The sequence below is a fragment of the Salmo salar genome, chromosome 11, assembly GCF_965601325.2.
Source record: "Salmo salar chromosome 11, fSalSal1, whole genome shotgun sequence".
In the NCBI taxonomy this organism is placed as follows: Eukaryota; Metazoa; Chordata; class Actinopteri; order Salmoniformes; family Salmonidae; genus Salmo; species Salmo salar.
In genome coordinates this window covers 99,819,777-99,891,865 of record NC_138301.1, presented here as the reverse complement: position 1 = coordinate 99,891,865, position 72,089 = coordinate 99,819,777, and the positions used below count along the sequence as shown (strand labels likewise).

At 43.5% G+C, this 72,089-nt stretch overlaps 3 protein-coding genes across 5 annotated transcripts in view; 1 reads left to right on the top strand and 2 right to left on the bottom strand.

Annotated features, from left to right (window-relative positions):
• Positions 1–1,608, bottom strand: part of LOC106563229 (caspase b) — an 8,004-nt gene extending 6,396 nt beyond the window's left edge. The window contains exon 1 of one of the 2 annotated variants that reach the window (XM_014128616.3): positions 1,426–1,608. The gene's annotated coding sequence lies outside the window, so the exon portion shown is untranslated. The remainder of the gene's footprint in view (positions 1–1,425) is intronic. The other variant, XM_045690002.2, reaches the window with a different exon arrangement.
• A 20,358-nt stretch (positions 1,609–21,966) lies between these two features.
• LOC106563231 (gelsolin) lies at positions 21,967–49,991 on the top strand. 2 transcript variants are annotated; one of them, XM_014128618.3, is made up of 17 exons: positions 21,967–22,179; positions 29,918–30,115; positions 30,581–30,735; positions 31,206–31,367; positions 31,747–31,896; positions 32,081–32,170; positions 32,325–32,457; positions 32,830–33,134; positions 33,473–33,606; positions 33,703–33,793; positions 33,998–34,024; positions 35,669–35,839; positions 35,960–36,134; positions 36,235–36,362; positions 36,439–36,516; positions 48,242–48,302; positions 48,501–49,991. In XM_014128618.3, the coding sequence occupies exons 2-17, from the start codon at positions 29,923–29,925 to the stop codon at positions 48,668–48,670; spliced, it is 2,223 nt and encodes a 740-aa protein (XP_013984093.3). In that variant the 5' UTR covers positions 21,967–22,179; positions 29,918–29,922; the 3' UTR covers positions 48,671–49,991. The 2 variants fall into 2 exon arrangements, with proteins under 2 accessions (XP_013984093.3, XP_013984094.3); XM_014128619.3 differs by lacking the exon at positions 33,998–34,024.
• A 1,569-nt stretch (positions 49,992–51,560) lies between these two features.
• LOC106563232 (stomatin) lies at positions 51,561–68,364 on the bottom strand. The gene is made up of 7 exons (XM_014128620.3): positions 68,188–68,364; positions 62,181–62,290; positions 61,769–61,841; positions 54,335–54,417; positions 54,035–54,238; positions 53,223–53,357; positions 51,561–52,552 (listed from the first exon to the last, which is right to left on the bottom strand). Exons 1-7 carry the CDS (start codon positions 68,246–68,248, stop codon positions 52,361–52,363), a joined length of 858 nt encoding a protein of 285 aa, XP_013984095.1. The 5' UTR covers positions 68,249–68,364; the 3' UTR covers positions 51,561–52,360.
• Between the last annotated feature and the right edge of the window lie 3,725 nt (positions 68,365–72,089).

Genomic DNA, 72,089 nt, shown 5'->3' with positions numbered 1-72,089 from the left:
TAACTCCCCGTACCTGCTTCTCATCTCCAGCGTTGGTCCTTACAGAATGCAGCAGCAATCAAATTAAGCATCGGGGAGGGCTGGCTTTTCGGTTGGTGGTGACATCGGGTCCGGGGGCTGCCGCCGATGGAACCGGGGGTGCCTTAGCTGGATCGTCTGGCTTCCTTGCCCTAGCCGGCTCGAGAGGTTCCCTTGTCCCAGTTGGCTCAGCAGGCGCTCATCCCACATCAGGCCTCACGCGGAGGTTTTTACGCCTCAGCTGGCTCACAAGGCTCCCACGTCCCAGCGGGATCGTCAGGCTGTCACACCTCAACCGGATCGTCAGGCTCCCCCGCCTCAGCCAGTTCGCCAGGCTCCCATGCCTCAGCCAGTTCGCCAAGCTTCTAAGCCCCAGCTGGCTGGTCCAGCGCCAATGCCTCGGCCGGCCTGTCAGGTTCATCCAGGTGGGACGCCAGGTGGCGCCCCTATAGGGGGGGGGACTGTCACGCTTGCTCCCGCTCTCTCCCCCGGCGCTCAAGGGCGCCAGGCTGCCCAGCACTGAGCACTCCTGCCACCATCATTACGCACACATGCTTCCCTCGTCACGCACATCAGCACCTGGACTCAATCACCTGTTTTATTACCTCCCCTATATTTGTCAGTTCCCTAGCTCTGTTCCCCGCTGCTGCATTGATTGTTGTATGTCCTTATGTTAGTCGGTGCAGACGCTGTACCTGTCCTGTTCCCTGTCCATTCCAAATTAAATATTGACTCCCCATACCTACTTCCCATCTCCAGCGTCAGTCCTCACAGTTGTGTATTATTAATCTATAAGGACATAGAAGTGCCCATAGTTGCAGAATCACCCAAATATACATGTAAGGTAGCCTGCAATCCAGGTCTGTTTATGCTTAGGTTTCACTCCTTGTACTCAGTGTCATATGCCAAACATGTGGCATTACAAGGAATTGGCAAGCGTTGAAATGATAGCCCAATTAGACGGATACCCATGCTACATGTAAGGCAGGTATCTTACAATGACAGTTGAAGAGAAACTTCTTTGAATAGAGGGTGGCATACTGTAGGTGCTTTTTATTTCAAATTACGAACTGATTACTAATTACTAAACATGGCGCATGGTTTACACGCAGGAAAAAGTCATCCAGCTCCTTCATTCAAGACTTTTACGTGATTATAGACTATTCATAACGAATTCATATCGCACTCTAAGCACCACCGACCAAACCTTTTAAGAATATCCCAAACATTCATTGACGTCCTCTCTCAGATTGTGTAGACAACCTTAATCTGTCTGAAATGGTAATTTAGTTTTCCCATCAAAAGTGACAAACTTGTCTATATCATACAGAAGACTATTTTCACTTTCGCTTTATGATGCTTATCACCTATAGAAAACAGGCACATGCAAATATGAGCTCTACTTACCTTCCGAAGTGGGCTTTTGGGTCCCCAAAAATGTTTGTTTTACATATATATAAAATTAATTGTTGTTTGGTAACCCACTGTCTGCCACAAATCGTCGTGACGTCGTCAAACCGTCAGCTCTGTTCATTTGCTCTGTAGGCTACAGACTTCGGGCGCATCCTGTTGCGCCCCCCTTTTTAATTTTTTTTTTTTAATATAAGGTAGAATAGTCTGTATACATACAAGAAGTACACAAATAGACAATGATAACATATGCTAGGAGGTACAACAAATTACAGATTACACAAATACCTTAAAATAAACACAAATATTGATTGCTTTAACAGCTTTCTTATTAGAAGAATGTTGAATGGTCTTAATGTACTGCTCGAATTCCTTATAGAAAACACGGAAGTGTGCTCTTTTATTAGTGAGTTTACATTTATGAATATGACATTTTGCCATTAACACAATTAGATTTATGAGGTAAAATTGTTTTTCTTTATCTTTATTATGGTTAAGGAAACCGAGCAACACATTCTCCCATAAAAAACAAAAGTCATCAAGAATATGAACAATTATAAAACTGTGAATATCTTTCCATAATTGTTTTACATGGAGACAATGCCAAAATAAATGCACCTGTTGCGCCTTTTTTCCTCCGTGCACCCGATTTAGGCTGCGTTATCGGTCGAGTGTGTGTAGCTACCTATATTGAACAAAAAAATATATACGGGACATGCAACATTTTCAAATATTTTACTGAGTTACAGTTCATATAAGGAAATCAGTCAATTGAAATAAATAAATTACGTCCTAAATACAGGGGTCCACTCACTGGGGAGCCAGTCCCAGCCAATCTGAATGAGTTTTTCTCCCACAAAAAGTGCTTTATTACAGACGCCATACACTAGCTACAGTAGTTAACTACATCAATCATCAACATCCAACCTGGTCTCAGAGCATTACATATTATTCGGTATGTATATCCGAGACACTCCATTTAGTATGATATGTTACATTTCGTATGGTATAGATTAATTTGTGGATGTCCATCATCCATTCCGTATAATATGTTACGAATGACAATTCTTATGATACGTTACAAATGTATCTTATGCTTCATGGAGTCGTGGCTGAACGACGACACTATCAACATACTGGTTGGTTATACGCTGTACTGGCAGGATAGAACAGTGGCGTCTGGTAAGACGATGGGCGGCGGACTATGTATTTTTGTAAATAACAGCTGGTGCATGGAAGTCTGAAGCTATTGCTCGCCTGAGGTAGAGTATCTCATGATAAGCTGTAGGCCACACTATCTACCTAGAGGGTTTTCATCTGTGTTTTTCGTAGCTGTTTCCATACCAACACAGACTGAGGCTGGCACTAAGACATTGAATGAGCTGTATTCCACCATAAGCAAACAAGAAAATGATCACCCAGAGGCGGCGCTCCTAGTAGCCGGAGACTTTAATGCAGGGAAACTTAAATCCGTTTTACCAAATTTCTATCAGCATGTTAAATGTGCAATCATATAGAAAAAAACACTGGACCACCTTTACTCCACACACAGAGATGCATACAAAGCTCTCCCTCATCCTCCATTTGGCACATCTGACCATAATTCTATGCTCCTGATTTCTGCTTACAAGCAAAAATTAAAGCAGGAAGAACCAGTGACTCGATATATAAAAAAGTGGTCAGATGAAGCAGATGCTAAGCTACAGGACTGTTTTGCTGGCACAGAGTGGAATATGTTCTGGGATTCCTCTGATGGCATTGAGGAGGACACCACATTAGTCATTGGCTTCAACAATAAGTCATCAATATGTCGTCCCCACAGTGACCGTACGTACATACCCCAACCAGAAGCCATGGATTACAGGCAACATCCTCACTGAGCTAACGAATAGAGCTGCTGATTTCAAGGAGCGGGACTCTAACCCGGAAGCTGAAAGTAAATCCCGCTATGCCCTCCGACGATCAAACAGGCAAAGCGTCAATACAGGACTAAGATACATTTTTACATTTTAGTCATTTAGCAGACGCTCTTATCCAGAGCGACTTACAGTAGTGAATGCATACATTTTTTTTTGTACTGGCCCCCCGTGGGAATCGAACCCACAACCCTGGCGTTGCAAACACCATGCTCTACCAACTGAGCCACAAGGAAGGCCAAGATAGAATCATACTACACCGGCTCTGACGCTCATCGGATGTGGCAGGGCTTGCAAACCATTACAGACTACAAAGGGAAGCACAGCCGAGAGCTGCCCAGTGACAGGAGCCTACCAGACGAGCTAAACTAATTCTATGCTCGCTTTGAGGCAAATAACCCTGAAACATGCATGAGAGCACCAGCTGTTCTGGAAGACTGTGCAATCACGCTCTCCGCAGCTGATGTGAGTAAGACCTTTAAACAGGTCAACATTCACAAGGCCGCATGACCAGATGGATTACCAGGACGTGACCAACTGGCAAGTGTCTTCACTGACATTTTCAACCTCTCCCTGTCTGAGTCTGTAATACCAACATGTTTTAAGCAGACCACCATAGTCTCTGTACCCAAGAACACTAAGGTAACCTGCCTAAATGACTACTAACCCGTAGCACTCACGTCTGAAGCCATGAAGTGCTTTGAAAGGCTGGTCATGGCTCACATCAACACCATTATCCCAGAAACCCTAGACCCACCCTAATTTGCATACTGTCCCAACAGATCCACAGATGATGCAATCTCTATTGCACTCCACACTGCCCTTTCCCACCTGGACAAAAGGAACACCCATGTGAGAATGCTATTCATTGACTACAGCTCAGCGTTCAACACCATAGTGCCCTCAAAGCTCATCAATAAGCTAAGGACCCTGGGACTAAACACCTCCCTCTGCAACTGGATCCTGGACTTCTTGACAGGCTGCCCCCAGGTGGTAAGGGTAGGTAACAACACATTCGCCACGCTGATCCTCAACACAGGGGCCCCTCAGGGGTGCGTGCTCAGTCCCCTCCTGTACTCCCTGTTCACTCATTACTGCACAGCCAGGCATGACTCCAACACCATCATTAAGTTTGCCGATGACAAAACAGTGGTAGCCCTGATCACCGACAAGGACAAGACAGCATATAGGGAGGAGGTCAGGTACCTGGCCATGTGGTGCCAGGACAACAACCTCTCCCTCAACGTGATCAAGACAAAGGAGATGATTGTGGACTACAGGAAAAAGAGAACCGAGCACGCCCCCATTCTCACCGACAGGGCTGTAGTGAGAGCAGGTTGAGAGCTTCAAGTTCCTTGGTGTCCACATCACCAACAAACTAACATGGTCCAAGCACACCAAGACAGTCGTGAAGAGGGCACGACAAAACCTATATACTAGGCGGTGTCTATACTAGGCAGTGTCTATATCAGGCGGTGTCAGAGGAAGGCCTTACAAATTGTCAAAGACTCCAGCCACCCTAGTCATAGACTGTTCTCTCTGCTACCGCACGGCAAGCAGTACCGGAGCGCCAAGTCTAGGTCCAAGAGGCTTCTAAACAGCTTCTACCCCCAAGCCATATGACTCCTGAACATCTAATCAAATGGCTACCCAGACTATTTGCATTGCCCCCCTCCCCTCTTTTACACCTCTGCTACTCTCTGTTGTTATCATCTATGAATAGTCACTTTAATAACTCTACCTACTTATACATATTACCTCAACAAACCGGTGCCCCCGCACATTGACTCTGTACCGGTACCCCCCAGTACAGTATATAGTCTCGCCATTGTTATTTTACTGCTGCTTTTTAATGACTTGTTACTTTTATTTCGTATTCTTATCTGTATTTTTTTAACTGCATTGTTGGTTAGGGGCTCGTAAGTAAGCATTTCACTATAAGGTCTACCTGTTGTATTCGGTGCATGTGACTAATCCAATTTGATTTGATTTGAAATTTGCCAAACGTTCAATATGTAACGAATTCGCTAAATGTAGCCTAGTGGTTAGAGCGTTGGGCCAGTAACTGGAAGGTTGCTGGATTGAATCCCCAAGCTGACAAGGTAAAAATCTGTCATTCTGCCCCTGAGCAACGCAGTTAACCCACTGTTCCCCGGGCGCCGTGGATGTTGATTAAGGCAGCCCCCCACACCTCTCTGATTCAGAGGGGTTGGTTTAAATGCAGAAGACACATTTCAGTTGAATACATTCAGTTGGACAACTGACTAGGTATGCCCCTATCCCTTACAATATGTTACGAATTTGCTAAACTTATGATATGTTACGAATTCAAGCTAGGTGGCTAACATTAGCAAGTTGGCTAATGTTAGCTAGGCTAGATTTTAGGGTTAGGCGTTAGGGTTAGCAAAAATGGGTAAGGTTAGGGTTTTGTGAAGGGTTAGCTAACACGTGTCGCCTAAGTAAACATCTGTCTTATTTAACCATACCAAACATAACATATCATACTAATTTGAAGTCGCAGATGTATTTTTACTATGTTACGTCTAGTCTATGAGACCAGGCTCCAACATCAATGATCAGTCTTTTCCGATGTCAATCGTATGTTTAGGAGGCACTGTAACTAGCTTGCTAACCATTTGTGATGATGAGTGAGTGAGTGTGTTGTTACAGAAATCCGGTACAGAAGCATTTGGTATTGTAACGAGACTGTACAGCCACCGAAACTCACACGTACAGGTAGTTTGTGAAAGAGATTCTTCTGTACTTTTGTATGCTTTTTATCCAGTAGGCTTGAAAGTAGAGCTCACGAGCCAAAAGTAGTCCCAGAAAAGTGAGTACTACATCAGTCACATATGTGCAAATATGTGCACCACATCATTGCTCTCGCTCGGGACATACTCTTTTCACAGCACTTTGATACAGTTACGGCCAGAAGTGATTTTCGTAGCAGGTTTTAAGACAGCATTTTTTGCTAACCGTAACCCTTTTCCTAACCTTAACCTCAGTCTCCTAACCTACCATGTTAATTATCCAAAGCGGCTACTTAAGTTCTCTTAACCTGCTACGAAAAAGCCGAAAAAGCCACTTCCGTTCTTAGCTGTATGCTCTGCTGTGTGTGAATCTTGCTAGCTGTCAATCAAATGGCGAGGGGCTGAAGCTCATTGGCTAGAACTCAAATTGCTAGGGGGCTGGCCCACATGGTGGAAAATGTATGAACTACTCATTGACACATCCAGCCCAAAGCGGGAGGTTACAAAAATAATTAGTAGTCACTAAAGTTACGGAGCATGTCTTTAACTAGCATAAACAGTCCAGCATAAAGGTTATTGTCCCCCAAGATGAAATCGAGGAGGGGACTGGGGACCTGTCTCTGTATGTCCATCTGTTTGTACGTTACAAGGAACCCAAACTGGCTGCGCGCATGCGCCATCGTGCATACATTTATTTTGTCCCCCCACACCAAACGCGATCACGACACGCAGGTTAAAATATCAAAACAAACTCTGAACCAATTACATTAATTTGGGGACAGGTCGAAAAGCATTAAACATTTAAGGCAATTTAGCTAGCTAGCTTGCACTTGCTAGCTAATCTGTCCTATTTAGATAGCTTGCTGTTGCTAGCTAATTTGTCCTGGGATATAAACATTGAGTTGTTATTTTACCTGAAATGCACAAGGTCCTCTACTCCGACAATTAATCCACACATAAAACGGTCAACCGAATCGTTTCTAGTTATCTCTCCTCCTTCCAGGCTTTTTCTTCTCTTGACTTTATATTGCGATTGTCAACTTTCATAAATTAGGTGCGTTACCGCCACCGACCTCGTTCCTTTTTCAGTCACCCACGTGGGTATAACCAATGACGAGATGGCACGTGGGTACCTGCTTCTATAAACCAATGAGGAGATGGGAGAGGCAGGACTTGCAGCGCGATCTGCGTCACAAATAGAACTGACTTCTATTTTAGCCCTTGGCAACGCAGATGCTCATTAGCACGCGAGAGCAGTGTGGGTGCAATAATTGAATAATATAGATTTCTACATTTATTTTGCAATGCTCACGCACGCAACACGAGCAATGTAGTCAGCCTGTTAGTCACACACGATATCTCAGACAACACTAGCCCGATTTTAACAAAACCTGGGTGAATGATGCGTCTTGCCATAGAGATCCGGCATTTACAAAATTACACTGATTGGCCCAAGGCGGGAGCTATAGTAATTAACTGAAATGTGTTAGTCACCCGCTATATCTCAGTTGGCCCAAGGGGGGGAGCGCTGCATCATTTGTGGGCGACGACATGTTTACCGTTGCCTTATTTCCCATTAAATAATCAAGTTGTCATTTATTTGGATGAACATACCCTTGCAAAAAAACATATGTCAAATGTGCAGTTTCACATGTGAAAATCACTTTTTTTTTCACAAGGACATATTGTTCTCTCTTACGATTCCCAAGCATGAAACGGAAAAGGGGATGTTCAGCTATATTGACGAAAAACAGATTCCAAGGGATCGAATGGTGGACTTTTGCACAGATGGGCCTCCATCTATCACAGGACGGCGGGCAGGCCTCTGCACTCTAGTTATGAATGTGTCTCCCTCAGCCATATGGAGGCATTGTATGATACATTCACTGAGCTATAATGGATACACCGAGACCATCTGGTGGCCAAAGAGCTGAGCCAGAATTCTGAGATATGCAGCAGGTAACTTTGATTGTAAACTACATTGCACACACCTGTTTGCAAAACTATGTAGAGATATGGGATCAGAGCATGACAATGTTCTATTTCACACCAAGGCTTGGTGGTTATCGTGGGGGAGTGTTGGAAAGATTTTTCAAATTGAGAGAGGAACTGTTGTCATTCACAATGGATGTAAAAAACAGACTTTGTTGACTTTCAATGTAATGAAAAGAAAATGTGTCTCCTGTAACGCCCTGGCCATAGAGAGGGGTTTTTGTTCTTTATTTTGGTTAGGCCAGGGTGTTACATTGGGTGGGCGTTCTATGCGCTCTAGACCTCCAGTGCGTCTTCAGGACCCGGTCTATCCTGTGCCTGTGCCTGCGCCCAGAACCAGGCCTCCTGCATGTCTCCCCAGCCTGGTGAATCCTGTGCCGCCTCCACGGACCAGGCCTCCAGTGGGTCTCCCCATCCTGGTCAGTCCTGTGCCTGCTCCACGGACCAGGCCTCCAGTGGGTCTCTCCATCCTGGTCTCTCCTGTGCCGCTTCCACGGACCAGGCCTCCAGTGGGTCTCCCCATCCTGGTCAGTCCTGTGCCTGCTCCACGAACCAGGCCTCCAGTGGGTCTCCCCATCCTGGTCTCTCCTGTGTCGCCTCCACGGACCAGGCCTCCAGTGGGTCTCCCCACCCTGGTTAAGCCTGTGCCTTCTCCACGGACCAGGCTTCCAGTGGGTCTCCCCATCCTGGTCTCTCCTGTGCCGCCTCCACGGACCAGGCCTCCAGTGGGTCTCCCCATCCTGGTCTCTCCTGTGCCGCCTCCACGGACCAGGCCTCCAGTGGGTCTCCCCATCCTGGTCTCTCCTGTGCCGCCTCCACGGACAAGGCCTCCAGTGGGTCTCCCCATCCTGGTCTCTCCTGTGCTGCCTCCTAGGACTAGGTCTCCAGTGGGTCTCGCCAGTCCAGAGCCGCCAGAGCTGCCCGCCAGCCGGGCGCAGCCATCACCGCCCGCCAGCCGGGCGCAGCCATCGCCGCCCGCCAGCCGGGCGCAGCCATCGCCGCCCACCAGCCGGGCGCAGTCATCACCGCCCGCCAGCTGGGCGCAACCAGGGTCGCCCGCCAGCCGGGCGCGACCATCACCACCCGCCAGCCGGGCGCAACCAGGGTCACCCGCCACCCGGGCGCAGCCATCGCCGCCCGCCAGCCGGGCGCAGCTATCACCGCCCGCCAGCCGGGCGCAGTCAGGGTCGCCCACCAGACCTGCGGCGCGGCCAGGTGCGCCACCTAAGAGGGCGACGCCGAGGGTGGAGCAGAGGCCACGTCCCGCACCTGAGCCGCCGCCGTAAGAAGGCCCACCCGGACCCTCCCCTTCAGAGTCAGGTTTTGCGGTCGGAGTCCGCACCTTGGGGGGGGGGGGGGGGGGGGTACTGTAACGCCCTGGCCATAGAGAGGGGTTTTTGTTCTTTATTTTGGTTAGGCCAGGGTGTTATATTGCGTGGGCGTTCTATGTGCATTTTTCTATGTTGGTTTGTTTCATTGATTTTGGCCGTGTGGCTTCCAATCAGGCACAGCTGTAGAGTGTTGTTGCTGATTGGGAGTCACACATAAGTGCCTGTTTTTCCGTTGGGGTTTTGTGGGTAATTGTTTCTGTTTAGTGTTTTGCACCTGACAGGACTGTTTGGCTGTCGGTTTTCTTGTTTTGTTTTGTGTAGTGTTCTTTAGTAAATTAAAACTTCAATGATGAACACTAACTCCGCTGCGTATTGGTTCACTTTCTCAGACGATGACTTCAATGTTTCGTCTGACGACGAAGACAGCCGTTACATCTCCTTACTTAAGTAACAGACATACAGTATTTGGGAAAGCGAACAAACTGAACGCAAGCATGCAGGGGAAATATAAAACACTCTACAGATGAGTGACTGAATCAGCTAAATCCGTTTGACTGTGATCCTGACTGGCTCAGTTGACATGCCGGTAAGTGAAATCAAACAGCTGATTGAGCTGTCATGTGACCGAAGCATTCATGAGTCACTATGCAGGAGTTTTGGTTCCTGGGCTGCCTCCCTCCAAGCATTAAAACTCATCGTACGCTGATTCACTTTTCTCGTCTGCATTAAAAACAAATATCGTTCCAGGTTGGATGTGACAGGAGAATTGAGGGGCGCACTGTCGACCATGCCCCCTGACTTTGAGAAGCTCTGACGTGACATGCATCAAGCACACCCATCTCATTGGTGGTGGTGAGATAAGACAAATTATGTCAGACCAATTTGCAATTGACTGTCATAGCCCCACATTAAAAGTATGGAATAGTGAGTTGAGAATACAACCAAAAATACTGTTAGAATGTTTTGCAGTAGACTGCCATAGCCCCAATAAAAAAAGTTACAATTTGCTGTTTATTACATACATTTTTGGGGGGGTTGGGGTCACGAGTATTTTCAGATATCAAAATGGGGTCGTGGGCCAAAAAAGTTTGGGAACCCTCGCCTTAGCTGCTACATCCATTTTTGGACTTATAAATTAATGATATGTACCCATTAATTCTTGAAGAATATAACGTATAAATGCCCCATATTGGTTGTTTTGCGGTGTCGGATGTGGGACTGCATTAGAGCTGTCAAATCCAGAAGTGGCTCTTAGCATTATACATAAAGCAGACATTTCCATTGGCTTCACGGAGTCACATGAACAGAAATCCCATGCAGCCTTGTTTACAAGTTCGAACACTGGAATGTGAGATGTAATCTACACTTTGACTAGTATAATATAAATCCGAATTATTTTGTTTGATGATTTTTCAATTTGAGCGTAATTATTTCTATATAGCCTGTACCTTCTCATTCAGAACTTCTAATGCAAGTTGTGGTGGGTGTGGCTTCCTGACAATGATCTCAAGAACAGTTGCTCACTGATTTTATGACTCCAACGCAGTTCCACCTCCTACACAGTCAAAACTTCCGCTATGCGGGTGTCTGCTGTCACCGGTTAATGCTTGATCCGATTGAATCTAGGCATTAATTAAGGATTACTGCTTTAAACACGCTTAATAATGTTTAAATAATGTGTACATTTTTTACTTGAATAATGCTTACATACTGTACATACTTCTTATGTATATATTGTATTATAATCAAGGCTCACACCTTTTCTATCCATATACTGTCCCATACTATCCATATATTGTCCACATACTGTCCACATACTGTCCACATATGTCCATATACTGTCCACATACTGTCCACATACTGTCCACATATGTTCATATACTGTCCACATACTGTCAATACTGTCCACATATGTTCATATACTGTCCATATACTGTCCACATACTGTCCATATACTGTCCACATACTGTCCACATACTGTCAATATTGTCCTTATACTGTCCATATACTATCCATATATTGTCCATATACTGTCCACATACTGTCTACATACTGTCCACATACTGTCCATATACTGTCCATATACTGTCCACATACTGTCCACATATGTCCACATACTGTCCACATATGTCCATATACTGTCCATATACTGTCCACATACTGTCCACATACTGTCCATATACTGTCCATATATTGTCCATATACTGTCCACATACTGTCCACATACTGTCCATATACTGTGACGTCAATAAGGTATCATAGCTTTCATCTGGATTCACATAGTCAGTCTATGTCATGGAAAAAGCAGGTGTTCTTAATGTTTTATAAACTCAGTATATGATGGTGTGGACAGTATATGGACAGTATATGGACAGTATGTGGACAGTATGTGGACAGTATGTGGACAGTATATGGACAATATATGGACAGTATATGGACAGTATGTGGACAGTATATGGACAGTATGTGGACAGTATATGGACAATATATGGACAGTATATGGACAGTATGTGGACAGTATATGGACAGTATGTGGACAGTATGTGGACAGTATATGGACAGTATATGGACAGTATGTGGACAGTATATGGACAGTTAAATCCACTTTAATCAGTGTAGATGAAGGGGAGGAGACAGGTTAAAGAAGGATTTTTAAGCCTTGAGACAATTGAAACATGGTTTGTGTATGTGTGCCATTCAGAGGTTGAATTTTACCATACCCCATTCCTTTGAATGGGTTATGGTACATCACCAAGCTTAGGACCCTGGGACTGAACACCTCCCTCTGCAACTGGATCCGGGACTTCCTGACGGGCCTCCCCCAGGTGGTGAAGGTTGGCAACAACACATCCACCACTCTGACCCTCAACGCTTAGTCCCCTCCTGTACTTCCCGTTCACCCATGACTGTGTGGCCGCACACGACTACAGCACCATCATTAAGTTTGCTGACATCACAACAATGGTGTGCCTGATCACCGACGACGAGGAGATCAGTGAGGTGGTGTGGTGCAAGGACAAAAACCTCTACCTCAATGTCAGCAAGACAAAGGAGCTGATCGTGGACTACAGGAAACGGAGGGCCAAGCACACCCCCATCCACATCGACGGGGCTGTAGTGGTGCGGGTCGATAGCTTCATGTTCCTCGGTATCCACATCACTAAGGAATTATCATGGTCCACACACCAACACAGTTGTGAAGCAGGCACAACAACGTCTCTTCGCCCTCAGGAGGCTGACAGTTTCATTAGAATTTTTAAAGGACCCTTGAATTTCTTTCTCAACTTCCTCTGGTAGTCTCTGAGCCACACATATTCATTTTCCTCATTCCTCTGGTAGTATTGAGCCACATATATACATTTTCCTCATTCCTCTTGTAGTCTCTGAGCCAGACATATTAATTTTCCTCATTCCTCTAGTAGTCTCTGAGCCAGACATATTCATTTTCCTCATTCCTCTGGAGTGTCACCTTTAGATGTAAATATTGCGGTTGTTTACCTTCCACAACCTTCCCACAATAAGTTGGGTGAATTTTGGCCCATTCCTCCTGACAGAGCTGGTGTAAGTGAGTCAGGGTTGTAGGCCTCCTTGCTCGCACACACTTTTTCAGTTCTACCCACAAATGTTCTATAGGACTGAGGTCAGGGCTTTGTGATGGCCACTCCAATACCTTGACTTTGTTGTCCTTAAGCCATTTTGCCACAACTTTGGAAGTACGCTTGGGGTCATTGTCCATTTGGAAGACCCATTTGGGACCAAGCTTTAACTTTCTGACTGATGTCTTGAAATGTTGCTTCAAAATATCCACATAATTTTCCGTCCTCATGATGCCATCTATTTTGTGAAGTGCACCAGTCCCTCCTGGAGCAAAGCACTCCCACAACATGATGCTGCCACCCCCGTGCTTCACGGTTGGGATGGTGTTCTTCGGCTTGCAAGCGTCCCCTTTTTTCCTCCAAACATAATGATGGTCATTATGACCAAACAGTTCTATTTTTGTTTCATCAGACCAGAGGACATGTGCAGTTTTATACCGGTTTTGGAGCAGTGGCTTCTTCCTTGCTGAGCGGCCTTTCAGATTATGTGAATATAGGACTCGTTTTACTGTGGCTATAGATACTTTTCTACCTGTTTCCTCAAGCATCTTAACAAGGTCCTTTGCTGTTGTTCTGGGATTGATTTTCACTTTTCACACCAAAGTACGTTCATCTCTAAGAGACAGAACGCGTCTCCTTTCTGAGCGGTATGACGGCTGCGTGGTCCCATGGTGTTTATACTTGCGTACTATTGTTTGTACAGATGAACAAGTTTTAATGAATCCAACCTAAGTGTATGTAAACTTCCGACTTCAACTCTATATATTTTACAGCATACATTGTTTTCGGCAAACAAGTCAATGTGTAGGCAATGAAACAGCAAGAGCCAACTGAAAGAGTCTGCTATTAGGTCTAGGTCCACGTGATGAAAAGGGGCCATATGAAATCCACATTCTCGATCACCTCTGTGGTCACCTGCCTCTGTGCAAGCATGATATGCTGTTTAGCTGTTATCTGACTGTATTAGATATTATCTGCAGGACAAGGTCCACCTCAGCCTAATACACAAGAACATACAAAGGTCAAAAATAAACGTTTAATTGATTCATGCTATGACAAAAGACAATGTCATTGGAATGTATTTTCTAATTCATGTTATATCAAAATTCTAATGCATTTACGTAGAAAAATATCCTAATTCGTATTATTTATTCATTTGGTCTTATATTATAACGGAATGAAGTAGCCAATTATGGATATGGCAGTGTATTAGGACAGCGGTTTCCAACCAGGGGAATTAGAACCCACAGGGGGTACTTGAGAAGACTCATGACCATAGGCCTACTGGTAACATGCACATGAGGGGGTACTTCAGGGGTACTCCAGGCAGAGCAAAATTCAGTTGGTGGTACAGTAACTGAAAAAGGTTGACAACCACTGTATTAGGAGGTAGTCTATCCCTAAAGGTCTGCCAACATCTGGTCTACTTTTTTCAGAGCCTGGTCAATCTGCTCCTGGCCAGTATCCCTTTTCTTCATAACCATGGTAAGGAAATCATCCATTTCATCATCCACCTCCATTGAAGAGGAGGGCCTGGGGAGCTGGGATGCTACAGGCAAAGGGCCTCCAAGAAGAGAGAAGAGGACACATTGCACAATATATATTACCAACTGATAGATTAAGTGGAGATCATGTTGCTGTCCTACACGCATGCCGGTGTGATTGGGATGTGTGAGTGAATTAGTGATATAGCAATATTTGTAAATAATAGGACAATTATTAGAGAAAAATGTATTAATAATAATGTTTAAGTCTGAAACTATGCCCCCATACACATTCCCCTTTATAATGGTTTACATTGTTCTGCCAGTCTTAAAAACAACTCAGTAAATAAGTGCAGTAAGAGAATCAGATCAAAAGTAGAGATTGTAACATGGTTTTAGACAGGGAACACACACTCTACACATCTTCAAATGTATTATTTAGCCTCTGAGCGAGATTGTTTTGGCTCATCCTTTTAAGAATCTCCAGTGTGATCTTCACAGTGCCTGGTCCATGTAAGCTGCTATCATCTTATCCACGGTGGTGTCATGAGTGTCATCATTCTCTACCTGGCCCTTTGGGATGGAGCGAAAGCCTTCCAATGCCTCCTGCATCAGGTGTCACTTAAATCTCTTCAGCTCTTTTAAGACCAGCTCATCCAGAATTCCCACCAGCAAATTCAGAACAGATGCCAGTGTAGGTCACTAGGCAAAAAATATTTGAATAGAATAGGGAAATCGTTTGATGAAGACACAATGGACATGCATTGGTTTAACTTTACATTACAGTGACCTTATTACTTTGTCATTATTCTTGAAATACAGTGTAGCAAGTACTGGCATTACTCATTACTACAATGTTACTGTAGGCTACTTAAAGTTACTTAGGGTTAAGGTTACGGCTTGGGTTACGGGTTAAGGATAGGGGAGGTCATGGTTACTTTTGTAAACATTGTAACTCTTTTCAACAATGAGTAATTACAATACTTGTTACACTGTAATTACACCCAGAGGTAGCATTTCTGGTGGGCAGAGACTTTAATTCGGGGAGACTTAAAACTGTCCTACCTCACTTCTACCAACAGCGCTAAAACTAGGCCACTTTTATTCTACCCACAGTAACGCATACAAAGCCCTCCCTCGTCTCCCTTGGGCAAATCTGACCTTGACTCCATTCTCCTGCATCCTGTTTACAACAAAAGCTCAAACAGGAGGTACCAGTGATGTGCTCAATCTCTCCTTATCACAGTCTGTAATTTCAACATGGTTCAAGCTGCCACCGTTGTCCGTGTTCCTAAGAGTTCCAAGGTAACCTGCTTAATGACTACCGTCCTGTAGCACTGACATCTGTAACAATGAAGCGGTTTGAAAGGCTGGTCATGATACACATCAACACCATTATCCAAGACACCCTAACTGTGTGAGAATGCTATTCATAGACTACAGCTCAACACCATAGTCCCTTCAAGCTCATCACCAAATTAGGGACCCCGGATACAACATCTCCGCCACGTTGACTTTCAACCCGAGGGCCCCTCAGGGGTGTGTGCTTAGTCCTGTACTCACGACCGACACTCACGACCGAGTTCCAAACTGCCTCTGGAAGCAACATCAGCACAAGAACTGTTTGTCAGGAGCTTCATGAAATGGGTTTCCATGGCTGAGCAGCCGCACACAAGCCTAAGATCACCTTGGGCAATGCCAAGTGTCGGCTGGAGTGGTGTAAAGCTCGCCGCCATTGTGCTCTGAAGCAGTGGAAACGTGTTCTCTGGAGTGAGGAATCCCGCTTCACCATCTTGCAGTCCGACGGACGAATCTGAGAACGCTACCTGCCCCAATGCATAGTGCTTACTGTAAAGTTTGGTGGTGGAGGAGGAATAATGGTCTGGGGCTGTTTTTCATGGTTCGGGCTAGGCCCCTTAGTTCCAGTGAAGGGCAGTCTTAACGCTACAGCATACACTGACATTCTAGATGATTCTGTGCTCCCAACTTCGTGGCAACAGTTTGGGGAAGGCCCTTTCCTGTTCAGCATGACAATGCCCCCGTGCACAAAGCGAGGTCCATACAGAAATGCTTTGTCGAGATCGGTGTTGAAGAACTTGACTGGCCTGCACAGAGCCCTGACCTCAACCCTATCGAACACCCCTTTGGGATGAATTGGAACGCCGAATGCGAGCCAGGCCTAATCGCCCAACATCAGTGCTGACCTCAATAATGGTCTTGTGGCTAAATGGAAGCAAGTCCCCGCAGCAATGTTCCAACATCTAGTGGAAAGCCTTCCCAGAAGAGTGGAGGTTGTTATAGCAGCAAAGGGGGGACCATGATTTTGGAATGAGATTTTTGACGAGCCGGTGTCCACATACTTTTGGTCATGTAGTGTACACTGGAGTTGCTTACCAAGACGACATTAAATGTTCCTGAGTGGCATAGTTAAAGTTATGACTTTAATCGGCTTGAATATCTATGGCAAGACTTTAAAATGGTTGTCTAGCGATGATCAACAACCGACTTGACAGAGCTTGAAGAATTTTTTAAAGAATAATGTGCAAAATATTGTACAATCTTGGTGTGCAAAGCTCTTAGAGGCTTACCCAGAAAGGCTATAATCGCTGCCAACGGTGATTTCTAAAAACATGTTTTCACTTAGTCATTATGGGGTATTGTGTGTAGATGGGTGAGAATTTCAGACTGTAACACAACAAAATGTGGAATAAGTCAAGGGGTATGAATACTTTCTGATGGCACTGTGCCATGTACACATTCACTCACACACTACATTGACACTCCCACACAAAACCCACACACATTCACATACATTGCATACGCGCGCACACACACACACACACACACACACACACACACACACACACACACACACACACACACACACACACACACACACACACACGCACGCACACACACGCACGCACACACACACACACACACACACACACACGACACACACACACACACACACACACACACAACACACAACACATACGTATACCGTCACAACACAAACACACACACACACACACACATACATAAACATTACACACACACACTCACAGTTTTACACTCATAATTTTTGCTGCTTCTCTGTTCTTTATTTTACTCTTATTATAATCTATCCTGATGCTTAGTCACTTTACCCTGCCTTCATGTATCTATCTCAAATACCTTATTATAATCTATCCTGATGCCTAGTCACTTTACCCTGCCTTCATGTATCTATCTCAAATACTTTATTATAATCTATCCTGATGCTTAGTCACTTTACCCTGCCTTCATGTATCTATCTCAAATACCTTATTATAATCTATCCTGATGCCTAGTCACTTTACCCTGCCTTCATGTATCTATCTCAAATACCTTATTATAATCTATCCTGATGCTTAGTCACTTTACCCTGCCTTCATGTATCTATCTCAAATACCTTATTATAATCTATCCTGATGCCTAGTCACTTTACCCTGCCTTCATGTATCAATCTCAAATACCTTATTATAATCTATCCTGATGCTTAGTCACTTTACCCTGCCTTCATGTATCTATCTCAAATACCTTATTATAATCTATCCTGATGCTTAGTCACTTTACCCTGCCTTCATGTATCTACCTCAAATACCTCGTACCTCTGCACATTGATGCTGGTACTGGTACTGCCCTGTATATAGCTCCACATTGGTCTGGTACTGGTACTCCCTGTGATATAGCTCCACATTGGTCTGGTACTGGTACTCCCTGTATAGTAGCTCGCACATTGGTCTGGTACTGGTACTTCCTGTATATAGCTCCACATTGGTCTGGTACTGGTACTCCCTGTATATAGCTCCACATTGGTCTGGTACTGGTACTTCCTGTATATAGCTCCACATTGGTCTGGTACTGGTACTCCCTGTATATAGCTCCCCATTGGTCTGGTACTGGTACTTCCTGTATATAGCTCCACATTGGTCTGGTACTGGTACTTCCTGTATATAGCTCCACATTAGTCTGGTACTGGTACTCCCTGTATATAGCTGCACATTGATCTGGTACTGGTACTTCCTGTATATAGCTGCACATTGATCTGGTACTGGTACTCCCTGTATATAGCTGCACATTGATCTGGTACTGGTACTTCCTGTATATAGCTGCACATTGATCTGGTACTGGTACTCCCTGTATATAGCTGCACATTGATCTGGTACTGGTACTTCCTGTATATAGCTGCACATTGATCTGGTACTGGTACTTCCAGTATATAGCTGCACATTGATCTGGTACTGGTACTCCCTGTATATAGCTGCACATTGATCTGGTACTGGTACTTCCTGTATATAGCTGCACATTGATCTGGTACTGGTACTCCCTGTATATAGCTGCACATTGATCTGGTACTGGTACTTCCTGTATATAGCTGCACATTGATCTGGTACTGCTACTTCCTGTATATAGCTCCACATTGATCTGGTACTGGTACTCCCTGTATATAGCTGCACATTGATCTGGTACTGGTACTTCCTGTATATAGCTCCACATTGATCTGGTACTGGTACTCCCTGTATATAGCTGCACATTGATCTGGTACTGGTACTTCCTGTATATAGCTGCACATTGATCTGGTACTGCTACTTCCTGTATATAGCTCCACATTGATCTGGTACTGGTACTTCCTGTATATAGCTGCACATTGATCTGGTACTGCTACTTCCTGTATATAGCTCCATTCTTGAGTATTTTATTTTATTCCTCATGTTACACAAAAAAAAAATTAAACTCTGCATCGTTGGGAAGGGCTCATAAGCAATCACTTCACAGTGAAGTCTACACCAGCTGTATTCGGTGCATGGGACAAATAGAATGTGATTTGATAAGAGCGCACTGTAATGTAAAGTGTTACCCATTAATGCCATGGCAGAAAGGAAATGATCAATGCATACAGATGGGGCCACATTGACAGCATACACCCAGTTTGAGTCACTGCTGATTTGCTCTACAAACATAAAAAGATGACAATATCGTATTGATTGTACCCAACTTCCTATGACTGGAGACATGTATGTTAAGCATACCAGGTATCATGGGCATAAAGGTCGGGGGGCCCGAGGCACATGCCCTGAATGCCCATTCGGGAAACCGGCAGTGTTTGCATAACTGCGCCACGTTGGGTAGGCTATTGGAGCTCCACAATGTCATTTAGAACGAAAAAATACAGGTAGTCTAATGTGAGTCGAAATCAAGGTAATGCCCACAGACACCTATTTAACTACAAGGGGGCATACTTTAGGGTTTTGGTTACTTTTAATGAAACATATCGCACTGTTCATTATGGCACACTGCCGGTTTACAAGCGCATAAAGACCATCAAACTCCTTCAATGACTTTTGAGGCCACTGATTATATATAGTATATTCATATAATAATTCAAATCACAAACAAATACCACGGACAATTAGCCTAAACCTATAGGAATATCTCAAACACCCTTTTACCTGACTTGGCGTTCTAGCTGCCTTCTGGAATGGTAGTCTTCCAAAGTTACGACTTTCCTTCTAGTTTATCCTACATGAAGCTATTTGTACAGTCATGGCAAAACGTTTTGAGAATGACACAAATATTAATTTTCACAAAGTTTGCTGCTTCAGTGTCTAGATATTTTTGTCAAATGTTACTATGGAATACTGAAGTATAATTACAAGCATTTCATAAGTGTCAAAGGCTTATATTGACAATTACATTAAGTTGATGCAAAGAGTCAATATTTGCAGTGTTGACCCTTCTTTTTCAAGACCTCTGCAATCGGCCCTGGCATGCTGTCAATTAACTTCTGTCTCTTGAGGATTGACCACAAGTTCTCAATGGGATTAAGGTCTGGGGAGTTTCCTGGCCATGGACCCAAAATATATATGTTTTGTTCCCCGAGCCACTTAGTTATCACTTTTGCCTTATGGCAAGGTGCTCCATCATGCTGGAAAAGGCATTGTTCGTCACCAAACTGTTCCTGGATGGTTGGGAGAAGTTGCTCTCAGTGGATGTGTTGGTACCATTCTTTATTCATGGCTGTGTTCTTAGGCAAAATTGTGAGTGAGCCCACTCCCTTGGCTGAGAAGCAACCCCACACATGAATGGTCTCAGGATGCTTTACTGTTGGCATGACACAGGACTGATGGTAGCGCTCACCTTGTATTCTCCGGAAAAGCTTTTTTTCCGGATGAAACAAACAATCGGAAAGGGGATTCATCAGAGAAAATGACTTTACCCCAGTCCTCAGCAGTCCAATCCCTGTACCTTTTGCAGAATATCAGTCTGTCCCTGATGTTTTTCCTGGAGAGAAGTGGCTTCTTTGCTGCCCTTCTTGACACCAGGCCATCCTCCAAAAGTCTTTGTCTCACTGTGCGTGCAGATGCACTCACACCTGCCTGCTGCCATTCCTGAGCAAGCTCTGTACTGGTGGTGCCCCGATCCCGCAGCTGAATCAACTTTAGGAGACGGTCCTGGCGCTTGCTGGACCTTCTTGGGTGCCCTGAAGCCTTCTTCACAACAATTGAACCGCTCTCCTTGAAGTTTTTGATGATCCGATAAATGTTTGATTTAGGTGCAATCTTACTGGCAGCAATATCCTTGCCTGTGAAGCCCTTTTTGTGCAAAGCAATGATGATGGCACGTGTTTCCTTGCAGGTAACCATGGTTGACAGAGGAAGAACAATGATTCCAAGCACCACCCTCCTTTTGAAGCTTCCAGTCTGTTATTCGAACTCAATCAGCATGACAGAGTGATCTCCAGCCTTGTCCTCGTCAACACTCACACCGGTGTTAACGAGAGAATCACTGACATGATGTCAGCTGGTCCTTTTGTGGCAGGGCTGAAATGCAGTGGAAATGTTTTTGGGGGGATTCAGTTCATTTGCATGGCAAAGAGGGACTTTGCAATTAATTGCAATTCATCTGATCACTCTCCATAACATTCTGGAGTATATGCAAATTGCCTTCATACAAACTGAGGCAGCAGACTTTGTGAAAATTAATATTTGTGTTATTCTCAAAACTTTTGGCCACGACTGTACTTTCGTTTTCTGAGTCTACTTTAGCCTTACCAGCAGATGGTGACATGGTCTCTCCAACAGGCAGACTTCACTGGCCTTTTATTTGTATTTATTGTGCCTTTATTTAACTAGGCAAGTCAGTTAAGAACAAATTCTTAATTCTTATTTACAATGACGCCTAGGTAAATCAAAAGGGGATATTTTATATTTTTATCAAAGTGTTGTCAAAATAAACTGCAACATAAGCTAATCGTTTTTCAGTGTTTTATGGCCACGTTTGGATGCATAACATTGAGAAAAGAGGGGGAATTTTTATTATGTGCTTTCAAACAATTAATTAAAAACAGAGAATCTGCAAGACGCAGCTGTTGGCCTACTTCATCCAATTCATGTAAAATTGGTGGGCTGTAATAGTCAACCATCATGCTGCGTTGTCATCTGTCGTCATCCAGACAGGGCCGGGTTAAATGCCAGGTTACTCCACTTGTAGGTGGGGGAGGCCCTGTTAATGACATAGAGGGGAGTTGCCCGGCCCAGACCAGACGCACCAATACACCCTGCCAAGCAACACAGTCCTGTCGAATTAAACCCTCTCCTGTCCCGCATCACCAAAATACCCGCCGCGGCCTAGAAAACGTCTAAATCAGACAGAATAAGGTAAGAAATGCAATTTTTAATGTTAGACATTGTGGAGCGCCACTCCGGTGCCTTTGTTACAATGACACATCAAGTCATTGCAGCAATGTATAAGCCATTTAACGCTCTGATTTAACCAGAACCGGACTGTTATATTATTGTTTTTATCATTATTATCTACGTAGACATTGTGGACCGCCCCTCCGGTGCCTTTGTTACAATGACGTATCAAATCAATGCAGAAATGTAGAAGCCATTTAAAGCTCTGATTTAACCAGAACCGGACCGTTATATTCTTTCGATTATCATTATAGTCTACGAGATATATTCTGAAAACGAAATTTGCAGTCAGTTCTATTCTACCTGGGATGTTTCGTTGGTTGGACACCATTTGCAGCAACTTTAAGTGGGAGGGTCGAGTATTTTTTTCCCCCTTCTCTTTATGGGTCCTCTATTTCGTCAATGTTGCTTTGATGTTCGTAAATGTGCGTAAATGGAGTAAAACAGCCATCGTTATGAATGACCAAATGTTAACATAGACACAATGATTTAAATTGAGCTATGCCAAATCATGATATCTGAGGATGTCATATATGGACAGAGACGAGAAAACGTGGATTAAACCATAGGAAAAGCAATGACATTTGCCAATAAAAGAGAACAAAAAGAAAAGCACGTCAAACAGAGGTCGAATTATATTTCCACGCACAATATATTTGATAACACCATTATTATATTAAGTATGTTATACTTTCATGCTGCCCCTGTAGTGTAAAGTAAACTACAGTTTATGAAACAGTAACTATTTTTTATAACATTATTTACATTTGTATAGACATTTTATATGCACACATTCTAGAAAGATTTTCTTGTTACATTATTTCTGGTCACTTTTCATTTTGGAATATCAAAATATTCCTCTTGTTAATGTATATTGTTGGAAAGGCTGAGAAAAGGTGTGTCAATCAAATGCCACACATTGCCCATTTGTTTAGGCCTACTGGGCATATCCCATCAACAGCTGGGCATTCTCCTATCTTTAAATGGACTTCGTAGACACCATAGTAACACTCACAACTCTAAAAACTGGTTTTGTGTATGTGAGACAGAGCACTCTGGCACTCAGTCAGCAGGGGAATTGTTGTGTCTAAATCTTACACACACAGCTGTGAGAGGGCCCAGACCAAGGCCAGCTGTCTGACACCCCAGATTTCAGCACACCTAATCCCCATGTGACTCACTTTATCAAACTTTATCCACTGTTAGCTGGAACAATAACCAATCATTAGCGTGTGTGTTTATCTGTGTGTGTTGATCTGTGTGTGTTTGTCGATTCTTTTATCCGAGAGAGAGAGAGAGAGACCAGTATGTAGTATGTGTAGCATGAATGTGTGTGTGTGTGTGGGGGGAGGAGTGGATATCTGAGGGAGAGGCCTGAGGGAGAGGCCTGAGGGAGGGGCCTGAGTGGAGAAAATGAGTCACCCCTGAATCCTCCACTAAGTGCTGAGAAATTTCTCTTGCAAACAGAATTTTAGATTATCAATGCATTATGCATTGATTTGATTTTAAGACGTAACACTTCAACTCTAAGATCTGATCGATGAGCAAAAATTAGGGAACATCCAAGCAGAAAAAGTCTAAAACATCCTCTCTCCTCATTTGTTTAATGTAATCAGTCACACGATTGGTTTATAGAAACAGCTATCAGTTCAATGCAGTGGATCAAATCCAGCACCCCCCTTCCCAGTTTGAAGGCTTTGCAGCAGCCAACCCAGAAGACATCCCAAGCTTTTCTGCAGTTCATCTCATACTGAGGAAAGGGCTGGTAGACGGGGGAGGGGTGCACCCTGCAGGCCAGCAGCAAGTCTCTGGGGGTGAGAATCCTGGAATGACTGACTCACTTTTACGTGGTTGTGGAGAAGAGGGAGTGGTTATGACTTGCTGAGGTCCTGAGATTTTGCATGGAGTAACTCAGTCTCTTTTTCCCATGTGCCAATGAGGCTGGGACCAGCAGTCACATGACCTGTTCTATTTATACTCCCTCCTGTGGAGTGTGGAGTCTACTAAACTACCCCCTCTGGGTCTCTGGCCAGAACACAGAGCAGATTATCATTAGAGAAGTGACTGAGTGTAGCTTGTGTTGAAACATAACATACACATAGTAACCTCTGCTAGTATAGCCCAGCTAGCAGTGGCATAGTTACTTCAATTGTTTAATCATATGTTGCACAATAGTAATTCAAATATTATTTTCAGAATATTGACAATCTTAAGGGGGTTAGCCATCAGTGACGGAGTTGAGAAGCCACTGACAGAGTTGACAACATACTCAAAACAGCCCCAGACCATTGTTCCTCCTCCACCAAACATTACAGTTGGCACTATGCATTGGGGCAGATAGCGTTCTCCTGGCATCCGCCAAACCCAGATTCGTCCATCGGACTGCCAGATGGTGAAGCAGGATTCATCACTCCAGAGAACACGTTTCCACAGCTCCAGAATCCAATGGGGGCGAGCTTTACACCACTCCAGCCAACGCTTGGTATTGCCCATGGTGATCTTAGGCTTGTGTACGGCTGCTCGGCCGTGAAAACCCGTTTCACGAAGCTCCTGACGAACAGTTCTTGTGCTGACGTTGCAGTTTGGTATTGAGTGTTGCAAGCGAGGACAGATGATTTTTATGCGCTACGTGCTTCAGCACTTGGTGGTCCCATTCCCTACCACTTTGGTGATGTTTCCACATCACAATAACAGCACATACAGTTAACCGGGGCAGCTCTAGCATAGCACAAATTTGATGAACTGACTTGTTGGAAAGGTGGCATCCTATGATGGTGCCACATTGAAAGTCACTGAGCTCTTCAGTAAGGCCATTCTACTGCCAATGTTTGTCTATGGAGATTGCATGGCTGTGTGCTCGATTATTATTATTTTTGTATTTAACCCTCGATCTTATCTCATCGCTGCGAAGGTCGAGTCATGCGTCCTCCAAAACATGACCACGCCAAACCATGACCCGCCAAACCACACCCGCCCACTTAACCCGGAAGCCAGCCGCACCAATGTGTCGGGAGTAAACACCGTTCAACTGACAAACCGAAGTCAGCCTGCCAGCGCCCAGCCCGCAGAAGTCACTAGAGCGCAATGAGCCAAGTAAATCCCCCCTGGCCAAACCCTCCCCTAAACCGGATGACGCTGTGCCGAGTCCCTATGGGACTCCAGATCACGGTGGGTTGTGATATAGCCCGGGATCGAACCTGGGTTTGTAGTCATGCCTCTAGCACTACAATGCAGTGCCTTAGACCACTGCACCACTCGGGAGCCCTTGTGTGCTCGATTTTATACACCTGTCAACAACGGGTGTGGCTGAAATAGCCAAATCCACTAATTTGCAGGGGTGTCCACATACCTTTGTGTATATATAGTGTATTTTTGCTTCTAAAAATAAAAGTTCAATATAAACAGTATGGAAAATTATGAATTTAAAAATCTCCAATAAAAACATCTATTCTATCAGATCTTTCAGCTCTCTAACAGAGTTGACGTTAGAAAGAAATCTGACGGAGTCAGCAAAATGTAACCTATTTGAACCAAAATGTATATTCTATTGTAATCTATCAGGCAGATGGAATTGACAGGTTATGGTTGTGACCATGGTGATTCCAATATTGTTTGTTTAAATCTATCAAAAGTAGAGAACTTTATAGACCATGAGTGGTCTTGTTGCACTACATGTAATAAGGATATGAAAAAGGGGTCCTTATGGTATAGATGACCTTGCTCATTCCTGATTCATTTAGGATTTTAGACAAATCTGACGGATTCTTTTAGGAATCCCAGTTTTTAGAGAAATATTGTTTAATGCCACAGACGGCTATTGCAAGAAACTACATCAAATCATTTTTAAGTTAATATCCATTATTTCCAGTTTTTAGAATTTTAAACAGTTTTTTGGAGAGTTTGAAATTGGCATCCTTTGCTCTGGATAAAGGCATTTTCAGGCATAGTGCCTACACGTAAATTAATAATATTGAAAGTATTTACAAAATTCCCAAAACAAAATATTTTCCTCCCCTTAATGTAAACGTTAAGCTCAAATAACGCAACAAAATAAAAAATGTTCTACTATAAAAACAAAGTTTCCCTGCCGAACAAGGATTGTCCCAACTTTCAAGAATCCCTGAGCTAATTTCCTGCTATTCTACACATTTTGCCATGAGGAATTTCCCGTAATGCAAATAGATGGAGGCATGGAAACACAGTGATCATCAGCTGTTGTTCTCTCTATCTGGAGACATGATCATGTTTGTGGTGTTGGATGGTGTTTCAGGTAACAGCTGAGTTGGGCTGTCTGTCTATATAGATCATTGTGAGCTTGCTGTAAATCTGACTTCATGATCTGGTGTTTATGAAATGGTTATATATTAAACTGAAACAGGAATGTATATGTTGTTTATGATCCAGGGTGTGTTCCCTGTTTGCTCTCCACAGTGGCAAATTTGTAAAAGGACAGATACCCGTGTGAACGGAAACAACATCAATATAAAACTTTTAGATGATCATGATGGCTAAGAGACTTACTACCATGTCTTCATGTCAGAAAAGAGAGAGTAAAAATAATGTGTGGCTGTTTGTGAAATAAGTCAAAGGTTTAAAAGAGGAGACTGAAGAACAAGGAACCCCAGATTCTTCGGGTCAGGGTTGCATGAATTTTGAAACAACGACTTCTCTCTCCCAAACAAGGTCACGAGCGGATTCTTTCCGTGGTTGTGGCCAGTGGGCTGTCAAGAAGAATGGCAAGGCCTGCTCTGATGCTGACGGTTAGTCATACAAACTGAGAAGGAGCCTGCTCAAACCGCAGTCTTTTTCTAAATAAATCATTTGGAGTCTAGAGTCGACAGGCACGCAGATTGGCCGCGGTGCAGAAAACGCTGTGTTTTTACTCTCTAGAGCACAGTCTTATTTAGGTGCACAGAACAGCCTGTGTAAGCTGTCTGGAACGTGAAGTGTGGATCTAATTGATTCAGGGTGTGTTATGCTGTGTGGATGTGGGCCTACAGTAATAGTCATTTTAAGTATTATTTTTTTGAACTGTTGTGTTTTAGAAAATGGATGACGTCACCACTTATCTTGATTAGTCACTGCTTACGAAAGCTGAACAAAAATATAGATGTCTGACACTTTCGCCTCATTGGGCAACAACTTACGGGTCTGGGTGCTGTGGAAATGTGTGGCAGGGCTACTGTACAGGAACCAACTGAGGCATGATTGCCTGGCAGCTAGACAACTGGCAGACATCTTGGAAATACTTTTCTATGGTCATTATAGTGACCTGCAAAGAGGATAGGAGGAAGGAGTTGTCTGCCAGTTAAACATTAACAGGATATGCTGCTAATGTCTTCAAAATCGAAAAAATGTCCACATGCCAAAGTGCAGTAGGTGGTAATCTCACTGAGTGTAGGCACCCACTTGAAGCTTTTAATAGAGCGCCTCTTGGCTTTTTGGTTTCTGATATGAATGAAGTGTGATATTTGTGGACCTGTCTCATTGGGCTGGGTGTGTGCACTGTGCTGTAGTTCATCTTTGGTCTCTCCCGGGGAGTCTCCCCTCTCTTCTCTACACACACTCATCCTGCAGTGGAGTCTGCTGAGGGGAGGATGGCTCACAATAATGTCTGGAACGATGCAAATGGAATGGCATGTGTTTGATGTATTTGCTACCAATGCACTTATTCCGCTCCAGCCATTACCACAAGCCCGTCCTCCCCAATTAAGGTGCCACCAACCTCCTATGTCGTCCTGTGGTGGCACCAGTGCTGGGGCTGTCTGTTCCAAACTGAGTCACAGCACTTCCTGTTCAGAGAGAGAAGGAAACACCCAGAGCACAGGGCGCCAATGAGTCATTACACCAACTGGACATTAATAACTCACTACTTGAAACTTTATATCCATGGCAACATCTCTGAGTAAAGGGAGTGGCTCCCCTCTGCAAACTATACCCACAAATACTAAAGATTGACTTTTATTGTTTTTCACTAGATCGATTTTGAAAGAGTCCTCACAGAATAACCCATTTCTCTTAGCAGTAATTGTCTTATCCTAACTATAATTGGTTAACAACAATCTTCTATACTGCTCAAAAAAATAAAGGGAACACTAAAATAACACATCATAGATCTGAATGAATGAAATAATCTTATTAAATACTTTTTTCTTTACATAGTTGAATGTGCTGACAACAAAATCACACAGAAATAATCAATGGAAATCCAATTTATCAACCCATGGAGGTCTGGATTTGGAGTCACACTCAAAATTAAAGTGGAAAACCACACTACAGGCTGATCCAACTTTGATGTAATGTCCTTAAAACAAGTCAAAATGAGGCTCAGTAGTGTGTGTGGCCTCCACGTGCCTGTATGACCTCCCTACAACGCCTGGGCATGCTCCTGATGAGGTGGCGGATGGTCTCCTGAGGGATCTCCTCCCAGACCTGGACTAAAGCATCCGCCAACTCCTGGACAGTCTGTGGTGCAACATGGCGTTGGTGGATGGAGCGAGACATGATGTCCCAGATGTGCTCAATTGGATTCAGGTCTGGGGAACGGGCGGGCCAGTCCATAGCATCAATGCCTTCCTCTTGCAGGAACTGCTGACACACTCCAGCCACATGAGGTCTAGCATTGTCTTGCATTAGGAGGAACCCAGGGCCAACCGCACCAGCATATGGTCTCACAAGGGGTCTGAGGATCTCATCTCGGTACCTAATGGCAGTCAGGCTACCTCTGGCGAGCACATGGAGGGCTGTGCGGCCCCCCCAAAGAAATGCCACCCCACACCATGACTGACCCACCGCCAAACCGGTCATGCTGGAGGATGTTGCAGGCAGCAGAACGTTCTCCACGGCGTCTCCAGACTCTGTCACGTCTGTCACGTGCTCAGTGTGAACCTGCTTTCATCTGTGAAGAGCACAGGGCACCAGTGGCGAATTTGCCAATCTTGGTGTTCTCTGGCAAATGCCAAATGTCCTGCACAGTGTTGGGCTGTAAGCACAACCCCCACCTGTGGACGTCGGGCCCTCATACCACCCTCATGGAGTCTGTTTCTGACCGTTTGAGCAGACACATGCACATTTGTGGCCTGCTGGAGGTCATTTTGCAGGGCTCTGGCAGTGCTCCTCCTGCTCCTCCTTGCACAAAGGCTGAGGTAGCGGTCCTGCTGCTGGGTTGTTGCCCTCCTACGGCCTCCTCCACGTCTCCTGATGTACTGGCCTGTCTCCTGGTAGCGCCTCCATGCTCTGGACACTACGCTGACAGACACAGCAAACCTTCTTGCCACAGCTCGCATTGATGTGCCATCCTGGATGAGCTGCACTACCTGAGCCACTTGTGTGGGTTGTAGACTCCGTCTCATGCTACCACTAGAGTGAAAGCACCGCCAGCATTCAAAAGTGACCAAAACATCAGCCAGGAAGCATAGGAACTGAGAAGTGGTCTGTGGTTACCACCTGCAGAACCACTCCTTTATTGGGGGTGTCTTGCTAATTGCCTATAATTTCCACCTGTTGTCTATTCCATTTGCACAACAGCATGTGAAATGTATTGTCAATCAGTGTTGCTTCCTAAGTGGACAGTTTGATTTCACAGAAGTGTGATTGACTTGGAGTTACATTGTGTTGTTTAAGTGTTCCCTTTATTTTTTTGAGCAGTGTATATATCATCCATACCATTTAACCCAGTGTGTGTGATTTCTCCATGCAGGCAGCATGGTGTACCATCCTGAGTTTGAGAAGGCTGGCCAACAGGCGGGCCTGCAGGTGTGGAGGATTGAGAAGTTTGACCTGGTGGCCGTGCCAGAGAACCTATATGGAAGCTTCTACACGGGAGACGCCTACCTCGTCCTCAACACCATCAAGCAGCGATCTGGGAACCTGCAGTATGACCTGCACTTCTGGCTGGGTGAGGACAGAACCAGGAGCAGGATGGGTTGCATTACAAAGCCTGGTGGATATGATTGAGGTCATAGAAATATAATTACTAGAACGGGAATTTTTCTTGATGTCAATGTACTGTGATGGGTGGCCTGGCGGCCATATTGAGTGTAATTCTATCTCTATGATTGATGTACACCGGCAGAGTGCTGAGTCAGGCCCATTTTATTGTATTGATCATGCCAACTTTTAGGTAGCCTGTTAGATTGAACCTTAGCAGAATGTTATGGGAAATGTACTAAGTGAGTGATGCCCAAACTAGGTTCATTCATTGTACCGGTATGTATTGGGTTTTGCTTTAGTGAAATAGTAATCTGTGACATCTGTGAAATCTAGCAGACTAAGCAGCCATTGGGGGTTGGGCCTCCATTGACAGACCAGAGAGCAAAACGTTGTAATTCAGTGTGTAACGTCCGTGGTTTCTCTGCTCCAGGCGATTTCTGCACCCAGGATGAGAGTGGAGCTGCAGCCATCTTCACAGTCCAGATGGATGACTATCTGGGGGGTAAACCCATCCAGTACCGCGAGGTCCAGGGACATGAGTCCAAAGTATTCCTGGGTTACTTCAAGGCTGGACTGAAGTACTTGGTGAGATATTATTTGAGATCATTTTTTTTGGCATTATTGCTACAATCCTGTCCATGACACATGATATTGCATTCATACCTCAGGCAGGGTTATTGTTATGCACTATGCAGTAGTCTATACCTGAATGGTTTTGGAGTAACCAACGTAATCAACCTTTTAATGGGAATAAAGTATAAAGTATTCCTCCATACAATTCCTAGAAATTGGAATTGAATGGAAGAAATGTGTCCTAGAAATGTGAATGACTCCATTAAATGTTTTTTATTTATTTAACTAGGCAAGTCAGTTAAGAACACATTCATATTTACAATTACGGCCTTCCCGGGGAACAGTGCCTTGTTCAGGGGCAGAACCAAAGAGTTTTACCTTGTCAGGGATTCGATCCAGCAACCTTCCGGTTTCTGGCCCAACGCTCTAACCACTAGGCTACCTGCATAATAACTGTACCATATCATTTTTCACTGTTTTAGAAAGGAGGTGTGGCATCTGGGTTCAAACATGTGGTCACCAACGAGGTGGTTATGCAGCGGGTGCTGCAGATCAAAGGTCGCCGTGTTGTCAGGGCAACGGAGGTGCCTGTCAGCTGGGACAGCTTCAACCAGGGAGACTGCTTCATCCTGGACCTAGGAAGCGTGAGTTACCATCAGCCTGAGGGAGACAGTGTACTTTTAAGTTTCATATAGGACATGGCGTCATCAAACATTGGTGTCACATTTAAATGATAAAACGGAGAAGCATGCACAATGTAAGTTTTACATCTTGCTTACAATAAAATATAAACATTTAATAGAGAGATTGTACAAGTACCCTTAGAATTCTTGCAAACTAATTCCTGGTCGATGCTGACCACATAATAATAATAATACAAAAATTGGATTTTATGCGCCTTTCGAAAAAAACAAGAATACCGTACAGCAAAGAGTATAAAACAAAACAAGAATAATCAAATAAAATGAATAAAAGCTCCTTAGTTTATTCCTGTCTTTGTGTTGTGTATCCCTCCTCCCACAGGAGATCTACCAGTGGTGTGGCTCCCAGAGCAACCGCTTTGAGAAGCTGAAGGCCACCCAGGTTGCCAAGGGTATCCGTGACAACGAGCGCAGTGGGCGAGCCCGCGTGTACGTGTGTGACGAGGGGGCGGAGAGAGACAAGATGATAGAGGTGAGATCATAAACAACTAAAGAACAGGAGGGTCTTCCTACTCTATTTATCTCTCTCTGTGTCTGTGATTTGTTGATGTCTATTATGGTGTTTAATGGATGTTTGAATGAACTCCAGCTGTGGTAAAATTATTGTTTTATTTTCTGAAGTATATCTAAAAGGGATATTCTCTGTGCGTCTTCAGGTTCTGGGAGATAAATCAGACCTGCCTGAAGGATCCTCTGATGACATCAAAGCAGATGCCTCAAACAGGAAGATGGCCAAACTGTACAAGGTTGGAGAACAGTGAACAAACCACTGAAACGAACATCCAACTGGTCTAGTTGCATTATGAGGACTTTTCACATTCACCTGTGCCTAACAAGAGAAAAACACGTCGCTGAACTCTCCTCTACAACTCTTCTTCTGTCTCTCCTCCTCTCCCCCAGGTGTCCAATGGCAGTGGAGACATGGCCATGTCCATGGTGGCAGCAGAGAACCCATTCTCCCAGAGTGCACTGGAGTCCAGCGACTGCTTCATCCTGGATCATGGCTCTGATGGCAAGATCTTCGTCTGGAAAGGTCTGTTGGGGTCACCCAATATCAAATATTATCATCAGCTGATTCAGCAAGTCAATTAAAGCACAATAGCTAGACTTGTTTTGGCATGGTATGGTTGCTTTCATGTCCATTTGGTAACACTTAAAGTGTAGCGTTACAGACCACATTTAAAGAATGAGACATTGAACAGTGTCACATGATGAACTCCCACAGAGATAATATGATGCAACTGGAAGGGGGTTCTTCTTTCAAAAGATAATGGTACTCTGTTATCAACCATGCTGACAGTTATACGTAGATGTTGATTTTCAGTCTTTAGAGTTTCTAAGTGGTTTAATTAATTAAACAATTTTTTTTGTATTTCTCTTCCCTCTCCCACGCACTCTCACCCAGGCAAAGAAGCCAACCTGGAGGAGCGTAAGGCAGCCATGAAAGCAGCAGATGAGTTCATCAAGAAGATGGGCTACCCCAAACACACCCAGGTGCAGATCTTGCCGGAGATGGGAGAGACGCCGCTCTTCAAGCAGTTCTTCAAGAACTGGCGTGACAAGGACCAGACAGAGGGCCTGGGCGTGGCCTACGTCTCCAACAGCATCGCCAAGATAGAGAAGGTGTCCTTCGATGCCGCCACGCTCCACGACTCCCCTGCCATGGCTGCCCAGCACGGCATGGTGGACGGCGGCAACGGAGAGAAGCAGGTGAGCGGACGAGAGGGGCTGGAGCATGTGTAGACAGCAAGCCTTCCCATTAATCTTTCTTAGAGTAACTATCAGGATGATTATTGCTATTAGTAACTATCAACTTTACACAGTAGGTCTATTATACAGTAATAGCATTCTGTGAGGTACTGTGAGGCAGTCATGTGTGGGTTTCAGCCCAATGCAGTCAAAACAGGAAGGATATTAAATAGTAAAACAGATAGCAATCAAATGAGAGGGACATGATTATGCATGATACACGCTGTATTTACATATACAGCTTTGTTTCAGTAGCCTGCCACAACTAGGGGTCACATCATGTGTATGTTTGTGTACAGATCTGGCGTATTGAGGGATCAGACAAGGTGGAAGTGGACCCCTCCACACACGGACAGTTCTATGGAGGAGACAGTTACATCATCCTCTACAACTATCACCATGGAGGACGCCAAGGGCACATTATCTACATGTGGTAAGATAGACATTAAAGTAGAATTAAAATGATGGAAAATAAGCAGTAGAAACTATCATAAGATATATTTTGCATGCTAACTGGAGTCTTTCTCAGGCAGGGAAGTGATTCTTCCCAGGACGAAATTGGTGCTTCAGCCATCTTGGGTGCCCAGTTGGACGATGAGCTTGGTGGTGGGCCTGTGCAGGTAATGAGTGGGTGTTTGTGTATGGAAGAAGTGGCTTTCTTTTCCCATCACATATTCCTTTTTTCTATACTTTCCTCTTGGCCTCATCTGTATTCAGCCCAGTAACCTCCTTCCTTACCAGTGTGTCCGCTCATTCTCCCTTTTCCTCCTCTTCCTCATCCGCTCATTGCTTCCTGTCATTTCCTGACTCTTTGTTTTTTCCAGGTTGCTGGGGCTCCTATTACCACCCAGGTACTCCCCTGTCAGGGCTGCATGACTCAGTACATAGCCCAGGCATGGGGGACTTAGAATCTGTGTATTTAACTGATATGGCTCAATGTGTTTACAGAGAAATCAAACAGGACATTCCAAAGCCATGTTTATGAGGGAGTTCCCTTTGCTCTCACTGATTCTGTTGCATTATCTATTTAACTAGGCAAGTCAGTGAGGAACAAATTCTTATTTACAATGATGGCCTACCCTGGCCAAACCCTCCCCTAATCCTAACGACGCTGGGCCAATTATGCGATCACGATCGAACCCAGGTCTGAAGTGATGCCTCTAGCACTGCGATGCAGTGCCTTAGACCGCTGCGCCACTCACGATCAATCTGACACATACTACTGTTCCCAGACCAGCCTATTTTCTGGCCTGCAGTGGGGGGAAAGAGCTCTCTTGCTTGTCCTTAAGAACTTAGTTCTACTCAAGCAAGGACCATTGCATAGGTTATCTAGAGGCGATTCAGGTTACCAGTGATTCTAGGTTATCTTGTATGCTGCAGTTCTTTATGATTTAACTAGATCATGCCTTGGCTCTGTATAAGGTTTGATGCTTTGGGGATGTCTGCGACCATCTCTTGCTGTGTGTCTGTCTGTGTGTGTCTGTCTATGCCTGTCAGTGTCTCACCCTCCTGTCTATATACAGTGTGAAAATGTTTGCCGTGCACTGCGTAGTTATGTTATTGATGTGTTTTAATGCACGACTAATAGTGATCCTAAGTTTGTGTAGAAGCCCACCAGGGTGGAAACTTCCATCACAAACCTGTTTATGTTCCAAGCAACTGTCCATGAAGTCGAAACGCTGATGACACAGGTCATCTCCCATACATTTGTAACAGTATAATTCATAGTCATGCAAAATAAACAGCATTTAGACTAATTTAATGCATGGAAATAAGTCAGCACAACATAAACATGGAACCTTGCCTCACAAGTTTTCAGTACAGAGGCTCCTTATTTCACTCAATATGCACGTAATATCTCTCTAACCCTCCGTCCAGCAGTCTCCAATTTTGGGAGAAAAAATCTGAAACTAGGCTTTGTGCAGGCCCACGCAGGTCCCAAACATTCAGGAATGGTGTTGAGAGGAGAATAAACACACTCGAGTGACTGAACAGTGAGATAGCCACACAGTCCATCGGCCTGGGAGGGGGAGAGAAGGCCCCCATTGTGCTGGGGGATGACGAGGCAAGCTGGCTGCATCCAGCAAACAGGACGCCCTGCTGTCAGACAGCTAGACATACAGACAGGCGCACAGCATGCTGGGAGATTAGGGTAGGGAGCGCCATGGAACACTTAACTCTGTCAGAGTTTTCCTACGCTGTTGTTGTTCAGAGCTCACTGCTGCCACCCTGTGGGATATTATTGTAGACAAATGCAAGGCTGCATCACAAATATGTCTATAGATTTCCAAGTAGATGTAATTCAATACAATTATATTCTTCCAAATATCCACTGCTTCTTGATTTTCTCTGCATTTGGTCTCAGAATTTCTTATTGCACAGATAATTATTTTTGTGAAATGATACAGCATGAATCACCATGACTAACAATGTGTCCAACTACTGTACATCACAACAGTATAGATGTTTGTTAACTAGTTTGCTCTGTGGTCCAGGTGAGGGTAGTCCAGGGCAAGGAGCCAGCTCACCTCATGAGCCTGTTCAGGGGGCAGCCCATGGTGGTATACAAGGGAGGTACGTCCAGAGACGGGGGTCAGTCCGCTCCTGCAGAAACACGACTCTTCCAGGTGCGCTCCAACTCTGCAGGATGCACAAGAGCTGTGGAGGTGAGTAACATGGAGAGGGTGCCCTGTTTTTCTGAAATTAGCTACTCAACTGCACTATATTTAAATACATGACACTCGTGGTCATTTTCCACACACCATGTTTCATCCACCCACCTCTAGGTTGATGCTGTGTCCTCCAACCTGAACTCCAACGACACCTTCCTCCTGGTGACCCCAGCAGCCTCGTTCATGTGGGTGGGCCAGGGGGCCAGTGACACTGAGAAAAATGGCACCAAGCAGCTCTGTGACATTCTGGGGGTGTCCTCCTCAGAACTGTCTGAGGGTGGAGAGACTGGTATGTACTGTACATTGTGGCAATGAACTTAGGCTTTTCTTTGCTCTGTGGCTGGCTGTAGCATGTCCTAACCAACTGCCTGCTGTGTGTCTCTGTGCAGATGACTACTGGGAGGCTCTGGGAGGGAAGGCAGCGTACCGCACCTCCTCCAGACTGAGAAGCAAGGACAAGATGGACGCCCATCCACCCAGGCTCTTTGCCTGCTCCAACAAGACCGGAAACTTCATTGTGAGTCCCATATTATTACTTTCAGCCATTCGTGGTTAACCTGGTCTTTCTAATGCTCCTGGTTTCCTCCACCCAGATTGAGGAGGTACCTGGGGAGATGACCCAAGAGGATCTGGCTACCGATGATGTCATGATCATGGACACATGGGATCAGGTAGATACATTAGCATGTGGTATTTTCTAAGATGTGAATATGATTAAGTGTGGAGATGTATTAACAGTAACACAGTGGATAACAGATTCATTTTAATGTCACTTTAATAATGTTCTCATACTATTTTACCCACTTCATGTGTATATACTGTATTCTAGTCAAGGTTCATCCTATATAATTACTGCTCTACACACCTTTTCTATTCATATAGTGTCCATCATTTCTATACATATCATCATATACATACATGTTTTTATTTTATTTCACCTTTATTTAACCAGGTAGGCCAGTTGAGAACAAGTTCTCATTTACAACTGCAACCTGGCCAAGATAAAGCAAAGCAGTGTGACAAAAAACAACACAGAGTTACACATGGGATAAACAAACGTACCGTCAATAACAATAGAAAAATCTATATACAGTGTGTGCAAATGGAGTAAGGAGGTAAGGCAATAAATAGGCCATAGTAGCGAAGTAATTACAATTTAGCAAATTAACACTGGAGTGATAGATGAGCAGATGATGATGTGCAAGTAGAAATACTAGTGTGCAAAAGAGCAAATAAAGTAGATAAAAACAATATTGGGATGAGGTAGGTAGTTGGATGGGCTATTTACAGATGGGCTGTGTACAGCTGCAGCGATCGGTAAGCTGCTCAGATAGCTGATGCTTAAAGTTAGTGAGGGAGATATAAGTCTCCAACTTCAGCGATTTTTTTGCAATTCGTTCCAGTCATTGGCAGCAGAGAACTGGAAGGAAAGGCAGCCAAAGGAGGTGTTGGCTTTGGGGATGACCAATGAGATATACCTGGAGCGCATGCTACGGGTGGGTGTTATGGTAACCAGTGAGCTAAGATAAGGCGGAGCTTTAACTAGCAAATACTTATAGATGACCTGGAGCCAGTGGGTCTGGCGACGAATATGTAGCGAGGGCCAGCCGACGAGAACATACAGGTCGCAGTGGTGGGTGGTATATGGGGCTTTGGTGACAAAACGGATGGCACTGTGATAGACTGAATCCAGTTTGCTGAGGAGAGTGTTGGAGGCTATTTTGTAAATGACATCGCCGAAGTTGAGGATCGGTAGGATAGTCAGTTTTACGAGGGTATGTTTGGCAGCAAATCAAATTTATTTATATAGCCCTTCTTACATCAGCTGATATCTCAAAGTGCTGTACAGAAACCCAGGCTAAAACCCCAAACAGCAAGTAATGCAGGTGTAGAAGCACGGTGGCTAGGAAAAACTCCCCAGAAAGGCCAAAACCTAGGAAGAAACCTAGAGAGGAATCAGACTATCAGGGGTGTCCAGTCCTCTTCTGGCTGTGCCGGGTAGAGATTATAACAGAACATGGCCAAGATGTTGAAATGTTCATAAATGACCAGCATGGTCAAATAATAATAATCACAGTAGTTGCCGAGGGTGCAACAAGTCAGCACCTCAAGAGTAAATGTCAGTTGGCTTTTCATAGCCGATCATTGAGAGTATCTCTGCCGCTCCTGCTGTCTCTAGAGAGTTGAAGGAGGCTTTGTTGCGAAATAGGAAGCCAATTGTAGATTTAATTTTGGATTGGAGCTGCTTAATATGAGTCTGGAAGGAGAGTACAGTCTAGCCAGACACCTAGGTATCTGTAGTTGTCCACATATTCTAAGTCAGAACCGTCCAGAGTAGTGATGCTATTCAGGCGGGCAGCGATCGGTGGAAGAGCATGCATTTAGTTTTACTAGCATTTAAGAGCAGTTGGAGGCCACGTAAGGAGTGTTGTATGGCATTGAAGCTCGCTTGGAGGTTTGTTAAAACCTCTTACATCTAGACGTTCCGCTAGCGGAACACCTGCTCCAATATCCAATGATAGGCGTGGCGCGAATTACAAAACCTTAAAAATCCTATTACTTCAATTTCTCAAACATATGACTATTTTACAGCTATTTAAAGACAAGACTCTCGTTAATCTAACCACACTGTCCGATTTCAAAAAGGCTTTACAACGAAAGCAAAACATTAGATTATGTCAGCAGAGTACCAAGCCAGAAATAATCAGACACCCATTTTTCAAGCCAGCATATAATGTCACCAAAACCCAGAAGACAGCTAAATGCAGCACTCACCTTTGATGATCTTCATCAGATGACAACCCTAGGACATTATGTTATACAATACATGCATGTTTTGTTCAATCAAGTTCATATTTATATAAAAAAAACAGCTTTTTACATTAGCATGTGACGTTCAGAACTAGCAAACTTCCGGGGAATTCGCTAACATTTTACTAAATTACTCACGATAAACGTTCACAAAAAGCATAACAATTATTTTAAGAATTATAGATACAGACCTCCTCTATGCACTCGATATGTCCGATTTTAAAATAGCTTTTTGGTGAAAGCACATTTTGCAATATTCTAAGTACATAGCCCAGGCATCACGGGCTCGCTATTTAGACACCCGGCAAGTTTAGCACTCACCAAAATCATATTTACTATTATAAAAGTTTGATTACCTTTTGTTGTCTTCATCAGAATGCACTCCCAGGACTGCTACTTCAATAACAAATGTTGGTTTGGTCCAAAATAATCCATCGTTATATCCGAATAGCGGCGTTTTGTTCGTGCGTTCCAGACACTATCCGAAATGGTAAAGAAGTGTCGCGCGCATGGCGCAATTCGTGACAATAAAATTCTAAATATTCCATTACCGTACTTCGAAGCATGTCAACCGCTGTTTAAAATCAATTTTTACGCCATTTTTCTCATAGAAAAGCGATAATATTCCGACAGGGAATCTCCTTTTCGGCAAACAGAGGAAAAAATCACAAAGGCGGGGGCGGTCGGGTCATGCGCATAAGCCCAGAGTCCCTTGATCGGCCACTTGAGAAAGGCGATAATGTGTTTCAGCCTGGGGCTGGAATGACGACATTCTGTTTTTTCCCGGGCTCTGAGAGCCTATGGAAGACGTGGGAAGTGTCACGTTAGAGCAGAGATCCTTAGTAAAAGATAGAGATGGAAAAGAAGTTCAAGAAATGGTCAGACAGGCCACTTCCTGTAAAGGAATCTCTCAGGTTTTGACCTGCCATTTGAGTTCTGTTATACTCACAGACACCATTCAAACAGTTTTAGAAACTTTAAGGTGTTTTCTATCCATATGTAATAAGTATATGCATATTCTAGTTACTGGGTAGGAGTGGTAACCAGATTAAATTGGGTATGTTTTTTATCCAGCCGTGTCAATACTGCCCCCTAGCCCTAACAGGCTAAGAAGTAGTTGGTAAACCAGGTGAGGCAGTCATTTGAGAAACCAAGGCTATTGAGTCTGCCGATAAGAATACGGGGATTAAAAGAGTCGAAAGCCTTGGCCAGGTCGATGAAGACGGCTGCACAGTACTATCTTTTATCGATGGCAGTTATGATATCATTTAGTACCTTGAGCGTGGCTGAGGTGCACCCGTGACCAGCTCGGAAACCGGATTGCACAGCGGAGAAGGTACGGTGGGATTCGAAATGATCAGTGATCTGTTTGTTACTTTGGGTTTCGAAGACTTTGGAAAGGCAGGGCAGGATGGATATAGGTCTGTAACAGTTTGGGTCTAGAGTGTCACCCCCTTTAGGAATCTCGGACGATACGAAAGAGAGGTTGAACAGACTAGTTATAGGGGTTGCAACAATGGCGGCAGCTCATTTTAGAAAGAGAGGGTCCAAATTGTCTAGCCCAGCTGATTTGTACGGGTCCAGGTTTTGCAGCTCTTTCAGAACATCTGCTATCGGGATTTGGGTGAAGGAGGAGCTGGGGAGGCTTGGGCAAGTAGCTGCGGGGGATGCGGAGCTGTTGGCCGGGGTTGGGGTAGCCAGGAGGAAAGCATGGCCAGCCGTAGAGAAATGCTTATTGAAATTCTCAATTATCGTGGATTTATCGGTGGTGACAGTGTTTCCTAGCCTCAGTGCAGTGGGCAGCTGGGAGGATGTGCTCTTATTCTCCATGGACTTTACAGTGTCCCAGAACTTTTTGGAGTTAGAGCTGCAGGATAAATATTTCTGTTTGAAAAACCTAGCCTTTGCTTTCCTAACTGACTGTGTGTATTGGTTCCTGACTTCCCTGAAAAGTTGCATATCGCGGGGTCTATTCGATTCTAGTGCAGTACGCTACAGGATGTTTTTATGCTTGTCGAGGGCAGTCAGGTCTGGAGTGATCCAAGGGCTATATCTGTTCTTAGTTCTACATTTATTAAAAGGGGCATGCTTACTTAAGATGGTGAGGAAATTACTTTTAAAGAACAACCAGGCATCCTCTACTGACGGGATGAGGTCAATATCCTTCCAGGATACCCGGGCCAGGTCAATTAGAAAGGCCTGTTCGCGGAATTGTTTTAGGGAGCGTTTGACAGTGATGAGGGGTGGTCGTTTGACCGCGGACCCATAACAGATGCAGGGAATGAGGCAGTGATCACTGAGATCCTGATTGAAAACAGCAGAGGTGTATTTGGAGGGCAGGTTGGTCTGAATAATATCTATGAGGCTGCCCATGTTTACGGATTTAGGGTTGTACCTGGTGGGTTCCTTGATAATTTGTGTGAGATTGAGGGCATCTAGCTTAGATTGTAGGATGGCCGGGGTGTTAAGCATATTCTAGTTTAGGTCACCTAGCAGAACGAACTCTGAAGATAGATGGGGGGCAATCAATTCACATATGGTGTCCAGGGCACAGCTGGGAGCTGAGGGGGGTCTATAACAGGCGACAACAGTGAGAGACTTATTTCTGGAAAGATTCATTTTTAAAATTAGAAGCTCGAACTGTTTGGGCATAGACCTGGAAAGTATGACAGAACTCTGCAGGCTAACTCCTCCCCCTTTGGCAGTTCTATCTTGATGGAAAATGTTGTAGTTGGGGATGGAAATCTCCGAATTTCTGGTGGCCTTTCTAAGCCAGGATTCAGACACGGCAAGGACATCAGGGTTGGTGGAGTGTGCTAAAGCAGTGAGTAAAATAAACTTAGGAAGGAGGCTTCTGATGTTAACCTCTATGGGCTAGCGTCCCACCCGTGGTGCACTCCATCAACAGCAGGTGCATTTCAAGAGCGGCAAATTTGAATCCAAATAAATGTCAAAATTCAAATTTTTCAAACATACAACTATTTTACACCCTTTGAAAGATAAACATCTCCTTAATCTAACCACGTTTTATGATTTCAAAAAGGTTTTACGGCGAAAGCATACATTTAGAGTATGTTAGGACAGTACATTTACAAGAGTTGTGTGTAATGTTTTGTCAATTCAAAGACAGGGTCACCAAAACCATAAAACCAGCTAAAATGATGCACTAACCTTTTACAATCTCCATCAGATGACACTCCTAGGACATTATGTTAGACAATGCATGCATTTTTAGTTCTATCAAGTTCATATTTATATCCAAAAACAGCGTTTTACTATGGCATTGATGTTGAGGAAATCGTTTCCCTCCAATAACCGGCAGTCAAGTCAGCGTCACAAATTAAATAATTAAAATTAGAAAACATTGGTAAAATATTATATTGTCATTTAAAGAATTATAGATTTACATCTCTTGAACGCAATCAACTTGCCAGATTTAAAAATAACCTTACTGGGAAATCACACTTTGCAATAATCTGAGCACTGTGCCCAGAAAAATACGCGTTGCGATACAGACTAGACGTCATGTTGGGGAGATCTAAAATCTAAAATACTATGTAAATAATCCATTACCTTTGATTCTCTTCATCAGATGTCACTTCCAGGTATCACAGGTCCATAACGAATGTAGTTTTGTTCAAAAAAGCTCATCATTTATGTCCAAAAATCTCCGTCTTGTTAGCACATGATCTAAGCCAGCCGGACTTCTCGTCATGAACGAGGGGAAAAAATATATTTACATTCGTTCAAACATGTCAAACGTTGTATAGCATAAATCATTAGGGCCTTTTTTAACCAGAACATGAATAATATTCAAGGTGGACGAATGCATACTCTTTTATAACGTATTGGAACGAGGGTACCCAACATGAACTCGCGCGCCAGGTGTCTAATGGGCCATCATCGTTCCATGGCTCTTGTTCGGTCAGATCTCCCTCCAGAAGACTCAAAACACTTTGTAAAGGCTGGTGACATCTAGTGGAAGCAATAGGAAGTGCCAAAATATTCCTCAGCCCCTGTGTTTTTCAATGGGATAGGTTTAAAGGTAATACAACACATCAGGTATCCACTTCCTGTCAGAAAATGTCTCAGGGTTTTGCCTGCCAAATGAGTTCTGTTATACTCACAGACACCATTCAAACAGTTTTAGAAAATTTAGGGTGTTTTCTATCCATATGTAATAAGTATATGCATATTCTAGTTACTGGGTAGGAGTGGTAACCAGATTAAATCGGGTATGTTTTTTTATCCAGCCGTGTCAATACTGCCCCCTAGCCCTAACAGGTTAACATGCATGAAACCAAGACTTTTACGGTTACATAAGTCAACAAATGAGAGCGCCTGGGGACACACAGGGCCTGGGTCAACCTCTACATCACCCGAGGAACAGAGGAGGAGTAGGATGAGGGTACGGCTAAAGGCTATCAAAACTGGTCGTCTAGTGCATTGGGGACAGAGAAGAAAAAGAGTAGATTTCTGGGCATGGTAGAATAGATTCAGGGCATAATGTAGAGACAGGGGTATGGTAGGGTGCGGGTACAGTGGAGGTAAACCTAGGCATTGAGTGACGTTGAGAGAGGTTGCATCTCTGGAGACACTAGTTATGCTTGGTGAGGTAACCGCATGTATGGGATGTGGGACAAAAGAGGTATCTGAGGCATGTTGAGTGGGGCTAGGGGCTCCGCAGTAAAATAAAACAATGATAACTACTCTAAACAACAGTATACAAGGCATATTGACATTAGAAAGAGACATAAAGCGAGCTATAAAGCAATCACAGGTGTTGATTGGGAGAGCTAGCTAAGAAAACAATGGGTAAGACAACAGCAGCTAATCAGCTAAGAAAACAACAACAGGTAAAATGGCGATGAATGGGCAGAGAGGGTCAGTTAACTATACACAGGGCCTGAGTTCGAGGCTGGGGCCGACAGATAAACAAAATAAACAAAATGGAGTACTGTGATTAATGAACAGTCCAGCAGGCATCATCTATGTAGCCAGGTGATCATAGGGTCCAGTGAACAGCAATAGATGAAACAGGGAAGCCGTTAGGTAGTCGTTACTACGCTAGCAAGCGGGAGACACAGCATTCAAAAAGATAGCAGGCCGGGGCTAGCAGAAGCGTCTTCACCGACGTCCTGCAAAGGCCAGTTGAAGGCACAACGGACGGAATTACGTCGGCAGACCAGTCATGATGGATCAGCGGGGCTTCGTGTCGTCAAAGGGTCCAGGCCAATTGGCAAAAGGGGTATTGTAGCTGGAGTAATTTTGTTTGCTAGCCGGGAGATGCACCTGGCTCGAGGCTAACTGGTGCTAACTTCGGGACAAGGGCGTTAGCCACTATAGCCACTTGGTAGCAGCTAGGTAGCTGCGATGATCCGATGCAAAGGTCCAGAGCTTACGGCAGGAATCCGGTGATGTAGTGGCTTCTAGTCGTGTTAGTGAAGAGTCCGGGAGTCATCAGCTGGGTAGCTGAGTGATCAAAGGGTCCACTGAGCAGGCTGGGAGATGGGCCTGGCTCAAGGCTAGCTTCGGGGCTGGGCCACTCAGTAGTTGCTAGCTAGCTGCGATGATCTGGAGTAATAGTCCAGAGCTTACGGCAGGAATCGGTGATGTAGTGGAAAAAAGCATTCTGGTATGCTCAGGGTTGATATCGCGCTGTGCAGACTGGCGGGTATTATCCAGGCTAAAAGTGGCTGGTGTCTGAGCTAAAGGTAAAGGCCGCTAGCAGTGGCTAACAATGACTAAATAGCTAGTAGCTAAGTAGCTGGTCAACATCTGATGGCTAGCTTCTGATGGAGGTTCTAGCTATAAGGTCTAAAAACAGCAGATCCGTATCACATTGGGTGAGGCGGGTTGCCGGAAGGTATATTTTATTTAAAAATGGAAAAAGAGATTGAAATATATTGAAATATATATATTAAAAAAAGACGAAAAAAACTAAATTTACACGGGACAATGACAAACACATCTGCACTGCTACGCCATCTTGGATCAAGTGCATTCGGAAAGTATTCAGACCCCTTCTCTTTTTCGACATTTTGTTACGTTACAGCCTTATATGCCCAGGGTCCCTGTGAACGTGTCTTAGGCATGCTGCAAGGAGGCATGAGGACAGCAGATGTTGCCAGGGCAATAAATTGCGATGTCCATACTGTGAGATGCCTAAGACAGCGCTACAGGGAGACAGGATGGACAGCTGATCGTCCTCGCAGTGGCAGACCATGTGTAACACCTGCACAGGATCGGTACATCCGAACATCACACCTGCGGGACAGGTACAGGATGGCAACAACAACTGTCCGAGTTACACCAGGAACGCACAATCCCTCCATCAGTGCTCAGACTGTCCGCAATAGGCTGAGAGAGGCTGGACTGAGGGTTTGAGGACAACAAAGTCAAGGTATTGGAGTGGCCATCACAAAGCCCTGACCTCAATCCCATAGAAAATTTGTCGGCAGAACTGAAAAAGTGAGTGCGATCAAGGAAGCCTACTAACCTGACTGGTGATCTAAGACCTAAGTGACCTAAGAAAGATAATTTTTACTAGGATTAAATGTCAAGAATTGTGAAAAACTGAGTTTAAATGTATTTGACTAAGGTGTATGTAAACTTCCGACTTCAACTGTAGTTTACTGTCTGGCCAGGCTCGTCTCGAGGGCCCGCTGATAGCATCAACTATTCTTGACCCAGGCAATTCCATGCGAGGTGTCCCCGGGAGCCACACTCAAAACACCTCCTTTGGTCTTCATCCACCTGGCGTCATCGGCGGCAGGTCGACTCTCCCCCGGCTGTCTCTCCGCGGGTCTGCAGTCCTTTAGCCCGGCTGACTGTCAGATTGGGGAGTACATTGATGGGGTCATCCATCCGTCCCCTCCGACGGCTCCCAGACTCAGCCTGCGTCTTGTTCAGCAGGGCCTCAGTATTCTGGTAACGTCTCCACGGCTCCCAAGAGGTCCTCCAAGATCTGGGGCGCGCATAGGCTTGGCGCCCTCTTCATGTCATGAGATAGCGCCCGTAAGAAGTGATCCATGACCACTTTGTTGATAATGGGGAGGTTGTACCCATAGCGGCTGAGTACCTCCCTCTTGACGTAGTCGTAGTTAGCCGCCTGTTCGGTGTTGAGGTAATAATATGCCTTTTGGGCGTCTCCGGACAGGATCAGTGCCAGCAGACTCACCCACTTTGCCTTGGGCCATCCTTCCTGAAGTGCTGTCCATTCAAACGTGCAGAGGTAGGTCTCGATGTCGTCATCCTCCGTTAGCTTGATTAACTTCTCTAGGGCCAGTGGGACGATTTCGTCCCACCTACGTAACAGCCAGTGGAATCCCGTGGCGCGTTATTCAAATACCTTAGAAATGCTATTACTTCAATTTCTCAAACATATGACTATTTTACACCATTTTAAAGACAAGACTCTCATTAATCTAACCACAATGTCCGATTTCAAAAAGGCTTTACAACGAAAGCAAAACATTAGATTATGTCAGCAGAGTACCCAGCCAGAAATAATCAGACACCCATTTTTCAAGCTAGCATATAATGTCACATAAACCCAAACCACAGCTAAATGCAGCACTAACCTTTGATGATCTTCATCAGATGACAATCTTAGGACATTATGTTATACAATACATGCATGTTTTGTTCAATCAAGTTCATATTTATATCAAAAACCAGCTTTTTACATTAGCATGTGACGTTCAGAACTAGCATACCCCCCCGCAAACTTCCGGTGAATTTACTAAATTACTCACGATAAACGTTCACAAAAAACATAACAATTATTTTAATAATTATAGATACAGAACTCCTCTATGCACTCGCTATGTCTAATTTTAAAATAGCTTTTCGGTGAAAGCACATTTTGCAATATTCTGAGTAGATAGCCCGGCATCACAGGGCTAGCTATTTAGACACCCACCAAGTTTAGCACTCACCAAAGTCAGATTTACTATAAGAAAAATTGTATTACCTTTGCTGTTCTTCGTCAGAATGCACTCCCAGGACTTCTACTTCAATAACAAATGTTGGTTTGGTTCAAAATAATCCATAGTTATATCCAAATAGCGGCGTTTTGTTCGTGCGTTCAAGACACTATCCGAAGTGTAAATAAGGGTCACGCGCACGACGCATTTCGTGACAAAAAATGTCTAAATATTCCATTACCGTACTTCGAAGCATGTCAACCGCTGTTTAAAATAATTTTTTTATGCCATTTTTCTCCTAAAAAAGCGATAATATTCCGACCGGGAAAGCGTGTTTACGTTCAAAGAGAGAGAAAATAAAAGCATGGGATCCCCTCGTGCACGAGCCTGAGTCTCATAGTACTCTGACCGGCCACTATCCAAACGCGCTAATGTTTTTCAGCCAGGGGCTGCCTCGATATCATTCAGCTTTTTCCCGGGTTCTGAGAGCCTATGGGAGCCGTAGGAAGTGTCACGTTACAGCAAAGATCCTCAGTTTTCAATAAACAGAGCCAAGAAGAACAAGAACTTGTCAGAGAGGGCACTTCCTGTAAGGAATCTTCTCAGGTTTTTGCCTGCCATATGAGTTCTGTTATACTCACAGACACCATTCAAACAGTTTTAGAAACTTTAGGGTATTTTCTATCCAAAGCCAATAATTATATGCATATTCTAGTTACTGGGCAGGAGTAGTAACCAGATTAAATCGGGTACGTTTTTTATCCGGCCGTGTCAATACTGCCCCCTAGCCCTAACAGGTTAAAAACTGACTGATTGGGATGCAATTCGGTCTGCGTTTCTCCTCGCAGCTTCCTGACTTCCTCAAGCAGGCTTCTGTAGACACTGTTCTTCCAGCGTTCGTTCCTGGCTGTACTGTTGTGCTTGTTGGGCCCGAACTAACTGAGCAATCAACTCGTCCATGCTGATACTGCGTAAACGTCAACCCTGGTCTGACCACGTTGTCAGACTTGCCTGCATTCTCCACCACTTGTGGCAGACCAAGGGGTTTGATCAAGACTTTTACACAGATCAGACACAGAGATAAATGTGATAAACACCCTTGAAACTGATGTATTTAAAACAATAAAGGAAAAGAAAAGAAGCCAGTCTCCTCCAGGAGACCTCTTCCAGGTTACCACCTTCTGGGCTCTGGGGAATGCTGTCTACTCTGGTGTAGAACACCGAGCCCCTCGGTTCTAGAAGACCGTGAGCATGTCTATCCGGTAGCAACCTCTCACTACCTCCAACCCTCCCGTGTGCTGCCCTCCTGGTAGCTTAATGGGCCCCGTATGGCTGGTGAGCAATCAGCCCCTTGGTTACTCACCAGCCTCAATCAGCCCCAATTAGTCTTGGCCGGAGGACCCGTCGAGATCTGGCACATCCAGCAGAGAGGGCCACCGCTGCGTGATGTAGACTCTCTGTCACCAGGCCTCGACGAGTCTCCCCCTGGTGGCTTGTCCGCGGTATGACACAGTATTGTTAGGTATTACTGTTGGAGCTAGGAACATAAGCATTTCGCTACATCCATGATAACATCTGCAAAATATATGTACACGACCAATGAAATTGATTTGAATTGCTGTACATAGTCTAATGTAGGTTGAATATCCTCTTCTAGGTGTTTGTCTGGATCGGGAATGAAGCCCATGAAGAGGAGAAGACTGAGGCTATGGCCTCCGGTAAGTGAATATGCAAAACTGTTGCTGAATTTAATTATTCATCCATTATCATCTAGACTGTTTTCCATAGAGAATGTACATGGCATGCTGCCTCTTGAGTGCATTACTCATGTCATGACCAAAATCATTTGATTGAGAAGTTTACCACTGGGAAAACTGCCCTCTATAGAACCCTCATTTAATCCCCTCCTCCCCTAGCTGTGCGTTACATTGAGTCAGACCCTGCCAACCGTGACCGCAGGACCCCCATCGTGAAGATCAAGCAAGGGTTCGAGCCGCCCACGTTCACCGGCTGGTTCCTGGGCTGGGACCATGAGTACTGGACCAGCGACCCCCTGGAGCGTGCCATGGCTGAGCTGGAGCTCTGAACCCTCACCTTTAACTCCTAACCCTGCTGCCTGGCTCTACCACACACACTGAGCAGCTCCAGTCATGAGACTTTCAATGGTTGAACCCTTTATGCCCTCCCAACCTCCTTACTTCTGACTGCCAGTGGGAGAAGGATGCTTTTTCTAAAAATAAAAACAGATATATCAAGAGAGTAGAACAGGCTTTCATACACCTGTTGAGCTGACAGAGAGCACTGGTGCACTATATTAATCTCTCCTGATAATACTTTATTAGCTTTTATACATATGCAAATAAGCATGTAAGTGACCAATAATAAGGGCTTAAATAGAACCGCAGGCTTAGATAAGGGAATCTGCATGGATATTTAAATATATTTTATGTGTGAGATATGTTATACATTTATTTCTATGATGTCAACAGTAGACTGTTTCTCGCTATTCAGAATATCACAATTTCAACATGAAGAACCTAGCATATTACACTGAACAAAAATATAAACTCAACATGTAAAGTGTTGGTCCCATGTTTCATGAGAATGAAATAAAAGATACCAGAAATGTTCCATTCGCACAAAAAGCTGAGGAGTATTTCTGTTTGTAATAAAGCCCTTTTGTGGGGGAAAACTAATTCTGATTGGCTGGGCCTGGCTCCCAAGTGGGTGGGCCTATGCCCTCCCAGGCTGCACCCCTGCCCAGAAATCCATAGATTAGGGCCTAATAAATTTATTTCAATTGACTTTCCTTATATGAACTGTAACTCAGTAAAATCTTTTAAATTTTTGCATGGTGCGTTTATATTTTTGTTCAGTATACAATCCTCTGAACCAACAGAGGCAGGGAGTAATGCAGGAAAACACACTGCCAGACATAACCCCACCCAAGTAATAAAACCATTATAGCCTTAATCTATAATACTTCATGTTCAGTATGACATTACTCATCAATTCAGCGGTTCTCTGCCATAATGGAAAGGAATGCAGGGGAGAGGGACTGAACCAGCCAGTTTTGTTTTTATTTGTTGTGTCACAACAGGAGCACCCTTCATTTCTTACATTTTTGTTATTTATTTAACCTTTAACTAGGCAAGTCAGTTAAGAACAAATTATTATTTACAATGACAGCCTACCCACAGCTGTCAATGGTTTTCCCAGGCCTTAGTGCTTCTATTCTAGATGTCTCACTCCTCTCCTCACTGGTCAGTGCATGTTGGCCTGTCTCTGTCTGTAGCCTTACAATGTGGTTCTTCATCGGGAATCCAAATCTTTGCTGCTATAACTCTCATATCGCCACCACATCACACCTGTCAATTGTTTCAATAAAAAACCCTATGTCACCGACACTAGATGTGTTGAGGGTTGTCTCCATCGTATACCATTTCAAGTGTGTATATACTTTTTATTTAAAGGTTGAATCATAGTGGAAAGAACATGCTACAGCTTTGACATACATACATACATACAAGTTCAGGTTTTGTAGTACAGGTTAATGATGTGGATATGAAAATATTAACTTGATATAGGGCTGGGCGATATGGCCTAAAAGTAATATCTACATTTTTTTCTGAGGTTTGGACGATTCACAATATATATCTTGATATCTTGTTTTTCTCTAAACAAATTAAAAAAGGCCAAGACATAATTACATTTTCTTCATTCAAAGAAAAAAAATATACAAGGCCTCAAGGCCTATTTGTGCAAAACAAATGAACACACCCACACGTCTATTCTATTGTTTAGGAATGTTTGACCAGTAGCTGTTTGAATATTTAATTTATATAATTAATTTTGTTAATTTGTTATAATTAAAACAGCCTGTGGTTATTTGCTATTGGATTGGCAGAATGACACAACTACTAACACATTAGCCTACATCTGGGGCTTATTCACCCGTATGATCATCGGGGAAGACGTCTGGAGGCAGACATTTAGTAATTTCCAGTCTTCATTGATGTAGTGTACTGTCAAACTTTGGTACGGCTCTGACGTTCTGCTCGATCGGCTGTGGTGGAAAAATAAACACTACCCAGCTTCTCTGCGACTCTCGCGGGTAGAAGTGTATAATCGCGACAGGAAATACTTGCGGTTTGGCAGCTGATATTTGTGGTCAACTGTACCTAGCAGCTTTTTAAAGCCTGACTTTCCTACTGTAAAGATTGGAACCATATCTTTCGCTATGTAATAGGTCAATGCATCCGTTCTCCTTCCACCTCAAACGTTTCTTGTATTAAGGGATTACGTTTGAAAAGGATGCGGCTAGGGTAGCTTGTCTTTTAACAGACGTTTTGGGAATCAGGCGACTGGAATCATCATTGCGTAGTCTCACGCATTCCTCCCATTCCACCGCGTTTCAGTTGCAGGTGATGGAAGGGGTTGGTTGTGCTGCTACTTTTCGTAGCAATTCTCTTGCGACACATTTTTGCACAGGACATTCGTTTGCTTAACATCAGACCTCTTAAACCCGAACCCCTTCCATATTACATAAAAAAATATATTGTTGCCCTTTTTGGGGATGATTTCATCCTCACGAGAGGCTGAGCTGGCTCCCTCACTTTCCATGTCGGTGGAACTCTTACCGCCGCGGTTACAATTTGTGAAAGGCTGTCTAGGGTTGTGATTGGTGGATAACCTCTATGCACGTGTTATCACGCAATTGGGACATGATTCGACATTGGGCTGACAGAAGAGACAGTGAGATGCTGCATTTGTAAAACGTTACAACGTTATAACAGAACCTCGATTATTGCGATACAGGCATTTTCCATATCGTGCTAAAACAAACTCAAATATATCGGCCAGCCCTAACTTGATAAGAAATCATTTCAATATGATGAAAATAGGCTACAACAGAGCGGTTTAGTAGCATAAATAATAATGGAAGAATGTCCTTTACACAAACAGCAGAGAAAACATAAAACACATACCAGGTTTAATACAGTAAAGTACTTTATACTGTATAGGTTCTGTAAAAACATTTGATCACAGTGCTTTTCTGATTCAAAGACATCTTTGATTTGGATCGAACCGATCACTAAACTCTCTGTGCCAATACAAGCACTGATCACAACTCTCCAAAGATGATATTTATTAAATATAGCAATAAATGAGTATGCTATCAGAAAATGGAGGACCAATTTCCAAATCCAATACAAATTACATTTCGCTTCTTTCACACTCAAGAGTGTGGTTATAAAATACTGCTATTTGAAAACATTAAAATGCATTTCCAATTTCCATCCACATATGCATAGAAACGACATGAAATGAGTACACTGACCCCATAGCAATGACTTAAGGCTTGAGCGGTTTAACATGGCCATAGTAAAGAAGTTGCTCCCATAGAGACAGACAAACAGGGTCCCCAGTACATCCTGGTCTCAGCCTCATAGCAGTGCAGGAAATGCCACACCTCAGTAGAGCCTGTTTCTCTGTTCACTTCAATTGCGTTAACACACACATAACATGTTTACATTAAGTTCTTTGACGCACAAGTTTAGCCAACTGTCCTCCTCTGCACCAGCTGGCATTGACCTAAGAACATTTGGCAAAAGGGAAATTGTTCACTCAATCACAGCCATTACATTTCTACAGCAGATTCGCAAAGCAACACACTATGATATATGTATGATATATGATAAACGTTTGTTTCTTGAGTGTGTGTGTGTGTGTGTGTGTGTGTAACAGCAATTACAAAGCACCCATCAGGCTCTCTTCAGTCTCTCTTCATGAAGGCCTGCATCATGTCCATTGGCAGGGGGAAGATGATGGTAGAGTTCTTCTCGGCAGCAATGGTGTTGAGCGTCTGGAGGTAGCGCAGCTGTAGGCCAGACGGAGACTCAGCGATTACCAGGGAGGCCTCCTTCAGAGCCCGTGATGCGTTCACCTCCCCCTCCGCTGCGATCACCTACACACACAGGACCCAGGGGACAGCAGGAAGGGAGGAGGGGGACAGATACAGAGAGAAAGGAGAGATGGGGGGGAAAAGAGGGACCATTAGTTAATGAAGAGAGATGGCGAGAGAGAGAGAGAATTCCACAGTATGCACAGAACAAGTGAATGTGAGTATATAGAGAGAAACCAGAGAGAGAGTGGATGATTAAATAAATAAAATAAATCCAGGAGAGACCTCATCTTTAACCAGCAGATTCAACATGTGAAGATGGTATCTGATCAGTGTAATGGCCGATGGGAGGAGACTCGGTTAGAGGTGCCCCAGCTTGTGACCTGCTTTGCTCTCGCTATCTATTCTAGCTTAACGGAAGGGTTTTTACGGAAAGACCACTGGTTGCTAAGGAACAAGGAAGATGACGTCTTGACCCTACACAACAATATTTTCATCTGGATGATATATTTTGAGAGTAAATCAAGCCAAGAAATAACAAAACTGAGAAGACAACTGGAATTTTCACTCAGAAGAAAAGGATTTACCTCAAAAATAGACTTAATGCGTGTATGTCCGAGCGCGTGTCAACCTGGTCTGTATGTGTCAACCTGGTCTGTATGTGTCAACCTGGTCTGTATGTGTCAACCTGGTCTGTATGTGTCAACCTGGTCTGTATGTGTCAGTGCAGTACCTTGGCCCTGGCCTCGCGGCTAGCCTCGGCCTCTGCTGCCATGGCCCTCTGGAGCTGCTGGGGCAGTTTGACGTCCTTTATCTCCACCCGCTCCACCTTGATACCCCAGTCATCTGTAGCATCATCCAGGGTGGACTAGGGACAACACGGGTGGTAAAACATTCAGCTCCACATCCAATAGGTAACCTCAGGTCATAATAGGCCCAGAACACCCCTTCCTTACACAGCATCTCTTTGAAGACTAGATGACATATCAATCTGACATACAGGTACCCTAGGGGTTAGAGCATTGGGTCAGTAACCGAAAGGTCGCTAGTTCGGATACCTGAGCAAACAATGTGAAAAATCTGTCGATGTGCCCTTGAGCAAGGCACTTAACCCTAATTTGAACCGGCGCCGTACTTCTACGGCTGACCCTGTAAAACAACACATTTCACTGCACCTATCCAGTATCTGTGACAACAATACATCTTTATATTAAACTGATAGAGATCCAAATGCTACTGCAGCAGTACGTCTGGAGGATGAAATGTCTTGAGACCAGGTTAAAAACAATAAGGCCATAACCGGAAGATCAACGAATGAGTATTCTCCAATCCTAACCTTACCCATTACAGTGCACATTCTAAAAACAGAGCCATTCAGTGAACTCTCGCAATATCTTCTTCTGTATTATGGCAATTATGGCTTGCTGTTCAACACTAAATAAAGAACTATAATCTACACAGTCCTCTAGTACATGCATGATGTGGAGTTGTGCATGTCAGCATATGGTCAGTACAGAGTCATTAGTGGCCGATGTGGTTCAGTACCTGCATGCTGTGGGCGATCTCATTACGATCAGATAGGATCTCAGCCAGGTTCTTGGTTCCCAGGACGTTTCTCAGGGTGGTTTGTGCCAGGAGGCGGGTGGCAGCATCAGCGTTGGTGATGTTGGCCACAGCCAGAGTGGCATTCTGAACACGGTAGTATACCACACCATCAACACTGACCGTCACTGAGTCCTTAGTCAGAACCTGATGAGAGGGGAACAATCAGTTACACTGACAACACTGTGTATTACATGATAGGTTAATCATGGTAATACGGGGGGGGGGGGGGGGGGGGCTCACCTCTTGTGGGGGGATGTCGAAGGTGATGGTGCGCATGTCCACATTGATGAAGCTATCTGTGCAGGGCAGGATGAAGAACAGGCCTGTGGGGTGTGACACACACACACAAATTTAACAGCAAAGCTTAGAGCTACTCAATATCACAAAAGTTGAGAAAATGTAATTGTCAGTAAGGGTAGCATAAATCATTTAACATACAGTCAGTAAAACTGAATAAATGTCTGGCATAAGACTACATTCAAGCCTGAGTTCCATTAGTCACACGACTGCTGTTGGTCATGACTCTATACATTTGCTAAATTCATGAACACCTATTTGTTTGCACACACTCAGGTTCAGCATGGTACAATATAGTAGAGGTCGACCGATTATGATTTTTCAACGCCGGTACCGATTATTGGAGGACCCAAAAAAGCCACTACCGATTAATCGGCTGATTTATTAAATACATTTTTTTTTTTGTAATAATGACAATTACAACAATACTGAATGAACACTTATTTTAACTTAATATAATACATCAATAAAATCAATTTAGCCTCAAATAAATAATGAAACATGTTCATTTTGGTTTAAATAATGCAAAAACAAAGTGTTGAAGAAAGTAAAAGTGCAATATGTGCTATGTAAGAAAGCTAACGTTTAGGTTCCTTGCTCAGAACATGAGAACATATGAAAGCTGGTGGTTCCTTTTAACATGAGTCTTCAATATTCCCAGGTAAGAAGTTTTAGGTTGTAGTTATTATAGGAATTATAGGACTACTTCTCTCTATATGATTTGTATTTCATATACCTTTGACTATTGGATGTTCTTATAGGCACTTTAGTATTGCCAGTGTAACAGTATAGCTTCCGTCCCTCTCCTCGCTCCTACCTGGGCTCGAACCAGGAACACATCGACAACAGCCACCCTCGAAGCAGCGTTGCCCATGCAGAGCAAGGGGAACAACTACTCCAAGTCTCAGAGCGAGTGACGTTTGAAACGCTCTTAGCGTGCACAACGCTAACTAGCTAGCCATTTCACATCGGTTACACCAGCCTAATCTCGGGAGTTGATAGGCTTGAAGTCATAAACAGCGCAATGCTTGAAGCATTGCGAAGAGTTGCTGGCAAAACGCACGCAAGTGCTGTTTGAATGAATGCTTACGAGCCTGCTGGTGCCTACCATCGCTCAGTCAGAGTGCTCTATCAAATCCTAGACTTAATTATAACATAATAACACACAGAAATACGAGCCTTAGGTCATTAATATGGTCGAATCCGGAAACTATCATCATCTCGAAAACACAACGTTTATTCTTTCAGTGAAATACGGAACCATTCTGTATTTTATCTAACAGGTGGCATCCGTAAGCCTAAATATTCCTGTTATACTGCACAACGTTCAATGTTATGTCATAATTACGTAAAATTCTGGCAAATTAGTTCGCAATGAGCCAGGCGGCCAAAACTGTTGCATATACCCTGACTCTGCGTGCAATGAACACAAGAGCAGTGACACAATTTCACCTGGTTAATATTGCCTGCTAACCTGGATTTCTTTTAGCTAAATATGCAGGTTTAAAAATATATACTTCTGTGTATTGATTTTAAGAAAGGCATTGATGTTTATGGTTAGGTACAGTCGTGCAACGATTGTGCTTTTTCCCACAAATGCGATTTTGTTAAATCATCCCCCATTTGGCGAAGTTGGCTGTCTTTGTTAGGAAGAAATAGTCTTCACACAGTTCGCAACGAGCCAGGCGGCCCAAACTGCTGCATATACCCTGACTCTGTTGCAAGAGAAGTGACACAATTTTCCTAGTTAAAAGAAATTCATGTTAGCAGGCAATATTAACTAAATATGCAGGTTTAAAAATATATACTTGTGTATTGATTTTAAGAAAGGCATTGATGTTTATGGTTAGGTACACGTTGGAGCAACGACAGGCCTTTTTCGCGAATGCGCACCGCATCGATAATATGCAACGCAGGACACGCTAGATAAACTAGTAATATCATGAAAATAAGAATGTGTGCTTAACTGACTTGCCTAGTGAAATAAAGGTGTAAAAAAACCAAAAAATAATAACAAAATCGGCCAAATTGGTGTCCAAAAATACCGATGTCCGATTGTAATGAAAACTTGAAAATCGGCCCTAATTAAAATCGGCCATGCCGATTAAATCGGTCGACCTCTACAATAAAGTACAGTAGAAACGCAGAGTGCAGGGCATGATGGTGTGTAAGAAAGAGTCTTAACAGAGGCATATAAAACTTCACTTGTGTATACATTTCCTTCTCCTTCTATAATAATGTTTCCTAGCTGGGACTTTAGCCCAGTGCCAGCTGGCCCTGGTAATACTGCAATGTAGGAGTATGCTCTAAATTTGCTATGAAAAGCATCATGGGATATGATGGAAAATTCCATGGATTCCCACCCTAAAAATGGCAACAACTTGGTTAAGGCTAATGCAGAGCAAGACCAATGCATAAAGCATCAGGGAAAGATATAGCATAAAAAGTAATGACTACTGACTAGCCTATAGTCTGACCTATAACGGTTGATCCTGTTAAAAGATCTTATCCGGCAGTTGGACAAGACTTTCTGCGGAGGGCGAGGGAGAAAGAGCGTGGAGATGAGCAGAGTTTACTTGGGGAAACCAAATACTAAACTAAACGTTGGTGTTTATGCCTGGGCTCTTAGGGCAGATGAGGAATGTGAAAGTCCCTCCGTGATAGATGGAGAGGGTCTATTATTACCCCAGGCTGCTATCATGTGGCTGTTCCAGAATCCCGCGAGATCATGTTTCATCCATGGAGAGCATAACAGAAGGCTTCCCACAAACATAAAACAGACTTGAGAGTTTGAGGTCCATAGCGTGGCTATGGTAGATTAGATGGCCACAGTAGTCTACTTTACAGTTACATTAGTACCACCCCTGCACAAGTAATTCCATGTCACCTGAAATCCCTGGAGGTTGGAGATTTGTGTGGTAATAGCGTATCTTCCACATTGTTAAAGGGATAGTGCGAGATTTTGGCAGTTAAGCCCTTTTCTACTTACCCAGAGTCAGTAAAAGTGAAGAATATTTGGTTCATTTGGCTCCCTGACTTGCATACTGTTACTATTGCATTTTTTAACTATAGACAACAATTATCTGTAAATAAGTTATAAAAAAATTCTCGAAAGATGACAATTCCTCACAGAAGGAACCATTTTAAAAAACCAAAAGGTTGCAAGATCGAATCCTCGAGCTGACAAGGTAAAAATCTGTCGTTCTGCCCCTGAACAAGACAGTTAACCCACTGTTCCTAGGCCGTCATTGAAAATAAGAATTTGTTCTTAACTGACTTGCTTGGTTAAATAAAGGTAAAAAAAAATAAATACATTTTTAGTGAGGAGAGAGAGACTCATTCTGGTCCCTGCAAATGTTTTCAGTGTTCAATCTCTTTACTTAAAAGTAAATCATTTCTTCAGGTAATAATTAAAATAGGCTCCGGTCAGCATTCTTGCCGACAAACTTGACCCAGTTGACGGGGCAACTACTTATTTGAAGTCTGATATGCCAGTTGTGTCTTAGAAAATAAATGAGGCCAGCATTTTTGTAGGCATTTTCATGTATGCTATGTCCTGGACAGAGTTGATAAAAAGTCATACAAAATAAGAAAAGGTTATATTGAAATGCCCCTTGACTCAAGTACACTAAATAGCCACAAGTATGTGAACACCCCTTCAAATGAATGGACTTGGCCATTTCAGCCACACCGTTGCCGACAGGTGTATAAAATTGAGCACACTGCCATGCAATCTCCATACACAAACATTGGCAGTAGCTGCCCGGTCAACTGTAAATGCTGTTATTGTGATGTGGAAACGTCTTGGAGCAACAACGTCTCAGCCGCGAAGTGGTAGGCCACACAAGCTCACAGAACGGGCCCACCGAGTGCTGAACTGCATAAAAATCATCTGTCCTCAGTTGCACCACTCACTACCGAGTTCCAAACTGCTTCATGAAATGGGTTTCCATGGCCGAGCAGCCGTACACAAGCCTAAGAACAACATGCCAATTGTAAAGTTTGGTGGAGGAGGAATAATGTTCTGGGGCTGTTTTTCATGGTTCGGGCTAGGCCCCTTAGTTCCAGTGAAGGGAAATCATAAAGCTACAGCATACAATGACATTCTAGATGATTCTGTGCTTCCAACTTTGTGTCAACAGTTTCTGGAAGGCCCTTTCCTGTTTCAGCATGACAATGTTCCATTGAAGTTTCCCTTGTGCCCCCATGCACAAAGCGAGGTCCGTACAGAAATGGTTTGTCGAGATCGGTGTGAAAGAACTTGACTGGCCTGCACAGAGCCCTGACCTCAACCCCCTTCGAACACCTTTTGGGATGCCAACTGCAAGCCAGGCCTAATCAGTGCCTAATCTCACTAATGCTCGTGGCTGAATGGAAGCAAGTCCCCACAGCAATTTTCCAACATACCCCCGGACCCCCACAAAATCTCACACTAGTGTAAATACAGCTAATTAATCAGCCATCTTAGGAATGCCACTACAGTGGGGGAAAAAAGTATTTGATCCATTTTTTACATTTTACATTTTAGTCATTTAGCAGACGCTCTTATCCAGAGCGACTTACAGTGGTGAATGCATACATTTCATTTCATACATTCTTTTTTTTTTTTTTTTTTTTTTGTGCTTGCCCCCTGTGGGAATCGAACCCACAACCCTGGCATTGCAAACACCATGCTCTACCAACTGAGCTACAGGGAAGGCTGATCCCCTGCTGATTTTGTACGTTTGCCCACTGACAAAGAAAGGATCAGTCTATAATTTTAATGGTAGGTTTATTTGAACAGTGAGAAACAGAATAACAAAAATATCCAGAAAAACACATGTCAGAAATGTTATAAATTGATTTGCATTTTAATGAGGGAAATAAGTATTTGACCCCCTCTCAATCAGAAAGATTTCTGGCTCCCAGGTGTCTTTTATACAGATAACAAGATGAGATTAGAAGCACACTCTTAAAGGGAGTGCTCCTAACCGCAGCTTGTTACCTGTAAAAAAGACATATCCACAGAAGCAATCAATCAATCATATTCCAAACTCTCCACCATGGCCAAGACCAAATAGCTCTCCAAGGATGTCAGGGACAAGATTGTAGACCTACACAAGGCTGGAATGGGCTACAAGACCATCGCCAAGCAGCTTGGTGAGAAGGTGACAACAGTTGGTGCGATTATTCGCAAATGGAAGAAACACAAAAGAACTGTCAATCTCCCTCAGCCAGGGGCTCCATGCAAGATCTCACCTTGTGGAATTGCAATGATCATGAGAACGGAATCAGCCCAGAACTACACGGGAGGATCTTGTCAATGATCTCAAGGCAGCTGGGACCATAGTCACCAAGAAAACAATTGGTAACACACTACGCCGTGAATGACTGAAATCCTGCAGCGCCCGCAAGGTCCCCCTGCTCAAGAATACATATACATGCCCGTCTGAAGTTTGCCAATGAACATCTGAATGACTCAGAGGACAACTGGTGAAAGTGTTGTGGTCAGATGAGACCAAAATTGAGCTCTTTGACATCAACTCAACTCGCCGTGTTTGGAGGAGGAGAAATGCTGCCTATGACCCCAAGAACACCATCTCCACCGTCAAACATGGAGGTGGAAACATTATGCTTTGGGAGTGTTTTTCTGCTAAGGGGACAGGACAACTTCACCGCATCAAAGGGACGATGGACGGGGCCATGTACCGTCAAATCTTGGGTGAGAACCTCCTTCCCTCAGCCAGGGCATTGAACATGGGTCGTGGATGGGCATTCCAGCATGACAATGACCCAAAACACACGGCCAAGGCAACAAATGAGTGGCTCAAGAAGAAGCACATTAAGGTCCTGGAGTGGCCTAGCCAGTCTCCAGACCTTAATCCCATTGAAAATATGTGGAGGGAGCTGAAGGTTCGAGTTGCCAAACGTCAGCCTCGAAACCTTAATGACTTGGAGGCGATCTGCAAAGAGGAGTGGGACAAAATCCCTCCTGAGATGTGTGCAAACCTGGTGGCCAACTACAAGAAACGTCTGACCTCTGTGATTGCCAACAAAGGTTTTGCCACCAAGTACTAAGTCATGTTTTGCAGAGGGGTCAAATACTTATTTCCCCTCATTAAAATGCAAATTATAACATGCGTTTTTCTGGATTTTTTTGTTGTTATTCTGTCTCTCACTGTTCAAATAAATCTACTATTAAAATTATAGACTGATCATTTCTTTGTAAGTGGGCAAACGTACAAAATCAGCAGGGGATCAAATACTTTTTCCCCCCACTGTATGTACTGAGGGAAAACGGTCAACAAAACCCTCAGCATCCCTATTCCACTCCAACTACAAAGAGAGAGGAGAGGCATGCTCTCTGCTCAGCACATCAGTTAGAGAAATTAGGAAAGAGATTGCAACCAACCATTGCAAATACCCATTAAAACATCATGGCTACGCATGTCAAGTAGGGATAGGGTTAGCATCAATCAAAGGGTAATATCATCAGGGTGAAGGACAACAAACAAAAAATACAAAAGAAAGATAAGAGAGAGCAGAGGGCTGAAGAGGGATGTGTGTGTTTATTCTGCACTACCAATCCAGCACCATAACTAGGTCCACTGCTGCTCATCAAGATGGCAGTCTGTAGACAGGATAGCAGTAAAGCTCTCAGATCACTTTAATTCAGACAAGAGCTTTAGTTTAAGACTCTTAAGAGCATTAGTTCATTGATTGCAATTGGTGCCAAATTCTGTAGTGACCGTATTTGTTGAGTAACAACCCCTTAAAAGTTCTGCTAAATTATTCTATGAAGATTTGCAGGGAACATATTTACATATTCAGTTTATCATACCAGATACACCAGACATCTTTTACAGTGTAACCAAGGCAAACATCTTACCACACAAACTATACTTAAGGAAAGAAAGTGTGCTTGCTGAAAGCATGTGTGAACCCTGGAATTCTGTGTACATTCTGGAATTCTGTTAACACATAAGTTACTACAGGACAAAATAGTTTAAACTAGGACACAGGATGTGCAGAACTGACCCGTTGCAGTACACCCCTGCACAATGGTCCAATGGAAGTAGTAGCACAGCAGCACACAACAATGTAAAACAAATAGGTCAAAGCAGATGTACCCCTAACCACATTAACACTGAGAAGAGGCTTGACTCCTCCTAACATATTTTCACAGTTAAGATGGTTTTAAGACAGGCCCACATACTGTTTACTGCAATTTTCATCCATCTCATACTGTCTGTGATCATTATATGTTTAATCAGGGGTTTTGGTACCTTTTTGGTAAGGTAAGTATGGGACCTTGAGAGAATCATAGCAAATATGTACAGTGAAACTTTCTCCAGGGACAGTGTATGTGAAGATGGTGATGGGGAGTGTCTCCATTACCTGGCCCTTTGGCTCCTCCTCGTACGATCCGCCCCAGGCGAAAGATGATGGCCCTCTCATACTCCTTCACAATCTGGGAGAGAAAGAAACACAGGCTTAATAAGTTGTCCCCTAGCCCTTGTTTGACATTTCTCACTCTACCTTCACTGATCAGTCAATATTGAAATACCACTGATTGGGTATCAACAATCCCCCCCCTTTTTTTACTTTAAAGTGAGTATATATATCTAACAATACAACTCTGTCAGCTGGTGTAGCATTAAGAGGAGAGAAATCCAATTTCCATGGGAATAAAGGCATGCTGGTAAGTGATCAATTTATAGAATAAATAGACTCACACAAATGACACCACTAACCAGTTCTCAGTTCACGCATCATCTATCTTGTGTGGATGTATAGGTAATAACTGTACCTTAATACACGTCCATATAGAGAGAGGCAGAGTTGCAAGCATCAGAAGGATGGATAAGATGACTATGATCCAACCACATAGGCCATTGTCAGTATCTGAGCTCTCCAAGGCTGAAAGACAATACAAAAACATACAAACGGAGTAAAATACAACCGAAGATAGAAAATAAACCTTTTCACATCCCAGCCATTACAAGAGCAGCCCCTTCAACATCATGCATTTCTGGGAACTTCTTTAGTCTTTATTTTTCATTTGGATTCTTCTGTGAATTGCCAAGTGAAAGGGGGATACCTAGTCAGTTGTACAACTGAATGCATCTTCCACATTTAACCCAATTTTTTTTTATTTTTTTTAGACAGGCAATTTTGATATTTTTCCCACTAATTGGTCTTTGACCAACCAGATCAGCTCTGAAAAAGATCTGATGTGGTAAGACCTGATGTGATTGGTCAAAAGACCAATTATGTAAAAAAACATCAGAATTGGGCTGCCTGTGTAAACGCAACCTTAATAACCTAAATTGTGCATCAGATACATAGACTACAAACAGTTAGGCTGAAATTTGTTTTAGAACTACCGGTAACACCCAGAAACAGTGTGCATGTGTCTCATGTCAGCAACCAGCGGAAGCATCCCATCTAGGTTACTGGGACATCACACTAATCTTTCCCTAGATTCACACCACAAACCACCCACCCACCACACCAACCAATCAGATTAGAAGGAAAATAAACAGCCTAGAAGAGATTCAACTTCTCCACTGGGACTTTTTTAATTAAATTTGGCAAACGCAAACCCCTAAAGTTTGACTCATTGAATTAAACCTATAGGCTACATAGCTAACAAGCATCTATCCCTTTAAGGAGACTACCTGTATCAGAATCAGCAAGCAAGCTTCTTGAGCCTACAGAGAAATGTCATACAAAACATTCACATTCCAAGCCTTGAATGAGGGGGATACACTCATATAATAGCCCAGTTAGCAAAACCATTCTGGTGCATTCTAGGGCTAATAGTTACTAATACTAACTGACACTAAACTAAGTTATGGATTTTATCTGGCAAATCTACATTGGGCAAATAACTCAAACAATGTGGCTGACCGGCAAAGTAAACTGTCTGGCGGTCAGAGAGCTACTCCTACTACTACCTAGCAGGGCTGTCGCCCTACCCAAGCTCAAGACCAAAAATGTAAACGTAGGCTACAAAAAAGTAGACTAAAATCATTCCAAACCCAATTAAAATGCATTGGCAGTTTAGCATATTGTTTGGCTGGCTTTAGGACCACGTGCAGCATCTCTCTGAGAGAAGCTGCCAGCCTGCCCGCCATTCGCTCAGAGAGCGCCAGACAGTTTACTTTGCCGGTCAGCCACATTGTTTGTTGAGTTGCAGCGGTCAGTGAAAAGCAGTTAAATATTTAAAAGTACAATCGTAGGAAAAACAGTTTAGAAAGCAAATGGCTTTTGCTGAAAAGAGAAGAAATAGACAACTGTCTCAACTCCCAATTGAGTGAACAGTAGCCTATTTATCTTATTGCCACCAGTGGAGAGCATCAGCCATATCTCCAGTGAGTGTGCGCATATACACTTTCTTTATCATTGGATCACTACCACTGGAACGTGTTTTTGGGGACAATAATTTCCTCCTCCAGGCTAGATGGATGTCATACTGTACAATTTGCTTCTCCCCTTTTCGTAGACCTAGATTAGATGGTTGATCTGTTTGTCAGTGTCAGCAGAGTAGGCTACTAATTTGTGTCATTTAAAAAAAAGATGTTGCTTATGTCTCCAGTCATAAAGTTTAGTAGAATTACATGAAATGTGTTTAGAAAAAAGCCCACATTTTTCCTGTGCAACGAAAGGAGAAGAAACGTGCTCAGGCATGCATTGTTCAGATATATTATTAGCCAAAATGATGACTATGCAATCTTCTCACATTAGGAATAGTAGCCTAACATGCTGACCACTCCGCTCGCGGTCGGTGCGGTACATGTTATTCAATCACTGCGCCTCAGCGAGCGTCTGCGTGGCCTGGCGCTAAAATAGAAATAGGTCCTATTTTTGACCCTCAACGCACTGCAAGTCCGGCCTATCCCATCTCCTCATTGGTGTTTAGGAGCATATACCCACATGGGTGACTGAAAGATGAACTGACATCCACACTCCAGCCGGTTGTAGTAACGCACCGTAAAGTTGGTTGCCAATCGCCATATAAAGTCCAAAGAAGTAAAAAAGAAGCCTGAGGAAGGAGGAGAGATGACGAGAAAGGAATTCAGTTTACCGTTTTATCTGTGGATTAATTGTTGCAGTAAAGGAACCTTGTGCATTTCAGATCAAATAACAACCCACTTTTTATATCCCAGGACAAATTAGCTAACAACAGCAAGCTAGCTAGCTAAATTGCCAGAAATGTTTCATACTTTTCGACCTGTCCCCAAATTAATATAATTGGTTCAGAGTTTGTTTTGATATTTCAACCTGCGTGTCCTGATCGTGTCTGGTGTGGGGGTACATAATCAACATGCGCATGTCCAGTTTGGTCAGCATGTAACTGACATTAGTCTGCAAATGTAGTGATCCCCATTGCCTTTAGAAATCATTCACACCCCTTGACTTTTTCTAAATGTTACAGCCTGAATAATTGTTTTATTAAATGTAGATTTATTTTGTCACTGGCCTACACACAATACCCCATAATGTCAAAGTGGAATGATGTTTTTAGAAATGTTTACTAATTCGGGATTTGCAATAATGCCGTGTTCAAAACAGTTCTATTTTTGTTTCATCAGACCAGAGGACATTTCTCCAAAAAGTACAATCTATGTGCAGTTGCAAACCGTAATCTTGCTTTTTTATGGCGGTTTTGGAGCAGTGGCTTCTCCCTTGCTGAGCAGCCTATTAGGTTATGTCGATATAGGACTCGTTTTACTGTGGATATAGATCCTTTTGTACCCGTTTCCTCCAGCATCTTCACAAGGTCCTTTGCTGTTGTTCTGGGATTGGTTTGCACTTTTCACACCAAAGTACATTCATCTCTAGGAGACAGAGCGCTTCTCCTTCCTGAGTGGTATGACGGCTGCATGGTCCCATGGTGTTTATACTTGCGTACTATTGTTTGTACAGATGAACGTGGTACCTTCAGGCATTTGGAAATTTCTCCCAAGGATGAACCAGACTTGTGGAGATCTACAATTCTTTTTCTGAGGTCTTGGCTGATTTCTTTAGATTTTTCCATGATGTCAAGCAAAGAGGCACTGCGTTTGAAGGTAGGCCTTGAAATACATCCACAGGTACCCCTTCCAATTGAATCAAATGATGTCATTGTCTGCTTATCAGAAGCTTCTAAAGCCATGACATAATTTTCTGGAATTTCCCAAGCTGTTAAAAGGCACAGTCAACCTATTGTATGTAAACTTCTGACCCACTGGAATTGTGATAGAGTGAATTATAAGTGAAATAATCTGTCTGTAAACAATTGTTGATAAAACTCATCAGCCATTGGACATAAAATTACACAACAAGTTGGAAATTGCAAATTCAACAATGAGTGGTTTGGAAGGAATCCGTGGCTAACTGCAAGGATTGCGAAGCAATCAATAGCCTGCTATTCAGTGGAGTGAGTGTGTGGTCCCAATTCTCGGTTTAAGGTTCTCTTTTCCGAGCTTAAAATGGTAAACATTCAACATTGGTCATGCTGTCAATCCAGCATGATTTCTGCTGCGCTCAAAATAACAACTCAGAACTGGGAAATCTAACTTCAGTGAGTTCAAGACAACTGGGAACTCAGGAAAAAAATGATCTCTGACTGGGAAACTACGTTTTGAACGGTCATCCAACTCGGAATTGTAAGTCGCGAACTAGGGCCTCTTTCTAGAGTTACGACCTGATGATCACTGACGTCATCATTATTCAACCGTATTTTTTCCCCCCAGAGATCCCAGTTGTCTTGAAAGCACCATAAATCCAGAGAATGCTAGACTTTGATGACAAAATTTGCCCACGAAGGACCACCGTGCCACCTTCCTGTTCAAGTGAGCACAGCACAACAAGGTGAGTCCAAAAATGTATTGTATGCTGCTGCATGAATGATGTAATATGCCAGGGTGATATGTATACTGTAGCTAAGAAAGTATGTTGTGTAGTAAGCCGTTAGTAGCCCATGTGCCTCACCCTAATAATTTGGTACATTTTCCCCTCATAATTTCACCTACTGTTCTGACTTGGTGGTGCACAGGCCTATAACCAGTTTTAGAGAAATGTAATCATTAAATATTGTAAGAGCTTTCATTGTCTGCTTATATGCCCCCTTTATTTATCCTACAGTTCTGATTTTGTGTACAGGGAGAACACTGTAAGAACGGCCCACGTTCTGAATTCTGTCGCTATACATTTCAAAAGTGCTGAACAAACAGTTAATGACTACAGCCGTCCTAGCTCGCTCATTAATGTCTTAATCAATTTTACGTATTGCCTTCCCCTTATGCTGCTTATTGTCAGTAGAAACCACATTTGTTTAAGCAAGTCAGCTATGTTTTTTAAAAGGCAGTAATTGAGGCTGAATGAACTGTATCGCTGCCAGACAAGGCTCCGCTGATAGCCAGGTGTAGCAGTGGTAAGGTGTTGGTGGTAAGGTGTTGGTACTCTGCTGTTGGGACAACTTTATGTAGGCCCTAATAGTTTGTGTGCACCGTTTGTCACCATTTATAGTGCAAGTAATGTATTATTTAGTGTTGTGTTGTGGCTTTGCTGGCATGCATCCCACCCCCCAAAAAATAATTTGCCCTACCAAGATTTACATGCTAAAATTGCCACTGTATGTAGCTTACGTTGATTGGACTAAATTGTTTTTCGTGTCTTTTAGTTGTCACTGTATTATGTGATATGATGCTGAAATGGTGTTGGAATAGTGGAGACAGTTCCTGTTTTCTTTGTGACTTCCATAACTCTCGTGGTTCTAAATCAATAGGCTAGTTGTTTAGTGGTCCGAAAATGTCGGGAAACATTAACTTGCTTGATCGTGCTGTAGGTCAATTAACTGTTTGTTTACATGCAATATGCTTTGTGGACTTCACCGGATCAATGATGCCAACTTAGCAATTTTGTTGCTAGATTTAGCAACTTTTCAGACTACCCTGGCAACTTTTTTTTTCCAAACAGCACCTACCAACAATTTAGCTACTTTTAAAAATGTATTTGGAACTTGCAAATCATTGTTGGCTGACTGCAGCAGCCGTAGTACGGGTTCGACGAGCCAAACCCAATGAATATAGTTGGTCATGAATGTTTGATCTTGAATCAATCAACATGTCTCAATCAAAATTGTATAGCCAGAAGTACAGAAAAGAGTGGGAGTCTGTACCTGAACAAATGTCAAATCATATTTTTTTGCAGAGCTGGCCAGTCAATTTAAGTATTGTGTATTCTACGCAATGACATCACGTCGTCATTTAGCAACAAATCACTCTGCCTCTAGCAACTTACCCTGAAAATGAGTTGGCAACACTGCACCGGATAGAGGTTGCTCTCCGATTTTGTGATACAACAAAGGGGGGGTTGAATTTATTCTGCACCTGTGTCTTCTTATTGTCTCGGCCTTTAGGCCTATATAATCACGGTCGTAATGCATATGAAATAACAGGTTCTAGAGCAAACAACTCAATTATCACAACACAGGTTGTAATAGGGCTATTTTTCTGACTTTTCCCTGGTGATTTTATCCACGCACCGCTATTGGAAGCTAGTAGCTTCTGCACAACACTGTAGGCAAAATGTGTAAATGCAACAATGTAATTGTAATCTCAAACTTTAACTGTTAAATCAGCAAGTCTGCTACATTGTGGCAAAAATGCGTGGGCCGCTGGACTTGCATGACACAGGCGTGTTTTGTTGGGCGTGTCCATGTCCCACTACTTTTTTTTGTTCATGTGTTGTCTAAAGAAAGGCTAATGTGGCCATTTTGTCTACAAATATAAACATATCCACCGGCTTTAGTAAATAAACCGGATTACCTGCTTGACGTTCCCGTCTTTTACTCTCTCTCGACTGGGTTTCTTTGCCGTATTCTTCCATTGTAAAATACAGTTCAGTCTCTGATCTCAGAGCTGTGGCTTCAGGTTAGTATGTTTGTTGCTGAAAACCAGCTTGCGTTTGAGTCACAATATAGTAGGCTCCCTCTCCCGATGACGTTTTAATATATTTTTTCTTAGTTTTCATGCACTTTGTCACCCCCTACTGGGTATAATAGGTCAACCACTACAATGAAATGTGCCCATAGAGATGTACGAAGGACTCCAGTGCCAGAAAGCTCGTTTTACGTTTTAGCATGGGCAGCACCATTGAGGACTTTCACCATTTTGTAGTAGTCAACTGGGTGAACTTCCTATAGGTTAAGGAAGTATCACATAATTCCACCCAGATCATCAGGAGGGATCAGCCAATTAATTATACTTGTAAGCAAACATTCAATAACTACAGGTTACCATAAATCGCCAACCTTGGCTTTCTACCTGTTCAATAAACACATTCCAGGTGGCAGTATGCACCTTTTCAGTTTGCTTGCCAACTCAGAAGTAGTAGAAGAAGAAAATTGACCACTTTAAAATGGAGATGGCATCAATGATACTAATGCTCTCTCATAGATGCCATGATGGGACAGATAAGATGTTGCATCCTCTAACTATCTCTATGAATGTGCCTTTATCCTAATAGTGGGGTGGTGTATCTGATAAATTGTTAACTTTTTGATAAAAGCACCAAATTTGGCAATGATGTAGATTTATGTACCCTGAAAATATTTAGATATGGAGCCACCCCAGATTTGGCCTATTGGGGGTGTGGCAGCCATTTTTTTTAAATGGCCCCTGACTGTAATACTATTTCACAAATCAGAAGGACTGCTTTGAGGTCAAGGGAATTTGTCATGATTTATGGACCCTGAAAATATATTTAAATATGGAGCCACCACAGATTTGGCCCCTGGAAGCCGTAGCGGCTATCATTTGAAATGGCTGCTAACGGTAGCACTATTTAACAGTTCAGATGGATTTTTTTGTTGTTGAGACAAACACACCAAATTTTTCACAAAGCTAGATTTATGTAGCAAGAAAAATTTGATATGGAGCCCCCACAGATCTGGCCCCTTGGGGCTGTAGCAGCCATCATTTGAAATGGCTGCTAACGGTAGCACTAATTAATAGTTCAGATGGATATTTATTGTTGTTGAGACAAACACACCAAATTTGTCACAAAGCTAGATTTATGTAGCAAGAAAACAATTAGATATGGAGCCACCACAGATTTGGCCCCCTGGGAGTCATGGGGCAGCCATTTGACTAAATGGCCGCAGACTATACCACTATTTTACAAACCTTTAATCTACAAAACGTGGCCTGTACTTCTTGGCCTGGATCTCCTGAAAACCAAAAGGTTTAAAGGCCCAGTGCAGTCAAAACCATATTTTTTCTGTGTTTTAGATACAGTTGCCAGTTTATTAGGTACACTACCTCACAGACAGTGAGTCACGTGGCTTGCAGACAGGCATTGAGGCATTCTGTTGCTGTTCGATTGAATGTTAGAACAGGCAAAACGAGGGACCTAAGCAACTTTGAGTATGGTATGTTCGTCTGTGCCAGGCGCGCCGGTTTCAGTACTTTAGAAACGGTCGGCCTCCTGGGCTTTTCACACATGACAGTGTTTAGGGTGTACCGAGAATGGTGCGACAAACAAAAAACATCCAGCCAGCAGCAGTCCTGTAGGTGAAAACAGCTCGTTGATGAGAGGATGAAGGAGAATGGCAAGAATCATGCCAGCTATCAGGAGGGCCACAAACAGGCAAATAATGGCGCAGTACAACAGTGGTGTGCAGAACGGCATCTCAGAACGCACAACTTGTCGGTCCTTGTCACGGATGGGTTATTGCAGCAGACGACCACACCGGGTTCCACTCCTATCAACTAAAAACAAGATGTGGCTCCAGGGCACGTGATCACAAACACTGGACAATTGAGGAGTGGAAAAACATTGCCTGGTCTGATGAATTCCAATTCCTGTTACATTATCCTGATGGCAGAGTCAGGATTTGGCGTAAGCAGCATGAGTCCATGGCCCCCTCCTGTCTGGTGTAATTGGTACAGGCTGGTGGCAGTGGTGTAATGGTGTTGGGAATGTTTTCCTGGCACACATTAGGTCCCTTGATTCCAATTGAGAAACATTTCCTTGCTCCGAAGAATTCAGGCGGTTCTGGAGGCACAGTGTGGTCCGACCCGGAACTAGATGGGTGTACCTAATAAACTGGACACTGAGTGTATATTTCCACTATGAGGTTAGAATAATGCTTTGAAATTTTTAAAGTAATTTAGTGTTAGAGCTGTTTGAAAAGACCGGCTGAAATTACAGCCTGTTGTGGTGGGAAGTGTTTTTGCCTGCCTGGTGACATCACCAGGCGGTAAATGAGTTAATAGAGCAATAATAAAAATAATTTGAAACCTCTCTGCCAATAGCAGCTAGTTTTCAGTTTCCCCCTCCCCACTCAGACCACTCGGCTTGAGAAATTGCTCTTTGCTAAGAAGCTATTTTTGTTTCTTTTAGACCATTTTAATTGAAAACAATCATAGTAAGGCCTTTTACTGAGGTGGGCTAAATCAGGGTGTTTCTTGGTAGTCTTAAACCAATCTATTTTGAAACTAAAGTATACACCTCACACATATGGTTCAAATCAAATTTCAAATCAAATGTATTTATATAGCCCTTCTTACATCAGCTGATATATCAAAGTGCTGTACAGAAACCCAGCCTAAAACCCCAAACAGCAAGCAATGCAGGTGTAGAAGCACGGTGGCTAGGAAAAACTCCCTAGAAAGGCCAAAACCTAGGAAGAAACCTAGAGAGGAACCAGGCTAGCAGGGGTGGCCAGTCCTCTTCTGGCTGTGCCGGGTGGAGATTATAACATAACATGGCCAAGATGTTCAAATGTTCATAAATGACCAGCATGGTCAAATAATAATAATAATCACAGTAGTTGTCGAGGGTGCAACAAGTCAGCACCTCAGGAGTAAATGTCAGTTGGCTTTTCATAGAGGATCATTGAGAGTATCTCTACCGCTCCTGCTGTCTCTAGAGAGTTGAAAACAGCAGGTCTGGGACAGGTAGCACATCCGGTGAACAGGTCAGGGTTCCATAGCCACAGGCAGAACAGTTGAAACTGGAGCAGCAGCACAGCCAGGTGGACTGGGGACAGTAAGGAGTCATCATGCCAGGTAGTCCTGAGGCATGGTCCTAGGGCTCAGGTCCTCCGAGAGAGAGAAAGACCATAAGCTAGTTATGGCCTTAAACATGAGTAATGTCAGAAAAACTAGACATAGTAGAATAGTTAATCTATTTACCTAGTTGGCTTGTTGTTGTGTGTTCTATGCAAGAGAAATATTGCTCGAGGTGCATTCAAGTTACTTGAATTTAATTTGTTTAGTAAGCTACTCAAACTTTTACCAGCCGCACCGGTTAACACTTTATATGGCCTGCGTATGGGCTAATGAACAAAAGCCTGAATTATTGCAATGATTAACTGATAATTAACAGAATTATCAAAAACAAAAAGGCCTACCTGCTTGCATTTGTGCAGGCTGTGTATCCACTGCATTGTTGTTCTTCTAAACTTCACCTGTTTCCAGGATGGTTTTGTAGCCTATTCTCTTATCATAGCCTTTTTTTATACACTGAACAAAAAGCTAAACGCAACATGTAAAGTGATGGTCCCATGTTTCATGAGCTGAAGTAAAAAAATCCCAGACATTTTCCATAAGCACAAAAAGCTTATTTCTCTAAAATATTATGCACAAATTTGTTTACATTCATGTTAGTGAGCATTTCTCCATTGGCTACATAATCCATCCACCTGACAGGTGTGGCATATCAA

Excerpts from the sequence above, each read along its gene's own strand:
- LOC106563232 (XM_014128620.3), bottom strand. The coding sequence starts at position 68,248 with ATGGAAGAATACGGCAAAGAAACCCAGTCGAGAGAGAGTAAAAGACGG. Across the intron at positions 62,291-68,187 it reads AAGACGGGAACGTCAAGCAG|CCTTGGAGAGCTCAGATACT; the intron begins GTAATCCGGTTT and ends ATTGTCTTTCAG. Across the intron at positions 54,239-54,334 it reads TCGACATCCCCCCACAAGAG|GTTCTGACTAAGGACTCAGT; the intron begins GTGAGCCCCCCC and ends CCCTCTCATCAG.
- LOC106563231 (XM_014128618.3), top strand. The coding sequence starts at position 29,923 with ATGGTGTACCATCCTGAGTTTGAGAAGGCTGGCCAACAGGCGGGCCTG. Across the intron at positions 32,171-32,324 it reads AGATGGCCAAACTGTACAAG|GTGTCCAATGGCAGTGGAGA; the intron begins GTTGGAGAACAG and ends CCTCTCCCCCAG. Across the intron at positions 36,363-36,438 it reads ACAAGACCGGAAACTTCATT|ATTGAGGAGGTACCTGGGGA; the intron begins GTGAGTCCCATA and ends TCCTCCACCCAG.